Below are 72,089 nucleotides of genomic sequence, written 5' to 3'. Positions count from 1 at the left end.
ACCCGGATCCAGCCAGCGAAGGGGTCCTCTCGGGCGTAGAATGTAAGCTGCGCTGCCGACAAAGTCTCCACCGTCTGCTACAAGAATACTGTCTTCCGACATTGCTTCCTCCACCAAATGCAAAACGTGCAGAGGATTCAGGTGCCTTTCAGTCTTCTCTTCAGCTTTTTTCCTGAAGGTGGATTAAAAAGCATAAAAAAATATATATTTAACTTCATGCACAAAGAAATGTGCTTCATGTCCCAGAGCGGACACAAGAGTCTTTTACTAAGATAGGACAAGTCTCAGACAGCTTTATCCCTGAGAGGAAGGTGAAGAACAGTGGAAATCTATATTCTTGACTGAGGTGTTAAGCTACCAAAACAGATACATTAGGGGCATAGTCCATGATTCTGGTTTAGTGTATATGTCCCTCTAGAAAGCTGTCTTATGTTAATATAATAAAAAAAAAAAAAAACACAAAATAAATAATAATAATTCTAAAATTAAAGTGGCATGATATGAAAAGTTATATAAAATATATGTTAATGTTTCTGGGCTGTTAATGTTTTCAGAAACTCAACGAAAGATCAAAGACTAGCATTTAGTCACGGGAAAGCACCATACAACAGACTTCTGTGTAGAAGTCTATGAAGTAGACAACAAGGAGCCACTCTGAAACTTAAGTCAATAATTACAGAAGACATTAGATTAAATTCTTCCAGACTCAAAGGTGGGGGGCAGGGGGGGGGGTAACTTGTGTTAACATGCCACATATTGGATCAACTTGTACTGCAGATTTAGAGACCTTTAAAAAAAAAAAAAAAAGGCAACATAAGTATTAAAATGAATAATGTTAATGAGTGTTGCTCACACGGCTTTCTAGATTAGCTGGAGTAATGGTAAGCCAGTGACTGACAGTACCGTTTATCTATGGTTGATGGTTTCAGGAGCTTGATGATGTCTCAATGACTTCAAAGATAGTCTCCTGAATACGTCAGGATGGTGTCTAAGGTAATCTTGTTTGACACGAGTGGTTCCTAGTGAACCGACGGCCAGCATGCTCATTAATATTGGTTTAAATGCTGGTGGCAATTGCCTCTATCTAACAGCACCGCAAGTGGAAGGATTGGATTACCCCCTCCAAACCCGAGAAACATTGATGGTCATGTATTGGATACATTACTGGTTGGCTGTCTCTTTAGCGACATCCCCTGTCTTCAGGCCTTCTGTCCAGTCTGAGGGACATGTATATCCTCTGAGTCCATCTAACAGACTGACAATGAATGAACCAGCATCCCCTAGAAAACAATTACAATATGGGGGTATATTTACTAAACTGCGGGTTTGAAAAAGTGGAGATGTTGTCTATAGCAACCAATCAGATTCCAGCTGTCATTTTGCAGAATGCACTAAATAAATAACTAGAATCTGATTGGTTGCTATAGGAAACATCTCCACTTTTTCAAACCCGCAGTTTAGTATATCTAGCCCATGGTTTGTGAATCAAACACAAAACAAAGATATTTTTTATGCAGTTAACCACACAGAATGGCCTTTTGTTTTTCAATGCTGCATTTAAGCAGAAATCCCCCAGGACCCACAGAGACTTCAGATTTCCTTAATTGTCAAATATCACAGAAATTACGTAACAGCTCCACCAATGTCACAAAATGACTGTGAAACCCAGAAAACTGACTGCATCCAAAAATAAAATAAAAACAAAATAATCCATATCATTGTTAAGAACTGATTTCACTACAAATACATGGTCATATTAAATCTCTCAAAATAATTTAGATTAGACATGGACACCAACCTTCCTAAATAAGCAAATTGTGTCACCGATATAGCAGGCTATTTTGTAAATGACATTAATGGCACAGAGAGAAATTTAGGATAAATTGTATAAATCATTGTGTTTGATAATTTAATGTATGGATTAAACAGAGTCTTTAACATGTGGCCAGACAAGTCTTTAGTTTGAGTAGTGCCGTACTCCCAGCCCAGCGCCCTCTATACTCCATGGCGAGTAGTGCCCCCCCAAATAGGAGGTCTGAGAGAAGAAACATATATGAAAGTTACCTTGTATGGCGACAGTTGGCTTCCAAAACATATCGGAGTTCTTTAAGAGCTGAGACCGATCTCTATTCACGGCAATGATCTTGCTGCGTCTGTTCAGGACACGCCCATAGGAGAGACGAAAATCGCACACTGTGCCTGAAAGTGGAACACAAAATACAGAACAAGCGTTATGTCTGCAAATACTTGGGGTGTGCTACAAAACTCTTGAGGGGCCTCCTGTTAGACAGTGTCCAGATAAAATAGACGTGCAAAATTGTAGTGACGTGAAAGTCTTGCTTCACACACTAAATTGTAAGCTCTTCCAAACAGAAACATCATCCATGCTGTTTTAAAGGACTAGTGCATTAAAGTGTCAGAAAAGCAGTTAATTGTCTTACCAGCCAGTATAACCAGATCTGCGTCCTTGAGAGCATCCCTGCGGTTCTGACGAATATGTATGGGGCTATCCCTTCCCAGCATGCCTCTGGCCATTCCGCCCAAGAAACACGGGATACCCAACGATTCCAGAGCCTTTCTGAAAGTAAAATAAAACATAAATAAGAAGCCTAAAACTAGCCAAATGCCCAGAACCGCACAATTCCCTACACCCTTAACATTTTAGCAACTCACCCCATAAGGGTAATTAATTGGTACAGTATAATGAAGGTGATTTGTTTAGGTAATCTTGTTGTTATGCCAACATTCTCAATAAGTGATAGAATGGTCTAAAAAACCTTAGTGAGAAAGAATAATATTCTGAGAACTCTATATATCGTTGTGCAACGTCTCATGTAGCTGGCTATCCAATCAGTTAATTAATAATACTTAGCAACTTGTTTGCAGCACAGTGAAAAGTGACAGTTCTTTGAGATGCACAGTAAAAAAAAGTATCAGCGTCAACAAAGTTATGTGCAAAGAATATACACACACGACGCACACTTTTGATTGGCAGTGTGACACTATATAAAACTGCGTGCACTACCTGAGTTTGTCAGCAGGTGTCGGGGGCAGAGTACACTGACTGCCCAGGATGAACACAGGCTTCTTGGCGCGACTCAGCAGCTCCACACACTGCTGGATCTGCAATGTAAAGAGACAGGTTTGGAAACTACTAGTTGGGAGATGACGCAGAAGGTGCGAGATATTCATTTTTATAGACATTAAATAAACAGTGATTACTGAGAGAGAAAAGCAGAAGTTTGATATAGATGGAACACAGACTTCATAAAATAGTATACCCACACCCAAAAATAAAATAAAAATAAATAAACTAAAAAAAGTTACAAAAATAACAAAAAAAAAAAAATAAAATACAAAAAAAACAAAAAAAAAAACAACAACAACAACCCCAACAACAACAAACAAAATAAATAAATACATTTGGCATTCCAATAACCAATAATAAATGGAACACATACTAAGCAGGCAGCAAAAAATGGAAAACTATTTGTTATATCTAAATAACTGTTCCTGTTATACATTGATATGTGGGAGAGATTATTTTGCACAATGTGTTATAGCTTTGTAAATAAAGAAAGTATGTCACTTAATTTGGTCACTACTTTAAGAATCTATTACATGTAAATATTTATTTACTTTACTAAAACGGTGTTCTGGCCTCATTTTATATTATTGTAGACATGCATGAAACGAGGTTCCATAGCACATTATATTAACAGACCTGCTCATCCGTAGCCTTAGGGATGGAGACGGGAAGCGGTGAGGTGTCTCTGGGTTCCCAGGCTCCAGCAAACAGGTTATTCAGGTGATTCTGCAAGTACCTAAAAGGTGGAAAATATAGGAGATACCGTCAGTATTGACACAATCCTCTGCCTATAGCAACATATGCTCTGTCGGGGTATAGGAGGAATTATAGTTATGTTTATTTCATTGTAATGAAGCCAACTAAGCAACAGATACCTCTTTTTTTGCTGTGTGGGAGTAAAACGGAGCACCCGGAGGAAAACCACGAGAACATACAAACTCCACACATATAGTGACTTGTCCGGAATCAAACCCACGGTCACAACATTGTGAGGCAGCAATGCTAACCGCTGTACTACCGTGCTGGCCATAGTATAACTATGGTTAGCATATATTATTAAATAAACTATTGAAAGAATTGGCATATATAGATAGAAACATTACACATCTCAAGGGCAATAGTCTGTGAAATACCTTGCGACAGTGTTCCTTGGCCCTCCAGAGAAGAAGCCATATACAGGTTAATAACCAGCATCTGCAGCCCTTTACATTAAACTTCTAGTCTGTGAGCCCTGGAGCATTATGGGAAAGCGAGTGCTGACAGGGGTTAGTTGCTCCCAGAACATGCTGGTATCTCAGTATGCCCAGAGAGCTGGTGGCCAATGCATTGGAACTCATGGCATGGAGGTTCAGATGGAGCAATAGTCTTCAGATGGCTCAGTCCGAGTCTTCCAACAAGACGCACCAAACTCTCTGCCTACCACTATACGAGCTGCTCAGACATACACTTGTATACAAGTAGGCAGAGCTAGGATGCCAGGTCATAGCAATGGGACACAATAATATTTGAATATGGCTCCAATACCCTAGGGTAGATCACCCTGCTATTACACTTATTTAACTCTTACCAGTTGATAATCTTTCCCAAAATTCCTTTAGGAGCACCTTTTGGGGATAATTCTTTATGGACCACATGATACGGATACAAAATATCAATGGGAAACTCCACAAACACGGGCCCTAGAAAATACAAGCAAAAATTAAAGAGAAAAGGTAAAAAGGTAGAAATGTCTAAAAAAAAAAAAAATAATAGATAAAAAAAATAAAAAATAAAAAAAATAGTATAAAAACTAATAAGTTACAAACAAAAAGATCCCATATATGCTTGTGTACTGGACATTTCAGGCCTCATTATCGTTTACTTGTAAAGGGCCACAAAACCATGCAGCACCGGACAGTCAGAATGAACAATATATGAATGAATTATAGACAGTGAGTCAAAGTATTAGAACACCTGATCTTCAAAAAGTAACACTGGGCCTAGTAGGCAACCGATTCATCACTACACTAAAACAGACACACACACTGCATTCTAAAAAAAAAAGCAAATCCACACACATATATGACAAATAATGACTCACATGTGCTCCTCAGTCTGCTCCTTTCCATGCAACAGTTGACACTGTTCTCTTCCCCACCTCACTGACTGTACACACACTACAACTGTGTGCTACTGGTCCACTGTCTATTCCGCATCCCCCACCCATCAACACCACAGTACCCAATCAAAAAGACCATGCAGCCGTCTAAGCCCCACCTCGCAATCAATAAGCCACACCCCTTTGGGGTCAGATGGCAATGGGATCAGCACAAGACGGCCAATGCATTGAGACCGTCAATGGGATCTATGCAATACTGTCACATGGCTAGCAATGTCTGTGCAATAATTCTGACAATGGGGTCTGTGCAATCAGATCAGATAGTGAAAGGCAACTGAATCTGTGCAATGAGACTGACATTATGTGGAAGCAATAGGGTCTGAGATGTGGCTGACAATGACCTCTGTATGCACAGAAAGTGGAGAAGCACAGACAACAGATGCACATTCAAACAACAGAAGACACACAGCACAGTGGTTGTATATAAGCCACGTTATTAAACGTTTTTTCCCTTTTACCACAATACATATCACCATTACTCACCGGGTGTTCCTGATTGTGCCTCGGCCAGAGCTTTGCGCAGTACAGGGATAATCTCACGCACGGTCCTTACAGATGCGCAGAATTTACAAATAGGCTTGAAAAGAGATAACTGGTCTATATCCTGTAGAGCACCTCGCCCCTAGCACAGATAACGGGTTAGAAAACATCAATTATATATTTGTAATACGTGGATAGTCAGGATACGACTTTAAGTTACATCTGGTCAGCAAGGATATAATATGAGAACAGAGTCAGGAGGAATATTCCATCTGTAAAAGACTTAAAAGCAAATGAAGGGTGTTTTCTGAATACATTTGCATAATGAGTGAACAATTATGCATTTATATCAATAGAGAACGCTACTACCATCAGCCTGTAATTGAGGGTAGTATTATTATTTGTAGTATATTTCAGTATATTAATAAACAATAACATGGAGCTTTTAAAGCTTATGGCTTGTCAGCTGGTTCTGTAATGCGATCTTTTCTGTCCTGTATAATACACCTGTCAGTATCACTGGGCACCCGTTAGTCATAGGTTACACTTGTACCTTCTATCTCAGCACACACAGAAGTATACACAGCAATAGATGTGCTATGCCCTGGGACAATGTACACAAACACCATAGTTTCTAGATACATCCAACATCCTGTCTGTCTAAAGCTGGCCACATATATCACAATCATTTTTTATTTATTTTTTTAAACATAAATTGGGAAAATTATAATTTACATAATTAAAAAAATAAAATAAAAAAAAATCACAACACATGTGGGTGACGATATATCCAATAAGATTATCTGTAAATACCACATTGATGGTGTCAAATTTTCATTAAAAAATAAAAATAAAAAATGGAATTGAAGCTGATTAAGTTGTGTATTGTAAGTATACAATGGGTCCTACAACTATCCTGCATTATGAATGCATTCTGTGCGTGTCAAGTAATCACAATTTTTTTTAAATTATTTTTGAAACAATCTTTTGGAAAAAGCATCCAAAGCCAACGTTTCTGCGTCAAAAGCAAATGGTTTATTAAGAAATGTGTGTGGCCACAGTTAGGCTGGGATTTAAGGAGATAAAATGGAATAGAGTAATTGAAAGGTAGAGGAGGGCACGTTTTTTTTTTCTTTTTTTAAATATTTTATTTTCCAAAACAGCGATCAAGTAAAACATTTTCAAAAATTCATATAGGTTTTATAGAAAAGACAAAACAGATCAGAGATTTTGATTGGTCGGTGATCAGAACACTTCAAGAGTACAACAATCAGAAACGAAATGCCACAAAAGTGCCACGGGGCATGATTTAGGTGTTTACTTACTTGTAGTAATGTGGCAGCTGCTCCACCCATTAGTAGAAGTGGGGATTCGGCCATCTGAGCGTTCTTAATGGCCGTGACGGTATTGGTTAAACCCGGCCCTGCCGTTACTGCAGCCACGCCCACAGTACCTGCACCAAAACAAGGATAGGACTTCAGTGCAAGTCAATATTGAAAAGGCCAGTATCCAAAACAATCCAAAAATGTGCATGTTTAACTGCTAATCTAAAAGACATACTACAGGGGTGGTGTCACACGAGAGGTTTTCCTTCAGGACAAACCGGCACTCTGTTTTTTTATTTAACTTATGCTTTCCAATGGAAATAAATAAGCTATGCTAATGTCACACAAGCAGATTTTAAGGCCTGACAGCTTACTGCAGTGTTGAGGGCCAGCAGGAAAACATCTGAAGCACTCAATTAATAGAAGTGTTATTTCCCTGCATTTGTCACACAAATGATTAAACTGCTCTTTAGAAACAGCTCAGATATTATGTAGAGCCTTTTAAAGGAACATTTTTGAAAGCCACAGCCAAAAACACTTGATTTTTTTTCTGACTTTTCTCCTGCTTAGCGCAAACAGCTCATATGAAATTAACCTTAAAGAGGAACTAGAAAAAGTTAAACCTCAAATGTTATGTTAGAAGAATTAAATGTCTTAATTGGCGCTTCTAAAACATTTTCATTGGGAAGTAACCATTGTCCTGCCCTCTGCCTTCCTTTCTTTCTGTGTGATGTTTCTAAAGCACTGAAGTCTCAGTCTCCTAAGTCACAAGATGTTCCCACCATCGTATATCTAAAGACCTGCAAGCGAAGTTCAATGCAAAATACCAGCTGCATCTTTTGATTTTAGAAAAATAGACATTTGTAAAGAAACAAAAAAACACTTTTATTTGAGCCCAAAAACAAAATTAGCAAGATCATCTGTTTACAACAGCCCATAATATATACAAGTAGCAATGGCTGATTTACGAGTCTTACAGTTTCCCTCATCTATTTTAAGTCAAATTTAATTAAATTCGGCAACATCTTGTTGCAACATTTTTTGGGGAAACAGCTCTCATTAAAGAAATGCACTGGTATGAACGAACATACCAGTGCATTTCCAGTCCAAAACCTTTATTAAAACAAAATAAAATAAATTGTTCCCTTTTAAATGTTTTTTCCTAAAGAATTGTACCCGACACAACAATTCTATCACATAAGTTTGACAGTAGCCTAAAATTACTACTATGTGCTGCTGGAGCACCCTGCTCCTTCTGCTATCTAAGTCTGTACCTTCTAAAATACCAGCACTAATCTTCTGCAATATTCTGTGCTGCTGAGAACATTCCAGTGATCTGATTCGCTACAGGTTGTTCTCTTGTGCCCTCCCCATTATATCTACTTCAAAGCAATAAGCTTAGCATACCCGAGAGTCTGGCTACTGCATCTGCAGCGAAAACAGCAGTCGCCTCTTGCCTCGTGTCCACCACACGAAGTCCCAGCTTTTCAGAGGCAACCAGGATGGGCGAGATATGGCCACCGACTAGTGTGAAGACATATTTCACCCCATGAGACTGTAGCACCTTTGCAACCAATTCTCCTCCATGGCAAGGGCTTTGAGTCTCAACCTTCAAAAGAAAACAAGAACAGAACCACATTGTTACAGATAGGAAGTCAATACTTGACCATTATTATTATCAGTTATTTAATATAGCGCCACTAATTCCGCAGCGCTGTACAGAGAACACATTCACATCAGTCCCTGCCCCATTGGAGCTTACAGTCCAAATTCCCTAACGTACACATTGATTTCTGATATAACTGAAAGAGAGAACCCATGTACCATTGTCTTTAGGGACCCATTTTTACTGCAGCCAAGACTTTTCACGCAACACTTTGCAAGTTTTAAATTATTTTTAAACAAACCAGGGGGTTGTTTTTGATTAACCCTTGTCACACACAGACGTAGGCGAGTGCTGGATCAGGACAGTATTCTGGCAAATCGTAGATTTTTTTGTCGATATTGCTGGGAAGATTTACAACAAAATTTTTTACAGGCAAGTTTGCCTTTAATTAAATTAACATTTTATATCTGCTCACCAATGTCGTCAAAAATTGTAAATTGATCAGAATCCCCGTTTGATACATTTACCCCAAAGATCCTACATTTCAACAGGTGCTGTCAATAATATAATACAATACTACAAAATATTGCAGATAAATTATATAATAATACAATACATAACTAACACTTAATTAAATTTGAGGGTCAGTAATCGTGGGGTAACCTTATGTCATTGCCTAAAGACATTTGGTGACTCGCTAAGCTTCATCAAGGTAGAATGTTCATGTTTAGCTCAACAAAGAGCCGACACCATTTGAAGTGCAGTTTCAACCTTGGTCTCCTACAGTTCAAGCCCTCAATTATCTACGTTCATTTAACCTCCGTTCATTCTTTGTTTTAAAATGCACATTTTAAAACAATTACCTTTTGTAATGCACATTACAAAAGGTAATTGCCACTCCCTTTACAATAACTAAGGGGGTCCTGCCTTGTCATGTCCTAGAAGAAACAGGTCTGATCGGTCAATCAGGCAAGGCAAGGCCACATAAGTAAGATTTTGTTATTTGATATATGTCACTTAACTCCAGTTATAAAAAAAATAGCTTATATCAGGACTTGCCAAAATCTGTTCACCAGGGTCACTAAAAAATTTCAGGTTGTTCTGGATCCACTGCTAAGACTGACGGCGAAATCAGATTCAGCTCTACGGATTTACTGCCACTTGCACACTATACTGGGGAGTTATTTCTAGTTTCATTAGGAATACATGATTAAACTCTCTTCTCATCAGACTAAGCTCATTACCGCACAAGACACGGGAAGAGCTAGCCAGCCTGTTCTGATTAAACACGTCCCCCCTCATTGACACTGCCTGGTGGTCCTGAAAGGTTTTACTCTTAGAAATTGCTGGCTCCTACTTCTTGGTGAAATTTGTTGAGCCTTGCCTTATGTATTATATAAATAAAGCTGAAGTCACTGAAGTTTCAGGACAGTATAAAACCATTGAATGTATGCCCTTATGTGGTCATGGAAGTCCTTGGTGTTTTACATATCCTTAATCAGTTACACTATGTCTTACAGCAGATTAAATCCTATACATTCTATAAATGTTTATGCTTTCCTAAGCAAGCGTTGTTATATGATCAATACCATCATTCAGTAGCTTTGTTTAAGCCAAAACGTTTTCCAGATCCCTTACCTTGTGAAAAAGCTGGTAGAGGACACCCAGACGATAACCCAACCACAATAGTACAATGGATACTAACAATCCAAAGACAACGCCCACAGCATGTATGCAGTCACAGCTTGGCTCCATTGAAAAGTCTACAGTAACATTAAATGGAACACAAAAAGATACTAATGAACTATCAAAGCATTTTGTTAAATATAAACAAAAACAAAGCCCATTGTTGGGTTTAGTTAGATAATTGTTTAAGGCAGGATTGGAAAGCAGCATAAAAGTGAAAAAGCGAGAGCTGTGTGCACCTAACAGTAGTGCAGGCAGCATTGCCCGTGTATATTATAGGGATAGCAAGAGTTGGAGAGCAGCCAAGCACTAAAATTATAGTCACGCCCCTATACATGCTGGTCACGCCCACTGGCGGCGTGGTTTGGAAACCCCCCCTCTACAAATCCTGCGTTTGCCCCTGGCTATGTATATAATAAATAGTTATATATGCACATGGCTAAGCAATCATTAAGCAATGCTTTCATGAACTATGACAAGCCAATTGTACAGATAAACATTAATTAATTTTTTTTTTTTAATACAGCCAACTTGTTCTATAGCAAGTAAATGTCATGGTCTTAGGAGAAGAATTTAGCCACCTCCCCCTTTGAGAATTCCAGGGAGCTTAGTTTAGTGCCAGGTATTTATTCATTGGGGTTCCAGGGAATAAGCAGAGCATGAATCTGTGCCTCCCTGCATGGGGAGACTATTATAAATAAAATCTTTAGTTGTGCATTTAGACACGCTCACCTAGCTCAGCAGATTTTCAGATAAAAAAAAATAATAATATGCAGCTTCCAATACACATTTGCAAACAACAAAAAGGAAAGAGATTGAATAAACCAGGCAGGTGTACAAATACAATCACAGACACTTCTGGGAGCCAAGGAATAGGTTTATCCACATCAAACTAAAAGAGTTAATTGCATGAAAAGAGGGACAAGAAGATTGGTCAATAAGTATTTAAATAGTCCTGAACTTTTCCCAATAGTAATAAGCACCTAATAGATTTATCCTGCAAAAACACAGATCACCAGAGGCATAAACTTCTAGGAACAAGTCTGCACAAAATGACACTATCCATAGAAAAAAAATTTCAGCTACCAACTATGCTGAAGGTTAGCAAATCTGCCCAACAAAATGCACAGTATATTAGATAATATACAATAATAGCTATGCATGGAAACATATTTGTATACAAGGACTTAAAGCACAAGTCTGAAGGATAACACAACCTCTGTGCAGACACAAAACGCTCCTCACCTCAGGCCAGGTCTACCAGCAGCTAAATAATCCTGCACACAACTAAAATCCTGGCCGATGACCCAACCCAGCCGCTGGCTGGCATGCAGAGGAGTCACAAGCACTCACTTCCTGAACTTTACCCAGAGATCCTCTCCGGCAGCCTGGTCACGTGATCCAGCCTGTGACACCCTGCTGACAGCTCTGCTGCACAGTCAGCTCTGGCTCTCTGTTTGCAGAACCACAAGCCCCAGCATTGTAATAGCATGCAGAGATTTATTGTGATCAGCTTCCTGCAGTGAATATTATATAGAAGGGATAATTCTAGTGCTTATGTTTTCTCTAATATCCATAAATTAATTCACAGTAACAAATGTCATTTGTGATAATTATCATGGGGTGTATTTGAGCTGCAATTGAGCTGGTTACATCCTAATTTATATGTTTAATTTTCGTACAGTGTTATTTATTAACATATATACAGTATCATTGGTCATAAAAAGTCGAACTCTGGCTCTTAATCTCCACATGTCAGCCCTGTGTTAGCCATTGTTATCTCTTCTGCTTATGTACTTTTACATGTAATGCAGATAATCGGAGAGAGCAATATGATAGCTTTATTGCAGGGTCATTACTACCTAAGGGACTTTGAAGCCCTTTGTACCACAAAAATGTTGTGCATAAGTGATTGCAGGTGGAATTACCTAGATGTGCACAAGCAGGGCCATCCTAACAACATTTTTGGGCCCCCGGGCAAAGCAGTGCACCGGGGCCCCTAAAAATATATATATATACATATATATCCCTTTTTTTTTTTTTTTTTTTAAATCCCCCCCCCTTAACTTACGTTTCAATCGCCCTGTTCGAGTCGAATCCTCTCCTGTTCTTCGTCGCTGTTCTGCGCTCCTCCATGCTGTGCTCGCAGTGAATGTGATGACGTCATCACGCCCGACATTCACTGCCAGAGCATCACGGAAGAGGGGACCAGGGAATCGCAAAATACGTTTTTTTTTTTAATAGGAGTCCTGCCGAGGGCCCCCTTGTCCACAGGGGCCCCGGGCAACTGCACATTCTGCTCAGTCTGAAAAACGGCCCTGTGCACAAGTGACGCATGTTTCTCTAGTGTGTTCAGTTGGTGGAGCGTTTGCGTTTTTGTTGTCTTTTGTTGGGCCTGAGTCATTAGAGAGAAAAGCCCAAAAAAAGGAGTAAGTCTAGGTACACACTACAGTGTTTTCAGACGATTATCGGGCCAATCACACGATAACCGACCATTCGGCCTGATATCACATTAGTGTGTACGCTCCAACATTCAACTATCGTTCCAATGCTCATCGCATCGTTTCAATTGATTTTTAAACCAGACTAAATATCCCGTACAACGATGTCGTTCCAATCCTGCAGTGTGTATGCAGTGCACTCACGACAGCATTCATAGATCTCTATGCAGTGTGCAGAGTCATGATCTTTTCAGACTATGGTTGTCACAGATGACGAGCACAGATCTGATGGTAAATCTTGTAAAATGTGTGTAGTGCGTACACATGAATCGGCTGCTGATCAGGACTTTATTATTACCCAGTCGTTGGTAAAATCGTTGATATGACATCTGGAGGAATTTTCTGTAATGTGTAACCAGCCTAAGTTTGCTACTGGACAAACCATGTTACAATACAAGGGGTGCAAATTAGTTTATTATTTTGCACATAAATTAAATACTGGCTGCTTTCTCATGTAGCACACTAACATTACATAGCTTTAGTTTCACACTGAAATGTAGAGTTGATCTAGGACATGCCCTACCCCAACTATAAACCTGTCCCCACATTTTAAATGTACTGTTATTTCATGTAGCACACAAATACATGATAGCGTATTTGTACACTGACATTTAAAGTTGATATTTGTGTGCTACATGAAAAAACAGTCAATATTTAACTTGTGTGCAAAACAGAAAACTAATTTGCACCCCTTGCATTGTAACATGGTTTTGTCCAGGAGATTTAAATAAGAAACTTCTCAATTTAAAATCCTTAATGAATCAGGCCCCTAGTGTGGTGAAAGTTCTCCTCAAACGCCATCTACCAATTTAATAATCCCGCTCCCACTATCTATCTGTCAGAATCACCGCGATCAACGCAAAACTAGATATCTACAAGTCTCAATATAGTAGTACTGCAAATGGCTTAGCCAAAATGACTTTGATATTGTGTTCAATCCCAAATATGCAACCCTCCCCCTATACTTTTCTATGTATCCCTTTATCCCCCTTTTTGTTTTGCTTTCTGTACCCATCAAGTTTGTTAAAAATGCAAGAAAAATATTGACGTTAAAAAACAAAAAAAAGAGAACACATACATATAAGCTAAGTATGGTGGCTTAGTGGTTAGCACTTCTGCCTCACAGCCCTGGGGTCATGAGTTCAATTCCCGACCATGGCCTTATCTGTGTGGAGTTTGTATGTTCTCCCCGTGTTTGCGTGGTTTTCCTCCGGGTGCTCCAGTTTCCTCCCACACTCCAAAAACATACTAGTAGGTTTATTTGCTGCTACTAAATTGCCCTTAGTCTCTCTCGATCTGTGTGTGTGTGTGTGTATGTCAGGGGATTTAGATTGTAAGCTCCAATGGGACAGGGACTGATGTGCATGAGATCTCTGTACAGCGCTGCGGAATTAGTGGTGCTATATAAATAGATGATGATGATGATGAAGGATAAACACAAAATACTGTACATAAACTTATTCTCTGTAGGCTTCTTTCTCACTGTAGAATATGTAGAAGTATTTCTGCATGGACTTAAATACATTTAAAGACGCATGCGAAACAGTGTCCACAATGCCTCTTTAGTAACCGTCAATAGAACAAAGCATCTTATGGCACAATATTTCCTTAAAGATGAAGAACTACTTGGTTAGTTTTATCAAACAATAAAGTAACTTTAGACACGAGTAAGTATGTGTTACTCAATGGGAGCGTTACAAAACACTAATAAAATAAGTTTTATTTTTGTTGTAAAATGCCTCTATAACTTAATATACACCTCTGTTCACAAGAAAAGCCATTTACTAAAGATCATCATCCTTACCAAACACCCCACTTAAAAAAGAAGTAATTATAACCCATAACAGACAAGATCTGCGTTTCCTTTAATAAGTAAAAAAAAACGTACATAGGAAATTATCATAAAACAAATACAAATATATCAGATATGATCCAAAGCCATTATTGCAGCAGGATAATCACACATCTTGAGAAAACCAACATTTCGGTCTTCAGGGTAGGGTAAGAATTCTTGTACTCTCTTGACCACACAAGCAGGGATAGGCTTGTAGTTACGGAAATCCAAGAAGCCATGAGCCCATATAACAAAGGCTCTGTATGATGTCCGCCGTAGTTTGCTGTGAACACAGTACAAGCGTAGTTACATATTGATTAAATGACATCCAAAGCTACTTTTTTTGTTTTGTAAAGGTTTGTCCAGCTTAGAGACATTCTCATAGAGCACTGCTGCTGAGAAGATCTGATACCAGAATGTTGTAGTAGATTCCGAGGCACCAATACTTACGAAAGCTATACAGGAGCCAAACTTACTATTTACATATTCAGGGAAACTTAATAAAGCTGTGTGTAAAGCAATCCGTGTGTCTTTTATATGGAAACAATCAAAGCCAACCTTCCACCTTAGACACTGACCACTAGTGGCCAAAAGTACTAACTGTCAGCGACAAACCATTGAGCAACCAACATAATTTCACGGGCAAATGTCTTTCTGTGCAATCAATATTTTGGCTATGGTGCCAGGGACACATATTGGTAAAATTTGTGGTTTTATGATTCATGAGTTTTCTGTTTGGTATGTAGAGTTTGCATGAAATAATCAGTTTCAAATATAGTTTTTGTAGATTTTTGTTACAAGTATAGTATTTAATCCAACATATCAATAATGAGGGTTGTGTGACAGCCACAGAAACTACACATATATGATATCAATGTACTCCAGAGAGTCAAGCCAGCCAAAATTGAAGTTACAGTATTTTTGTTTTCTCTATTTAGAACACCATAACTTAAGTAATTTGTCTTGAAAATAAATGTATTATACGTGTGCCCCTTGTGTTTGGAAACCATTACTTCAACCCTAACATTATCCCTTTATGACCACTTACCAAAAAGTCCTATGATTGCCATTATCTCCGTTACAATGTAATTGTTATGTGAAATTAAACTTTTTTTAATCCTCACACACATAAACAAGTTTTTCGGTAAAGAAGACCAAACACTTGCGTCCTTCAGCCAACTATTTGTTCTAATGTCACTGTGTATTTTTAATACTTACCGAAGATAACATCGTTTTTTCTTTTAACGCGGGCTAAAAACCGGTAAAGGTAATCAAGACGATCATGATCTAGAACACAAGTCCTGGAAGGCCAGGTGCTGGGTTATACACGTACACTCATCGGTTAGGTGTGAGCCGAGACTGGAAATCTCATGGCAACATATAGACTCTTCCACAGTAGACATCGAGGAACAGCGACCACATTTACACCAGTCGGTGTTCCCAATATCTCTCTGGTCTTCCTGTTCTGCTGCGCTTTCTGATTTTTGATCCGGGGCTTTAATTGGGTCAAACACAAAGCTGGGCTGCTCTCTGAATGGTTTCACCATCCCCTCCAGGACCCTCAGATGCTGTACAACAACAACAACAACAACAACAACAACAACAACAAATATAAAATGTGTAAAGTAGTCAAAGGGAGATAAAATGCATCCAATATTTAAGGCTAAGTTTTACACATACTGTCGCTTCCCTTTCTTCTAAACTCAAACTATCACCAGGCACTTGAAAACCAACTTTTCTCTTCTTTGGTCCTGCTGTCAACTATAATAGAAAAAGTGAAACAAGAGCTAGATGTGCACCGATTCTTATTATTCTTAGTCTAAATTCCAATGTTAGAAGTATAATCAAGTATTTCCTGAGCCGCCAGCAAAATACAAAATGTCATTGGTCTTAGATACTGGATAAACAACTAATGAAATAAGTCAAAAAGAACAAACTGCAAAGCAAAGCACAATTTACTTTCAGACTTACACTGGTGTTGCCCTTGTGCGCGAGTCTACTGTTCTTTGCAAAGCATTTCTGTAAGCTCAGAAAGCAAGTCACTCACACTTGGACCTGTAACTCTTCCCTACCTCACCTGTCTATTTCCAGATGATGCAAGATAGAGAAGCTCTATTCTAACTGCACAATATTACACCTGTCTGTCTTCACCAAACGGACGAACAGATAGTTCAACAATGTGTTCTATAATATTACATTCCTCAATAGCATATAATATATATATAATATCCAATAAGAGGTTTAGCGGAGCTTAATAATTGATAACATGAAAGCGAATATACTCTTAAGTCTCCAATATACAAGTACTAACCAAGTTAGTCATACAATGAATGAAATTCATTCATTGTAAGTTAGGACTCCAGAGAGTCCATAAAGGGTGTTGTCCCTCAAGCTTGAGGGTCCAGAGACCGCGCCCCTGCTGGTGAATGCCCAGGCCACCAGGCTCCTAGAAGTGGAAGGGGTTGGACCCATACCTAGTGGTTAATGCTGATTACTGGTTTTGGTGGCAATCGGAATGGAGAGGTTTGAAGAAGTGCGAATGTTCAATGTCATAGAAAGCGTCATCTGATTGGTTGTGAGGTAGCTCACAGCCAATCAGATGCTGTCCTCTAAGTGTATGACACTGTGCACTCCTCCTCATATCTGTCCAAACAAATGCTGTTAAAACAACTATTGGGATTTACAACAAGATATATGTATCACTACTTTAAAAAAAGCCTTGATGAAAAACACAAGGGTGCAATAAGATAAAACCCCCTATTTAGTAAAAGATCATGTACAAGATAATAAGGGAGGTATTGATTTGTATTTAATAGCATTGCTGTTTCACTACCACTAGATCAATGTCTTAAAACTTTAATTTTGGCTGCTGACATGAAATACTTACTGTTCTGGTGACTGTTCTCTTCTGTTTGCTTCCATTCTTTCTAGCTGGAAAGTCTGAAATACAAAATTTGAACTTAATTTTATAACAATATTAATCATAACAAACTAGGGCACTTGCTGACAAAGGCAACATTTCAGCCAGAGAAACTCTGATTGTAACTTGCAAATGTGCCCTCTAGTGACATTTCGTGGTACTGCACTGAATCAAGGTGGCCACAGACGACACAATCCTGCTCCATGACCCAAGCATCTAGTTACATATAGCGGTGATGGGCAACAGGTGGCCCTCTGAGCCTCCACCTGTGGTCCACCAGCTCCGTCCTGCTTTACTCTCAGATTTGTTTTATATTGCAGCGTTGACTGGCTGAATACATGTCACATGGGAGTCTGGGGTCTATTGTGTCAGAAGTTGATTAACCTACAGTATGTTTTTAGACTGTGGGAGGAAACCGGAGCACCCGGAGGTAACCCACGCACAGGGAGAACATACACACTCTACATAGGGTCCTGGTTAGAATCAAACTCATGACTCCAGCGCTGTGAGCAAGCTACAATGCTAACCACTGTTCCTTAGAGTATCAGAGAAGAAGAGGCAATTTCAGCAAGTTCGGCTCTTTTGGTTACTGAAGCTCCCACCAGAGCTCCACCTCTCTTTAGTAAATGAATGAGATCTCCTCTTGCAGCCGTGCTGGACATAATTCTAGGCGTCGATTCCCGACCATGGCCTTATCTGTGTGGAGTTTGTATGTTCTCCCCGTGTTTGCGTGGGTTTCCTCCGGGTGCTCCGGTTTCCTCCCACACTCCAAAAACATACTAGTAGGTTAATTGGCTGCTGACAAAAATTAACCCTAGTATGCATCTGCCCATGTGTTAGGGAACTTAGACTGTAAGCTATGGGGCAGGGACTGATGTGACTGGCAAATATTCTCTGTACAGCGCTGCGGAATTGGTGGCGCTATCTAAATGATGATGATGAAAGGACTTTCCCTTTATTATATGTAAAGGAGAACAAGCTGTAAAGACTAATACATTACTAACATTTATCTACCTAATCAACACCCTCTACATGAAAAACAGACAGTATTTAACTTATGTGCAAAACAGAAAACTAATTTGCACCCCTTGCATTGTAACATGGTTTGGTCCAGGAGACTGAAATAAGAAGTTTCTGAAGTTAAGATCCTTAATGAATCAGGCCCCATGTATTTAAATAAATAAAAAACACTTACTAGTGCTGTAGTGTCCCAGATGATTCTATTTCTTTAATGTGATCATCATTTACTGTATCAGAATCTTCTTGTTTCACAATGATAGGAACTATTACATAACAGATAACACTCTGGTGAGAACCTTTCTGTTTATATACCTACTCTGCATTGTCTAACCAGGTCTTTTTAGATACATTATCTTAAAACAGAGAATTGGCCTCACAATTCAAGATGGTAAAGCTAAGTTTGAACTCTGTATTGATAAGAGCAGGGGCTGGCTGGCAAACTGTAGCCCGGGGGGGCAAGACTCGACTCAGCAGCCTATTAGGGACATTTTAAAGGGAAAAAATGTAGGTGTCCAGCCCATGGTAGCCCACTATGGGACCGGCCTGGGGGGCAGATGCCCCCAACCCCTGAATAAGAGTGATTGTTATCAGAAAAATGTCATTGTGTACTGGGCAGAATGGTGGCTAAGTGGTTAGCACTTCTGCCTCACAGCGCTGGGGTCATGAGTTCAATTCCCGACCATGGCCTTATCTGTGTGGAGTTTGTATGTTCTCCCCGTGTTTGCGTGGGTTTCCTCCGGGTGCTCCGATTTCCTCCCACACTCCAAATACATACCAGTAGGTTAATTGGCTGCTATCAAAATCAATCCTAGTCTCTCTCTCTGTCTGTCTGTGTGTGTGTGTTAGGGAATTTAGACTGTAAGCTCTAATGAGGCAGGGACTGATGTGATTGAGTTCTCTGTACAGCGCTGCGGAATCAGTGGCGCTATATAAATAAATGGTGATGATGATGATGTATGTATAAAGAGTTATAAGGTTTTTTCCTCTTCACTGTTCATGCTATAAATACCAGTGTGTCACCTCTCTGAAAAGAAGAGTGAGCTGGAACTTCCATATTGGATTTACGCTAGCTTGAATACTGTCCATATGTGAACCAGATTTTGAAATAAATACAACTCTGGTCATTCTCATTTAAAGAAGCACATGGAAGACTGACATGGATTACGGCCTGAGCAAATATGCCACAAGGATCCCGGCTGATCCCAAGGCCCCTCGTTCTTTGTCAATATTTTCTCATGGCTTGCCGAATATACACGGCAGGATTCTCCAGAATGATAGGTGCCGACTGGTTCCAGCTCCAACCACTGTTAGCTGCTTTTCTGGGTGGGGTCCACTTTACATTTTAAAAGGTCAATATTCCAACATGAGAAATAAAATTCTAATATACTACGTACTTATACTATGAAAATCCTCTGTATCTGTGTTATCGTCAACCGGATCAGGTTCTTGTTTAATGAGGTCAGAAGTACCTGTTAGAAAAAAACATAAACCCTTAAACCTGTTTATTGTTACTCAACAGAAGTAGTGAAAAACTCTATAATTAAAAGGGGTGGTTACTTTTGGGGATACCAGTCCCCAAGAATATAAAGCAGCTGCAGTCCTCCCTTAGACACGCCCACCGCTCACACTATTGTGTTATTCACAGAACTCCAGAGTGTTGGGTGGAGGCAGGAAGAATGACTGAAGACAGACCTGAGATTTCACACAGTTAGAGATAATGGGCCTGAGTCATTAAGGCAAAAAATGGGTAAATGTTCTCTGGGACAAACCATGTTACAATGCAAGGGGTGCAAAGTAGTTTATTATTTTGCGCATAAGTTAAATAATGGCTGATTTTTCATCTAGCACACAAATACTTAATAGCTTTATTACTACACTGAAATTTAAAGTTGATCTAGGACATGCCCTATCCCAACTATAAATCTGTCCCCTCATTTTAAATTTACCTACCCCTCAAATGCAACATGGTTTTGCCCAGGTGCAAATGTTACTCCTTTTTTATGCTTTGCTCTCCTTAATGACTCAGGCCCAATAAATATATGGGCCTGATTCACTAAGGAACTTAGGCAAGACATTTCTTAATTAAGTCTCCTGGACAAAACCATGTTACAATACAAAGGGTGAAAATTAGTTTTGTATTTTACACATAAGTTAAAAATACTGTCTGTTTTTTCTCAGTGAGATATAACAAAATCACCCCCAAGACATATATAGACTTGCAGTAAATGATTGCAAACATTAACTGCCTAGATAATGAGGTTTGTCCAGCACTAACCAATCAAATATTACGAACAAAAAACTCTTTTACCTGAATGGTCATATTTATCAGTCTCCAGCAATGAAATACCTCAATCTTCAGCAAAGCCGAGGCTTACTTAATATATAAAGCAATTCAAAATTCAAGTCTTTTGTCTTAGGAGATGCTACATTGAGGTATGCAAATTAAAACGTAGACCACAATATAAAACACTTTGTCCCTACAACAGTTATGTAGATTTATTTTAATGTCTAAACTTTTTTTAGTCATAATAATAAAATAATATATATGGGTGTAGAATATCACTTTTAATGAAGATGTATAGGTCATGTGAAGGTAGGGGAGGGGCATTCCTCTACCTTCTTCTACACAGAGCTGAGAAGAGGTCAGAGGGGCGTTCCAAAGCCTCTCTGCTCACTAAATCATGTGCCATGTGACTTTGGTTGCCACGGTAGTCCATGAGACTGTGCAGCCTGTAGAAACAAACCAAGGAAAATGGTAAATACCAAGATTCCTCTTATAGCCTGCCATAGTGATTTATGTTATAAAACATAAACATAGTAATGGTTATTTTATTTTGTTATTTAAACATACCTATCTGTTTATCCAGCATTGCCTGCAAAGGTCTTTACTATTCAGGTATTACAAGCACTTTGCAAAGCAAACTAGTCATTGCACACTGTCGCATGTTGCAGGCACAAAATACAACTACTGCAGATCAACAGCATAAGATTACACACATTTAATAATATAAATATATGCACTGAACGAGAGTAACCAATCTGCAAATAGCTTTTATCTGTCTAGAGCAAGTATGAAAATGAAAGCTGGTTGCAAAGTCTTAGTGAAAACTCTGCACCTAAATGAAACATATTAGTAGTGTCTGATGATGTCCTCTCACTAGAACCCCCCCAGCCATCACTGACACACCTCCTCCGGATGCCTCTTGAAGCTACAGTAAATACAATCGCCTCTCCATGCGGGTTAATATAAGGACACTGCGCATGCGCTGTCGGGGACTACACCAGGACAACTGCGAAATCATTTAGATTCGCCTTTGTACGCATGCGTACACCGGGAGCCCGCACCGCCGTGTCACATGTTCATTAGCTATTAGTCTTAAACGCATGCGCAGTGCGTTCACCTGTGTTGCATTTTATAGTTAGCGATATAATATTAGTGTGGGGACACCGGTGGCAAAAAAAAAATGACAGTCAGCTTTTTTTTCTCTGGCACGTTATTAATTAGGTGATATTGAATTAATATTATTTAGTTGAAATATATCAATAAATGACTATTGGATCATGTCTGTCAGGAGGGGACTTTGGTAGCATTTATATATATATACAGACAGCAGTGGAACAGCACATTGCTGGGTCCCATAATAAAATCTGGGTAGGGGGCCTGGTAATGTTCTCGCCTCCCAGGCAGCCATCTCTGCTCTCTTCTGAGTATGTGCGGTCCAACGCGTGCGCCAGTCAGTAGAATCCTCAGCAGGGGCCTGAGGGAGGGGTGTGGGCCTCAGAGGTGGGGGCGTCCCGGCATCACCAGACCCATCTCACCTCTTGGCCCCACAGTCACCCCCTGAACTATATATCCACTCTTGCATACAGGTGCAGTTTGGTTCTATTTTCACACTTTAAGGAACTAGTGAACTTAAAGCGGTTTTCTAATACATGTCCTAACATTTCAATAACCATACCAAACAAAAGTCCCTTTTTTGAGTCTGCTGTAGAGACCTTTCCAGCTGGCTCATACAGCTTCCCATCCACTGCCACTGCTGTGGCCAGAATTCGTACTCCCATTTTGCATTATAATTAGTGGATAGTGCCAGCCATTCACCAATCACAGTGACCGGAGCACTCATCGCTGAATGGCCAGCGCTATCCATAAAATAGTGCTGGGAGCCAACCAGTGAGTATGATTGCCAACACTTCCTCACCAGCTTGCCAAGACAGAGTAGGATGGAACTAACGCCCAATGCAATGCTCTCTATATTATAAATTGGTCTCTAAAATAGGCTCTAGATTAAATAGTGGACCTCCAAAGTGGTATATATTTTCAATGGGATATTTTTTGCACCTAAGTAGTGGCCTTTAAAAAAAAAAATGAATGACTTTAATCTTCCCAACATATGGTTTTCTCACCAGACAAGCAAGCCTGCAAAATGTTGTACAGAGCATCTTTATATGGGAGACAGTTCCAAAAAACAGAATGTGGACACCCTGTTTATTATACGTGAGGCAGAAAATTAGTTCTCTAAGCAAAAGATAAAGGTGCTGCACTCCTGCAGGGTTTGAGATTCACAAATTACCTTTTCATTTCGGGGAAAATCACAGATCTCATTATAAACATAAACACACTCTGTTTTTGTATAACTTTTCAATAGAGGACTCCTTCAGACCCTGCACCTTACCAGACTGCAGATCTGTAAACAGGAGAAGGCTCTCGTGTGCTGCAGTATAACGTACTGTTTTTGCATCTTCCTTATTTTATTTGAATATTTAATCTTTTACAATGCATAAAAATGATACCACTTAGTAAGAAAATATTTTTTATTTACAGCATAATGCAGTCAAACACTTGTACAATGAACTAATATTGAAGCACGTTATACAACAGTATGTTGAAATAATTAAAGAAACAAATTGCTCAATACTGACGCCATATATATAACAGAATACTACTGTAGGATGTTTTTTTTCATCATACAGTAAAATCCAGCCTTACTCAACATATGATTCTTTCAGTGCATATATTTAAAACATGATAGAGATTGTAAACATTGACAAAAGTGCTTTTTAGCTACACGTGATCCATAATATTATAGAAAAACAAGATAACACTGATAATCAGGATGTTTGGAGAACAGGTAAAAGAGAGCAAGCAAAGAAGTGAATTTTTCAAACCGTAATCCCCATGATGGAAACAAGAATGTAAATGGAAGTCTTTTGCTTGACCCCCAGTGCCAAAAAATCTTTTTATTTTCAGCAAATGACCCCTCGTTGCTTAGAACAAGCTTAGGGAATCTGTGGGAACCCGGCTATGTGAAGCTGCAAGTCCCAGCATGCCAAGTATTGTATTTTTTTTACAATAACCATACGTTGCCTCCCTCTGGTTCCAAATAAAGGCCTGACATAAGTATTATAGGAAGTAATAGCTATTGTCTGCCACAGCATTTACAGCTATCAGTTTTCACAACTCTCCCCTCATGGTGGCTTTTTTTGGAGACATGCACAAGAATAGCCCGTCAAGTTGCAAACTTTAATTCTTATTAATGACCAATCCAGAACACCCTGTAGCAAAGTGCCATTACAAAAAAATTGTATTCATAATCCTGCTTAGCAGTCCCAAGAAACCTAGGTATCTCGCCACTATGGCAAGCAGAGTTTTCTTAACATAATTACTATGTTCCTGTAGTTATCATGTGCTTTACTAGATGATGTTTGTCAAGCCCAGCTTGACGGTAAAACTTTTTGTCACACATGGTGCATTCAAAAGGCTTCTTTCTTGTGTGGACCAACTGGTGCCGGAGGAGGTACACATTGTGACTGAAGCTTTTATCGCAGTCTTCGCAGGCAAATGGCCTTTTGCCTTTGTGGGTTTTCTTATGCTTGTATAGACTGGATTGATACCGGTAGGTTTTAGGACACTGGTCACAAGAGTACGGCCTTTCACTGGTGTGAGTTGCCTGATGTAAGGTGAGTGAAGTCATTCCGAGAAACCATTCGCCACATTCCACACACTTATATGCCTGACCCTCTTGATGGATATTTCTGGAGCAGGTCACGCTTGTGTCCTTCAGAGAATCTGCTGAAACTGAAAATCAAGATGGATGCATGACCTAAATTTCATATACAAATGCATGTGACTCTACAATCTTCCCGCACCAGTTTAATAGAAACTTCACATCGCTGCAGTGTGCTGTTGGGAGACCCTGCTCCTTTCCCTATCTAACGCTCAGTCTATGACTATATGCTTACCTATCCCCCTCCCCCACCATGACACTGCCCCTGTCACATGGAGCAGTGTCATCACTAACATAATCACACTAATGGACAGGTCACTGCCTCTCCTACAATCGACTCACTCATCTCCTGAAATACTCTATGCTGCTGTGAGCTGTGTGATGATCTCATTCACTATAGGTTGTTCTGACCCCGTCAACTTCAAAACTGGGGACAGGCAGATGTGCAGAGGATGAATAAGAACAAAAAGGTGGTCTGGCTTTAGTTAAAAACTTATCTTAGAAATAAATTGGTAATATATGCAGAATGGTCAAGATGTTATAAACAAAATCACATGACTAGCATATATTCAATATCCATTAAAGAAAAAGAGTTGAAAGCCATTTTCATATTGGTTTGCTAATTTTGAACTATCAAAGCAGCCCTATACTTGTTCCTAATAGGCTGCTGAGGTTTTACATCACATATTCTGTTAATATATGGTCATATTGAGACTCGTTAGAGATATACTGTACTACTCAGATAGGATTACTGGAGTAAGAATGCAGCAGAACAAGTGGAGAACTGAGGCGGTCTCCCCAGTGATTCAGAGACACATGGCTGTTTTATAGGTAACCTCTACATGTATGCACTACAAATACAGCACATTCATACCTGCTGTATCTTTCTGTTGTTCATCAGCTTCCTCCTCTTCCTTCACTATGACACATTCTGTAATCATGAAAACATTGCAGTAAATAAACTGTACTTTATATATGAGCTATAAAGGAAATATCAAATACTGCCCAATATCATAAATATATAACGTTTGTGTATTTTGTCTCTTGCATTGCAGGGGCAGCATGGTGGCTTAGTGGCTAGCACTTCTCCCTTACAGCGCTGGGGTCATGAGTTTGATTCCCGACCATGGCTTTACCTGTGTGGGGTTTGTATGCTCTCCCCGTGTTTGCGTGGGTTTCCTCTGGGTGCTCCGGTTTCCTCCCACAATCCAAAAAGATACTAGTAGGTTAATTGGCTGCTATCAGATTGACCCTAGTCTGTCTCCCTCTGTCGGTTTGTGTGTGTGTGTGTGTGTGTGTGTTAGGGAATTTAGACTGTAAGCCCCAATGGGGCAGGGACTGATGTGAGTGCGTTCTCTGTACAACGCTGCAGAATTAGTGGTGCTATATATGATAATGATGATTGTGCGTTGCTCCATCTTTACTTGCTTACCTCCAACTATACTGCATACAGTGTAATATTGTATCAATAATTCAAATCTATTCTTAATTAATAATACATTTGCATCTATTGTGTATTATAACTGCAATAAAATATATTCATTCCATTATATGTTCCCTTATTTATAATACCACTCTCATTATGTTGTAAGCTGGCTATTTGTTTTGTAATACACAAACGTCATACCCAACAGAGGGTATTGGGACTTACACCATCTCTAAATTACAGTCTAAAGATCTAATAGACTTCAAGCGACTGGGATGTAGGCACCTCTTTGGGTTGGTACCCATAGCAAATCAGGAGGTGCCAATGCAGTCCTGTCAATGTCATATGGTTTCCAGGCAGAGAAGCCTGGAAAACAGCATTTATGTAGGATTAAACTCCGTTCTGCCTACTCATTAAAAAGACTAAGGCTGGATACACACTACAGGTTTTTCACCCAACTATCAGGCTAATCACACGATGAACGACCTTTGGGCCCGACATCGAATTAGTGTATATGCACCAACGATGAATGGTTAGTGTTCCAAAGCGCATTATATCGTATGAATTGATTTTATAAACAGACTAAAAATCTCGGTAAGTGATGGAACAATGTCATGCCGATTCTGCAGTGTGTAAGCACTCAGGACCAGCAGTGTCCATAGGTCTCTATGGAGTGTGCAGAGTCAGGATCTTTTCAGCTGATGGTTATGACAGATGTAGAGCACAGATCTGACGGTAAATCGTGTATAGTGTGTACACAGGAATCGGCATGCTCATCCAGACGTTCAGTGGTTGGTAAACTCGTTAACGATATCACAACGGGAGAAATTTTCTGTAGTGTGTAGCCAGCCTAAGTGATGTACAAATAGCCTTTAAGGATCTTTCTTGGTCAGTCTGGTATTGCTGAGCCTGCAAATGTTCCATTTTTCTACCTGAATGAAGCTACGTGCTTATCAGAGATGTTAACAAGTTAACTCTTAACCATCCACCAGGCCGAGCAGTTGTAGATACACGTCCGTTGTGAACCTCCCACTCGTGAGAATTGTGAGTTGTTGGGGAGGGGCTACGACATTTGTTTCAAAATAGGTGAGCGATTAGCATAAAAGTAGAAAAGAACTGAGGACGCTGAGAGATCTAACGAACGGCGCACATATGTATGATTTTTTATTTAATGTAACTCGTTGCAATCCATCCAATGATGTTTTTGTTTTGTTTTTTACATTTTTGTTGAAGTCCTTTAAAAGAATGTTCCACCTTCTAGAAGACTTTAACATATTAGCCCTCCTGCAACTAAATACATTATTTTTCTGTGCTTTTCAGCCTTATCTTTATATCATCAGCTGCATATTTGTGTTTTGTCGCCCAGGGATATGACATAGAGCTGCTGGATACAAATGTCGATAGCACAGCAAGTAGCTGTCCGATTCAAGGCAAATAAAAATAATAGTATTCCTACCTGGCTTAAATGCACAGAAGGCAGCTGTAGAACCATTTTCAGATCAATTTGCAGGAAGTCAAGTACTAGCTGACACATCAAAGTGGCGTGAAGGTGAAACATCCCATTAAAGAGCCAGGTGTAGAGAACAAGCGCACACTTACTTATATCATGGCACATTTTGAGATCCTCTTTCTTTGTGCTACCCTGTTCTGTAGGCTCTTCTTCAGCTTCTTTCATCTCAGGGGGCTCTGTTACATGAACACAAAATGTAAAACAATGATATGACAAAGGGTTAAGATCAACTTATCGACTTAATCTACTTAGTGATGGCGCTGTGGCTTTTCAGACGTCGCTTTTCCAAGGGTTCCAGCACCAGAAGAAAGTCTTGTCTTGTTTGTCTTCATTCTTGAAGTCAAGAAATGGTCGGTTAATCGAGGTTCATCAACCCGTAATAACAATCTCACCTGTTTAGACTGCACTGAAAAGACATGGAAGCCAAACGTAGCCTACAGTGCTTTCTTTCAGTGCAGGAACCCACAGGAATAGTGATGTAACATTGTATGATCTATTGCTTTGTGTGATGTACGTTATATAAGTGATAGTCCTGTAGTATCTGATGGAAAGACTAGGGGGTAAATGTATCAAGCTGAGAGTTTCTGGCGGTTTAGAAAAGTGATGTTGCCTATAGCAACTAATCAGATTCTAGCTGTTATTTTGTAGAATGTACTAAATAAATGATAACTAGAATCTGATTGGTTGCTATAGGCAACATCTCCACTTTTAAAAACCCGCCAGAAACTGTCAGCTTGATACATTTACCCTAAGTGTGGCACGAAATGAGGTATAATCTTCTTTTTTTCAGTTTATGCAGTAAACAAGGCTAAAAAAAATGCCATGATGTGTGAGAATAGAATTTGGTATATGTTTCAAAGTCAGATACATTTTATGTATATTGATTATTTGTGGTTATCTGATACAGTGTATAAGTGGAAGCTGCCATATTCCCACCCCTCAAAGATAAACAGAAATAACAGTGATCCCATTTATACTGTCGCACTGGAAGAAAATAATGGCCGCAAGTTCTGCAAAATTATACATTAAATATTGTCATTTCTAAGGAGGATTTGCATTTAAATTAGGAGTAAAGAATAATTGAATACATATTTCATAGGGCAATAAAGTAACAATAGACTTAATTGAAGCATCATCTAAGAGTACAGTTTGATCTAAGTTTACCCATACTCGATATTCATACTTTTGTTCCTATTTGCACATGATATGTCATTATATTTCTTTGAAGCTCTGATTGAAAATAAAAGTATGTTTTTAATCTTACTCGTAATAATATTTAATGGGACTAAACACATCTAAATCACATAATATTTTCCTTAACAGTTGGCATGTAAATTCCCTACAATCCACAACATACATAATAGGCCCTATAGGGCAGCTAATTAATCCCTTTAAACGTAGTGTGTGTAATATGTTTGTGTAGTGTACTTCTATAAGTCTTGTGGTGCTAACTGCAAACATTTAATAAGTTCACAGCACATCAAACAGATAGAAGTCATAACACAATCATAACATAATTAGTACCTTTCTATAGAAGATACTGACAGCATTATTTTTAATAATAATAAATAAAATAAATAATTATAATTTCAATTAAACTCTTTAGCAGTTTGCCAATGCCGTGCCCAGATTTCTCAAACCAGACTCCAGGTTAGGATTACAAAAATGTAAAAAGAAATAAAAGAAAAAACAATATACATGCAGTTCTCCACTGCAGTCGTTGTTTGTTTATTTGTGTGTGGTTTCTCAAACTACTCTGTTTATTTATTTAAAATAATATTAATAATTTTCCAAACTTGTTTGCCTTTGTTCATTGCAGATCATGCTGCTTCTTATATAATATGATTCATTTATACGAGAAAGCCGGATCTTGAAAACAATTTATTTATTTACAAATTAGTTACAGAGAGCAATAAGATCAATAAAATAACAGACAAAAGTAAAAATGAAGTAAAAGCTAACGTAGAGAATGGTGACTGGTAGCATAGCGTGAGTCAATCTTTAGCTCTAATCACACGGACAGTTCCATCCAATCAAAACCATCATTTTTTGGCCGGCCCACATATTCCTGTGTCGCAGACGTTCACCAGTTTCAGGAGATTGCACTTTTTTACCAAGCCAACGTGACATTAGATATGATACTCAAGTCATCCTCCAATAAGAGCAGGCTATATTCTAGAAAGGTTTTGGTAATCCAATCATTCAGACTTTACTTTAACCATCGCAGTGTTTCGCTTGAGTTCTCTTTCTGAATATGTATCCTTCAATAGACCTTTTATTTTGAGAACAGTAGGTTGAGTTGCTTGTATAAAACAATGTTATCATACCAATCCATTAGGTTTACCGCCAAGGTCTTCAACAATGAATTAAATATTTTTCTCGGGTGGGAGACAGTCCTAATGGAAGTGGTTCTAATAATATTTAAAAAAAACAAAAAAAAAACCTGGATCTAATTAAGAGAAACATGAGCAATCAATCTAGTAAACAATTTCCTGTCTTTGTCTCAAAAACAAATGGTTACATAGAATTGAAGACACTTAAAAACACATCACTTCCCTGGCACTTTCTGAAAACAACCCAGATCAAACATCCTGCAGGTACAGAGTAATCACCCATATGTACAAACCCTAAAAGATACTGGGCCCGAGTCATTAAGGAGAGCAAAGCATAAAAAAGGAGTAACTTTGCACCTGGGCAAAACCATGTTGCATTTGAGGGGGAGGTAAATGTAAAATGTGAGGACAGATTTATAGTTGTGGTAGGGCATGTCCTAGATCAGCTTTACATTTCAGTGGAACAATAAAGCTGTCAAGTATTTGTGTGCTAGATGAAAAAACAGCCAGTATTTAACTTATGTGCAAATTAATAAACTAATTTGCACCCCTTGTATTGTAACATGGTTTGTCCCGGAGAACATTTATTCCTTTTTTTGCCTTACTTTCATTAATGACTTAGGCCACTATCTTTTTAGCTTGATTTCTGTTTCCTCTAGACCAGAGATGACCAATATCAGTCTAAAGGGCGTTAGTCTATTACAATGGTGAGCAACAGGCGCCTGCGGCCCCCAGATTCACCCCGCTTTATTGTCAGATTTGTGCATGTTTAAAATCCCTGATATGTTATTACAGATCGTTGTCTATTTATTTGATTAAATGTATTGTTTTTACTTATTAGTGAGATTAAGGGTAATGTATGGCCTTTTTGAAGGTTAGAGGGACGTTGGTGTGACCCCTGACCTATCACTGGTCTAGTGGAAGCTTTAAAAAAATTACTGTGGAACCATGCTTAAATGTGGACACCCTACTCTAAACTCTTCTCATTTGTATCTATGATGGAGACTATATTGTTGCTTTACAAAATAATTGCTGCCTCTCACAGATGCTAAGCAGCATTTGTGCCGAAGACGTCAAAAGATTAATGTTTTCATGCCTCAAATGACAACTGCAATACAAAGAGGGGTACAAACTAAAGCCCACACATATCTACCATGCCCTCTGGAGTGGGCACCTCACACGGGTAGGGTATAGGTTTGGTTTGTTTCAGACAGGTCAACCAGAAAGAGGAGACAGCAGAGTGGGATCATTAGACCAATCAGAGGTAATAAAAAGTCTGGGTTTTATTTTAACTCTTTGTCTTCCAACCAAAACAAATGTTTTCATTTTAAGTGGGGTATTTGTTTTTAATGTACATGTTAATTATGATGAGTCAAGTAAATGGAATGGAAAATATTGAATTACCCTCTACATGGGAATAATAGTCTACATATATAGTGGTGTATACAATGTAAGTTATGTACTAAAGAAAGATACAAATCGTTATAAAAATGTTTTATGTCGTTTTTTACAGGTTACTAACGAAGGTTTGTAAATCTCTATTCATTCCTGTCTGCTCTACCTACCTGTGTTCTCTCCTTCACACAAAATATCAGTCACAATAAGTAAGATCTGAAGGAGAGATACAAACCACTTTTTTTTTTTTTTAAAGTAATTTGTTACAAAAGTAAATGTATTTGTAACAATGGGAAAGCTTATATTACTTTATATTAATATAATAATACAAATAAATCAGCACAATGCTAAAGGGAAACCTTTACCTGCATAATGTGGAAGCAGATTGAGCTGCACCAATATTCATGATAACCAATAGAAATACAGGCTATGGGATAAATTTATCAAACCTTCTAAAAACGAAAAGTGGAGGTGGTACCCATGGGAACCAATCAGATTCTAGCTATCATGTTTTAGAATGTACTGGATAAATGATAGCTAGAATCTGATTGGAGGCTACATCTCCCCTTTTCCTTATTAGAAGGTTTGATAACTCCACCCCCTAAGCTGCATTCTCATGAATAGTGATTCAACCTACACAATGTCTGCCTCCAGTGTATGTATCAGTTCAAGCATTGCTCTCACAGGCATCTTTGACCTTCATTACAACTGTACACAAAAAATTAACAGGTCGATAACAAACTATAGTCTAGCTACACACAATACCTTTGTATTAATCTACAAAACACAGGTCTGAGCTTATCGAATAGCAACCAATCAGAAATTAGCTTTGATGAGTCTAGCAGCAGGTAAACAATGAAAGGAAATATCTGATTGGTTGCAGTGAGTTAAGGAGAATTACTTTAATTTGCAGCATGCTAGTAAATAACCTCACTCGTCTTTCAAATATGGCTCTAAAATGACCAATCATTACCAATGCCAAAGAAATTATTACACAGAAATCTCACACTTTATGTGGTGGTAACAACACTCAAAATCCATAAACATAATGTAATAATATGAAACAGAAAGCAGAATAAATACAATGCAATGTGAAAAGTGTATCCACTTGCAGTATAAAGATTTAACAATTCAATAAAAAAAAAAAGTCTGTACAACTAAAGAACACAAATCAAGCCAAAATTAAATGGTGTTAAACAAATCAATACTATAAATTTTCGCTTACACAATCAGCAATATAAATATATCCCCGCCTCCCTCAATAGCCAGATAAGAATGCATTAATTCAATCAATGCTACAGACAAAATATGTTGGGCTTAATTACATGTGATTAAACTGTACCGGATGCCTAATCACAATGGAGGTGCCCATTTTGTGTGCTAGGAAGCCTTCTTCCCACACGCCTGATAAAAGTCCAATCAATTCTGTTGAAATGTCTGTGTCTGTGTGTGTATTTAAGGGAATTTAGACTGTAAGCTCCAATGGGGCAGGGACTGATGTGAGTGAGTTCTCTGTACAGCGCTGCGGAATTAGTGGTGCTATATAAATAAATGGTGATGATGATGATGATGAAATTACTGAGAGTATTCTCAGGTATCATGCTTGTTTTGCCTCCAAATATCCTGTGATTGGCAATAACCTTGCTGGTATCGTAGTGCACATGGCCAAGACCTGTAACAACTAAGTTGCAGAAACTGAGCTCTTATGTGAAGAGATGCTAGCTGACTGACATGTAAGCTTCAGGAGCATTTTATCTGTACTCGATTGCTTTTACTAACAAATCCAAATATCTCAAGTCACACAAGAGGTTGACCCTAGTCTGTGTTTCTGTGTGTGTGTATATTAGGGAATTTAGACTGTAAGCTCCAATGGGGCAGGGACTGATGTGAGTTAGTTCTCTGTACAGCGCTGAGGAAAAAGAAGAAGAAGGAAGAAGGAGGAAGAAGAAGAAGAAGAAGAAGAAGAAGAAGAAGGAAGAAGAAGGAAGAAGGAGGAAGAAGAAGAAGGAAGAAGAAGGCACATGTTCACAATTTCCATCATTATAAACCAGGTGACTTAGTGGTTAGAATTGGTGCCTTTGGTTCCATTTTTACCTGGGGTTCTATATGTGTGGAGTTTGGTGCTCCAGTTTCCTTCCACACATTGGTAGGTTAATTGACTTACAAGTTGGATTGGTCTTGGTGTCTATTTGTATGCCTGTGGTAAAGACATTAGATTGTAAGCTCCATCGGCCAAGGACTTGTGTGTGAATAAATTCACACACAAAAGTACAGTGCTCTGGGATATGTTGGCACTATGTAAAAATGGGAAATAATAACAGCAGGTGAAGAAGTCTTACTAGCTTGGCCATTAATTATACAGACTGGGAAACTATCTAACCATCACCTGTTATAGGTATTTTAAGAACAGATTGATAAACTCTGATATAGAGCAATACATATATCTAGAAAGAAATCAAGCGATCATATGCTCTTAATGTGCCTATACATAGGCACTCCACTCAAAGAGCCATACCCTAAGGGCACAATGAATGTGGTGACAGCACTATATATAAAAGGCCGATAGGCAACTCAGTGACTATATAATAAACTGGTATGATGCAAATTGATTTATGGATCTTTGCTACTTGCTTTAGTGGCTATTATGAATTCACTAACATAAGAATAATAGACTGGGGGAATAAGTGATGGCTAGTGTTACTGCAGGTCCCTAGTACTTGGGAGAGACAATCTTTCATGAGTAATTGGTACCTACACAATAAGAGCCCCGGCCATTGCATCTCCATGAGATGACTTTTCATATCTCTGTAAACAATAAATGATAATAATAATTATTTTATTTATATAGCGATTTTCTTCCCATAGGACCCAAAGCACTTTACAGTTGTGGTTTAAAAACGGATTAACAGAGTATAGAAAAGAGGGCTAAGCATTTTATTTTTAGAAAACAAAAGGGCATTAATTAAGTGCTTCGATAAATAAGTGAGTCTTTAGTCTGTTTATGAAGATATCTAGAGTGGGATCCTGGCGGACTGTACGGTTCGGTGAGTTCCAGAGTGTAGGAGCCGCAAAGCTAAAAGCTCGAGCCTCAAATATACTATGGGAGACTCTAGGAACTGTTAGTAGTCAACTATGGATGTCAAGAGCTAAAGTGTAGATCATACAAGTACAAAAGTACCCGTTTAACATGATGTTTAGATGCCTGATACACAGAGTTACGCAGGGCTCATATACAGGGGGTTTTGGTGCGGTCATATCACAGAAATAGGGTGAATCGCTAGCAAAACTATTAGAATGTAGGGCCGGATTTAGAGTTAAATGTACAAATGGAAGGCAGCTCGAAGGAGCGTGGATGACTTGCGTCTCCACAACCTAATTGCACCGACATTACACAACAAACGCCCCTGATCCATGTCTTCAAGTGCAAGTGGGCGCAAGTATAAGATACGCTCAGCTCAAAATACAGGAGCATGCTGTGTGCATGAGCAGCGCTATAAATTGTACGCAAGTCACATTTTGGGGGGGGGAGACAGATGGACTTAAGTCCAACTCTAAATCAAGTCTTAGTTGTTATTTATTTAGAAAATAACTGAGGAAGGAAATCCTCTCCCTGCAGACCAGTAGGTGTTATTTGTCCACTGCCCTCAAAGATCAAGAGAAAATTGATCCGAGAGGCTCCTACTGTCCCATAAACCTCTAGGGCTCATAGCGTTGGGTCTGAATGTAAAGATCTGTAGTAGTTTAAATCAACCTGTGAGCCCTCAGATGTCTGGGAGCTGTAGGTGCTACTAGGTTTTCTTCTGAACCCAGAGGGTCTTGAACACGGAACTCATGCGTTCTTGCTGGTCTAAACAAGCTGAAAATCCCTGGACGCATTGTGTTTGGCCAGAAGCCTCAGCGCCTCCTAGGCTACCTGGCTGAAGGGAGCGTTCCACGACTGGATGTGAGCATCACATGATCGGCTGAGTCCCCAGGCCAATCTCGATAAATATATTGTGATCTGGCCGGAGGTGTTGTATCCTGCTTATCACTGCCTTGAAAGGAGATTTAACGCTTACCAACGTTCCTGACCCTCACAATCACATTACGGTTATTTTGTACATAAAAATCAGGATTTTAGCTTTGAAAAGAAATCAGGAAGTAAGAGAACGTACAGCATCTAAACAAACAGCCAAACATATTTTACCTGTAGCTCAATTCATAAGATAATGCAACAACCAGGCCGCTATACTGAGACAGATTAAATCAGGTATATATATATATATATATATATATATATATATATATATATATATATGTAATATACATACATGAAAATATTGTAGGTTATATTGCATTTCTAGAAATACACACAGCACATGAGTTACATGATGGCCAAAGATCAATAGAACAGAGAAAATTAAGAAAAAGGAAATGGCACTAAAAACAACAAGTCTGGATGACTATTTCTGAACCTTAAACCATTTTCATCTATTGACAAGCAGAACAAAAAAAACAAAACAAAAAGTGATATTCTTTAGACCAGCCATCCGGCTTTTAGCATAAAGCTCTTCTGCTTAGCGTGGACTATCTGATGTTTTTCGAGAGTGTCTTTACGATAAAACCTTTTGCCACAGAGGTTGCACTCAAAGGGTCTCTCTCCGGTGTGAGCGCGCTTGTGTCGCAGTAGATCGTAGTTGTGGCTAAACGTTTTGTGACAGTCGTCACAAGTGAAAGGCCTCTCGCCTGTGTGGGTTTTCTTATGTTTATACAGACTGGACCGGTTTCGGAAACTTTTTGGACAAATCTCACACGTGTACGGCCTCTCTCCTGCGTGAGTTGTCCTATGCTTACAAAGACTGCTTGGGCTACTGAAAGGTTTTTGGCATTCGTCGCAAGAATATGGATTTTCATTGTCGTGGGTCTTCTGGTGCAAAACAAGGTACGTGAGTTCCGGGAAGCACTGGCCGCAATCCATACATTTATATAGGTCTCCCTGGTGGATTTTCCTGTGTCTGCTAACGCTCGATTTGCAGAGAAAACTTTTACCACATTCAGAGCACGTGTATAATCTCCGTTTTGATAACTTACCCCGTAGAGAGTTTTGAATTTGCTCTTCCAGATAATCATTATGCTGTGTGTTTGCATCCTGAAAGTGCAAATCTGCTGAAAAGGAAACAATAAGGAAAAGGAGATATGGCATAAACATTTGAGTAACCACACATCCCAATAGAATGTCATCTACATTACATAAATAAGATATATTTAGAGGTATGTAATTTGCTATCTGCAAGCTAGTTATCCAGAAAAGTAAGAAAACTAGAAAGAAAGAAAAAAGTCTCCCCATAGCAGGCTGTAGATGAACGGAGCACCCTGGCTGATTTGGGGAGCACCCACGGACACCGGTAGGTTCTATCCCACGAGCATGCATACTTATGTGACAAACCCCCAGTCACATGACCACTGTGTGCAATGTCAGGTTGGAATGAAGCATGCTCTATACTTATGTGACAAACCCCCAGTCACATGACCACTGTGTGCAATGTGAGGTTGGAATGAAGTATGCTCTATACTGATGTGACACCCCCCCAGTCACATGACCACTGTGTGCAATGTGAGGTTGGAATGAAGTATGCTCTATACTGATGTGACACCCCCCCAGTCACATGACCACTGTGTGCAATGTCAGGTTGGAATGAAGCATGCTCTATACTGATGTGACACAGCCCCAGTCACATGACCACTGTGTGCAATGTCAGGTTGGAATGAAGCATGCTCTTGGTTGATGAGTGAGCTCAGTCATTGGTAGATGGGCAAGAGGACAAGAAAGGATATTGCAATGAAGGGAACATGGAACTGCAGGTCTAAAATCTTCAGCGGCACCTGTCAGTTTACGGTGTTCTAAAAACACATATATGCTTTTAATTATGGGGAACTACTGTTTTACGGAATGGATTGATTTTTTATGATTACTTCTTATAATTACACATCTTTACAATATTAATTTGATTATTTTTTTTATGTTCGATTGCTTTTAAAAATAAATAAGACATGATACTTACCTGTACTGTAATTGTCCGCTAATTCATCTTCTTCTTCGAAGGGGCCATCGTCTTCCTCTTCGTCCTTCACCATGACAGTGACTGTAACACCAGCACAGTACATCCATGAAATTGTGAGACAATCTCACGTATATTATTGGACACTTTATAGAGACAACACGAAGAACTATGACAGCACCACCAACTGGTATGGCAGCGTAGCATGGCATACCGGTGCTAAGCATGTAAGTAACCACTTCTTAACCCCTCAATACAAAATTATTGTTAGAAATGTCAAATCGGTTTATGTTTTAAATCTCGTAATGGAAATACGGGGGAAGGCGTTCTTGCGTGACCCTCATTCTCCAATCTGCAAGCGCTCAATGGACCTTAATTATGAAGCGCAAAACAGCACAGGCGCAGAGAAAATTCTTTGTTGGTGCAATGTAGCTTCATTTATGCTGGTGCGCCTGGATTTCGGTCAAAGAGCGCGGATTTACGAAGCAAAATAGCGCCATCTGTGGAGAAGCAAACGCTTATGCCAGCTGATCGGAGAAGTTAAACTTAGTGCGGATGTTCTTTGTTACATACAGAGTAGGCCATTAGTGTGCCTAGTTTTTCAGAGCAGTACAAACATATTCCCATGGAAACAAACGCAGTTCAAAATGAGCCCGATCACAGAGGTGTAAACCACCACTCTGGTCTTAAAGGGGTAACAAAAAGCAGCATCACTTTATAAAGCACAGCACAATCATTGGAACTACTCAATATATATTATTCTAACCCGTTTGCAGGAATTAATTATTATAAATATTCACTTGTATTTATTAAAAAAAATAATAATAATAATAAAGCCACAAAAATAAAAAAAATATCATGTACTCTTCAATAAATTTAAAGGGGAGCACACCCACCTTCTTAGAATGCTGATGTAGGAGTAATGTGAATGGAAGAGGTAGCTATAGAGAGTGGCATATAATGGGCTGTTATTCGCTCACAACCAATCATATGACAGTTTCTATAGCAGTAAATGCCACATCCTCCAGCCAATCGCTGTTAAAAGAGATCAGCAATCAGCATTTCAAGTGTATGTGTGTGTGGGGGTGACCCTTTAAGTATATGGGTTGAAATGCATATAGCACTATAATCTAAGTCACACTTACTTGGGCTGCGGCAGTTAAGGGCATCTTTCTCCTCCAAGTAGTCCTCACTCATTGACTCCTCTTCTTGCTTAATGGCATAGCCTGAAAAATTGATAAGATTCTCATAATCAATGTTGGAAATAGAAATAATATTAGAATATAAGACTATATTTACTTTGAATTTAACTAGACACATTTCACTCTTGGGGGTATATATACTAAACTGAAGGTTTGAAAATGTGGAGATGTTGCCTATAGCAACCAATCAGATTCTAGGGCCTGATTCATTAGTGATCTTATCTGCCATTTTTTGCTTATCTTAAGCAAATCCACTCTGTGCATGCTCAGAAAAGGGAGATAAGAAGCAAAATCCACTGCGTAAGTGAAGACTTTCTTAAGTTAAGATAAAAATCTATCTTAACTTCACTCTTATCTCCCCGTTTCTTCTTAAAATTAAGCATCTTAACTTTTGCACAAGATAAGATCACTAATGAATCAGGCCCCTAGTTATCATTTATTTAGTACAGTCTACAAAATGACAGCTAGATCCTGATTGGTTGCTATAGGCAACATCTCCACTTTTTCAAACCCGCAGTTCAGTAGATACACCCCTTGGCCTCAGACATAGCAGAATAGACTTAGTGACAACAAACTTTATAATGATAAAAATCTACATTTTAAAATCATAGGCTCACAATAATGTCTGGACCCTGTAGAGTGCAAGCTCTTATGGCACAAGAAAGTGACAATAACCCAAATCACATTGAGTGTTATATACTACAGTTGTATTTAGAGACAATGAGCCTGATTCATTAAGGATCTTAAATGAAGAGGTATCTTATTTCAGTCTCCTGGACAAAACCATGTTACAATGCAAGGGGTGCAAACTAGATTTCTGTTTTGCACATAAGTCAAATACTGACTGTTTTTTCATGTAGCACACAAATATCAACTTTAAATTTCAGTGTACAAATAAGCTATCAAGTATTTGTGTGCTACATGAATAAACAGACAGTATTTAACTTATGTGCAAAACAGAAAACTAGTTTGCACCCCTTGCATTGTAACATGGTTTTGTCCAGGAGACTGAAATAAGATACCTCTTCATTTAAGATCCTTAATGAATCAGGCCCCATGTGTTGTATTGCTTCTTCCAAATGTGTATGCCCTTGTCTTTATAATATTACTCCTTGTAAAACAAATAGTATTACTCCTATAGATGGTAAATGTGGAGGGGACAAAAGGATGCAAAAGTATAAAAAATAATAACATATTTAGGAGCAAATACAATATTTGGCATCAGCAAAACATTCTTCAGGACACCAGCATCCTACTCACTGGTTTAAAGGATAACAAATACCACAATATGCAAAATCACGTAAAGTGCTTGTTGTTGGTAAACATAGGTTAGTTATTGTGGTTGTTGTTTTAGGGTTATCATTTCATGCAATGGAAAGATAAACATGCACTGAACGCTAATGAATAGGACATGCTCCTTTCCAAACAAGGAATGATTAACAGATGTCAAAAATGAATGCCTTTAGCCAACTGATGGCTATCCAGCTGTTGAGGAAGTACAAGTCCCAGGATTTTCTGGATTTTGTGGTGTACATTGCGCTTTGCATGCTGGTGAAGCACGTTATAGTGAGTGTGTGACATTCTGCATAGAGCCTGATCTTACTCTGTGGGCACTGATAGTGTTACAGGTATGAGCAATGAGCTGACATCATCATGTCACATTGTCCTCCTATCAAGACTGGTGGGTGTGTGTAATAACTCCCCCTGTGCTACCCCTTGTGCTCAGCCGCTCCCCCTGTGTTCAGTTCCTACCCCTGTGCCCAGCCACTCCCCATGTGCCTAGCCCATCCCCCGGTGTTCAGCCCCTACCCCTGTGCTCAACACCTCCCCACGTGCTCAGCCCCTCCCCGTGCCCACCCGCTCCCCATGTTTAGCCCCTCCCCATGCCCAGCCATTCCCCATGTTTAGCCCCTCGCCGTGCCCAGCCCCCCCCTGTGCTCAGCCCCTCCCCAAGGGCTCAGCTCCTCCCCCTGTGCTCAGTCACTCCCCATGTATTCAGCTCCTACCCATGCCCAGCCGCTCCCCCTGTGCTCAGTCCCTCCCCACGTGTCCAGCCCCTTTCCCTGTGCCCACAAGCTTTCACACTTAGGGCCTGCTTTAGAGTAGCCCAACATTTCATGGCCTGAACATAAGTGTGTATTTTCAGTTGTAGCACAAAATACAGTGTATATATGCGGTCACATGGTCTGAGCATATATTGATGTAGCCAACCTGATGATTACTGCTGCGTCTATAGTGTTTTAAAAAAGGATTCAATAAATAAAGGTATTTCTTTTAAATGCCCCTTACTGACCTCTACATGCCCTTGACCATCCCCAATCTGCCTCTCCATGGACATGCCAATGCTAGTTACTTAAAACTAAAACCCCAGCCGCATTTTACTCCGTACATGCAGTACAGAAAATCAGATTTTGCGACTTAAATAGAACTCCAAACCAGCCCTTTAGTGTCTAATACTGGGTTTCTTGTTCATATGCATTCTTTTTAAGCTATATAGTCACGTTGATTCATTGAAGCTTGCAAGTAAACAAATCACAATATAATCAGAAGATATTAACATAATGTCTTACCTAATTTAAAACCAAGAGGGTTTCCTAATCCATCTGTTTCATTGTCTTCTATTGAGAAAATTCCCTTCTCTGTTTTAATAATGTAAGGACAAGAACCCTGGGCTTCTGCAGAACCTGCAACAACATGTTTATCATAGTATCTTTTAATAACATTGATAATCAGATTAGATTTCTAGTTTTGAAGTAAGCACAGAGAAATATTGCAAAGTCCAGACCGGATTCTCTCTAACTTCATGGAGTGGGCAAGTCCAGGGGGTGTCAGGTGACTAATGCAAATAGATTTCATTGGAGCGTCACTTTATTTAAGCTTCCCTGAACTGCTCATTTGCCTTTCAGCATTGCACAAGTACAACAATCCATCCATGATCCTTCAGCCGAGCATTACTGAATACATGGATAGAGCATTGGAAGCCACAGCATCAGCTGACTCTCTGGGGGTGCTACGGGGGATACCCCCTATTTGCTAAGTGGACGACCCCTTCATTCTAAAAAAGATTTTGCAAACTCTTACCATTCTGCAATGATAGAGAGAATAATACATTAAAATATAATTATTATTGTTTTATTTTAATTAAGAAAGAATCAATGAAAGGCTTCCACTGAGCAGAGGACACATTGTTACTGTATACAGTTATCATTCTGTATCTTTCCTATCCAGATGTATTCCATTAGGAACGTTTCTGCTAATTCTATCAGCCATATTATCCCATAGACTTTGCAGTATCACTATAGCTAGAATAATCACCTGACCCAACTCACAAGATCTTATGGGGACCAGGCTCTAACGTTTGGGAGCAGCAATGTATAAACATGTTGTACCAAATAGCCGTGATCACAGAACATATAGAGACTACCAGCACACGCTACACCAGTAGTGACTTACTCATCATATCCTGCTCAGAATCAGAACAGGCTTCATCATGAAGGTCATGGTTTTCCTTCGCATTCAGGGATACAATAGAGGTGATTACAGGACTGGCTGTAATAAAAGTTATAAATGAGAAAAGGAAATATAAATGGACATTCTACTGAAATATTATTTATTGTAAAATAAGTTACGTATATGAATTCCTGAGCTTTTTTTTGGCAAAGTAATCAAGGGCACCTAAAGAAACAGGTCTGAGAGCGGTGAGTACCACCATAACGAAATCGAGAAGTCCTCCAAATAAAAGACGAATCTGTAAAAAAACGATGTAAAGAAAAGCAGACTTACCTGTATACCGAAGTTGCAGATGTCCGATTGGCGCAGGATGCTGACCGCAAATGAGTCCGACTACTGAGGTGTCCGTCAAGAGATTTTAACGTCAGTGCGACTTCCTCTTAATTTAAAGCGCCGGTGTTTGGTTAAGTGTTTCAACACTTAACCTGCGGGCTTTGACATTGCCGCTTTAAATTAAAAGGAAAAGAAGTCGCACTGACGTTGAAATCTCTTGACGGGCACCTCAGTCAATCGGACATCTGCAACTTCGGTATACAGGCAAGTCTGCTTTTCTTTACATCGTTTTTTTTTACAGATTCGTCTTTTATTTGGAGGACTTCTCGGTGTTGGAATATTCCGCAACAAGAGATGTATGCAATTAATAACTGTTGCATTTACGCAAAGCAAATATGAAGAGTATGAGCTGTCTATTGAGAATAATTTATTTCCACGTTTCCAGGAATTAAATAAACTATTTGCTGAATTACACTGTGCTACGAGTGTAACAAATACTAATGGTTTTAGCAAAAATCCTGTCAGAGTGAATCATCAGGATTCAGCCAATTGGGAACCTCATTTCCCTCCAATTTCAGTGCACCAGACGTACATTTATCTTGTAATGAGGCTAAAATTACAGATTAGATTTATACAAATTAGGGCCCAGAATATATTTTGTTATAGTAGTCACCACAATCTGATTTCATGAATTACATACTGTTAAGAACTGTCCATACTAAGCATAATACAACTTACACCCACGATCCAATGACTCGACAAAAGTTTCTATTTGGTCTTCACCGTCTACCTCCTTAATCCTTATTATTATATCAGGATGGTCTAAGGAACAGAAGATAAAAAAAAATCACCTCAATATTAAATATTGAAAGGAGCCTTTCATACCACATGAACGCCATTTACAATAAGAGCGCCACCCAAAGTACCATCTGTATATAAAACTCCCCTCTCCCAATTAGCATCAGATGTTAAGGAGTTCAGTCTCTTTTGACAATGTACATTAATCGGAATGCATAAAATTCAAGGTATATAAGTTGGGCAGTCTCGCTAAACTACTCTCTCTACCAAATAGATGAAACATGGTCTGTGGTACACAGATAGGTTTTTAATGTAAATATTCTGATCACATTTATAAAGAACAAAAAATAAACGGTTAGATACATACATGTATTATTATAACACTTGTTTTAGCTGCTAATAAGAGACAACACAAATACCAACAAGAAAAAAAAACAATCTAATAGTAGCGCTAATGAAAAAACAATAACAGTGATATTATTTATGATATTTTGCACATATATTAAATGGGAAAGAAAATGACAAAACTTAAACTTTCACACTGTCAAACAACCTACCATGACAAAAGGCATTTAGGGCCTAATAATGCTTAAGTAGGACTAAGTGAAATTATAAGACTACCCAGTATTTCTGTATTACAGACAAAAGAGGGTTTTTTTTTTCTCTGGATGAAAACAAATTACTTTTGCTGTAAATTTGCACCACTTGGCTGGATTTGCTCCCAACGCTAAAGTGCATTTGTCAGCTAGTTGCAGCCCTTTTGTGGGTGGAATCATATTCACAAGAATGTCGCCTATAAGGCCAGGGACATCACTGAATCATGTCACCTATAAGGCCAAGGACATCACTATATCACGTCACCTATAAAGCCAGGGACCTCACTGAATCATGTCACCTATAAGACCAGGGACCTCACTGAATCATGTCACCTATAAGGCCAGGGACCTCACTGAATCATGTAACCTATAAGGCCAGGGACCTCACTGAATCACGTCGCCTATAAAGCCAAGGACCTCACTGAGTCATGTAACCTATAAGACCAGGGACCTCACTGAATCATGTCACCTATAAGATCAGGGACCTCACTAAATCACGTTGCCTATAAGGCCAGGGACCTCACTGAATCATGTCACCTATAAGGCCAGGGACCTCACTGAATCATGTCACCTATAAGGCCAGGGACCTCACTGAATCATGTCACCTATAAGACCAGGGACCTCACTGAATCACGTCACCTATGAGGCCATGGACCTTACTGAATCACGTCACCTATGAGGCCAGGGACCTCACTGAATCACGTCGCCTATAAAGCCAGTGACCTCACTGAATCGTGTCACCTATAAGGCCAGGGACCTCACTGAATCGTGTCACCTATAAGGCCAGGGACCTCACTGAATCATGTCACCTATAAGGCCAGGGACCTCACTGAATCACGTCGCCTATAAAGCCAGGGACCTCACTGAATCACGTCACCTATAAGGCCAGGGACCTCACTGAATCACGTCGCCTATAAAGCCAGGGACCTCACTGAATCGTGTCACCTATAAGACTAGGGACCTCACTGAATCACGTCACCTATAAGGCCAGGGACCTCACTGAATCACGTCGCCTATAAGGCCAGGGACCTCACTGAATCGTGTCACCTATAAGACTAGGGACCTCACTGAATCGTGTCACCTAAAAGGCCAGGGACCTCACTGAATCGTGTCACCTATAAGGCCAGGGACCTCACTGAATCGTGTCACCTATAAGACTAGGGACCTCACTGAATCACGTCGCCTAGAAAGCCAGGGACCTCACTGAATCGTGTCACCTATAAGGCCAGGGACCTCACTGAATCGTGTCACCTATAAGGCCAGGGACCTCACTGAATTGTGTCACCTATAAGGCCAGGGACCTCACTGAATTGTGTCACCTATAAGGCCAGGGATATCACTGAATCACGTCACCTATAAGGCCAGGGACCTCACTGAATCATGTCGCCTATAAAGCCAGGGACCTCACTGAATCATGTCACCTATAAGACTAGGGACCTCACTGAATCACGTCGCCTATAAAGCCAGGGACCTCACTGAATCATGTCGCCTAGAAGGCCAGGGACCTCACTGAATCATGTCACCTATAAGGCCAGGGACCTCACTGAATCACGTTGCCTAGAAAGCCAGTGACCTCACTGAATCATGTCACCTATAAGGCCAGGGACCTCACTGAATCATGTCACCTATAAGGCCAGGGACCTCACTGAATCATGTCGCCTATAAAGCCAGGGACCTCACTGAATCGTGTCACCTATAAGGCCAGGGACCTCACTGAATCATGTCACCTATAAGGCCAGGGACCTCACTGAATCATGTCGCCTATAAAGCCAGGGACCTCACTGAATCGTGTCACCTATAAGGCCAGGGACCTCACTGAATCATGTCACCTATAAGTCCAGGGACCTCACTGAATCATGTCGCCTATAAAGCCAGGGACCTCACTGAATCATGTCACCTATAAGTCCAGGGACCTCACTGAATCATGTCGCCTATAAAGCCAGGGACCTCACTGAATCATGTCACCTATAAGGCCAGGGACCTCACTGAATCATGTCACCTATAAGGCCAGGGACCTCACTGAATCACGTCGCCGATAAAGCCAGGGACCTCACTGAATCGTGTCCCCTATAAGACTAGGGACCTCACTGAATCACGTTGCCTAGAAAGCCAGTGACCTCACTGAATCGTGTCACCTAAAAGGCCAGGGACCTCACTGAATCATGTCACCTATAAGGCCAGGGTCCTCACTGAATCATGTCGCCTATAAAGCCAGGGACCTCACTGAATTGTGTCGCCTATAAGACTAGGGACCTCACTGAATCACGTTGCCTAGAAAGCCAGTGACTTCACTGAATCGTGTCACCTATAAGGCCAGGGACCTCACAGAATCAGGTAACCTATAAAGCCAGGGACCTCACTGAATCATGTAACCTATAAGGCCAGGGACCTCACTGAATCACGTCACCTATAAGGCCAGGGACCTCACTGAATCACGTCACCTATAAGGCCAGGGACCTCACAGAATCAGGTAACCTATAAAGCCAGGGACCTCACTGAATCATGTCACCTATAAGGCCAGGGATATCACTGAATCACGTCACCTATAAAGCCAGGGACCTTACTGAATCACGTCACCTATAAAGCCAGGGACCTCACTGAATCATGTCACCTATAAGGCCAGGGATATCACTGAATCACGTCACCTATAAAGCCAGGGACCTCACTGAATCACGTCACCTATAAAGCCAGGGACCTCACTGAATCACGTCGCCTATAAAGCCAGGGACCTCACTGAATGACGTCGCCTATAAAGCCAGGGACCTCACAGAATCATGTAACCTATAAAGCCAGGGACCTCACAGAATCAGGTAACCTATAAAGCCAGGGACCTCACTGAATCATGTCACCTATAAGGCCAGGGATATCACTGAATCACGTCACCTATAAGGCCAGGGATATCACTGAATCACGTCACCTATAAAGCCAGGGACCTCACTGAATCACGTCACCTATAAAGCCAGGGACCTCACAGAATCATGTAACCTATAAAGCCAGGGACCTCACTGAATCATGTCACCTATAAAGCCAGGGACCTCACTGAATCATGTCACCTATAAGGCCAGGGATATCACTGAATCGAGTTGCCTGTGGTTCCCAGAAAACTACAAGGCATTCTTAAGATCAATAGTTGACTCCATCGTGTATAAGTGCCAAATGCACCTGAAAAACACGGAACTAATTTTAGCTCATTGGCCATCAGCCTTTTTACTAACCAAACATACATACATACAAAAGTATATTTAAATAAAAAGCAATAAACTATATACTTTTGTGCTAAACTCGTACAGCTATAAAACATACCTCAATGTAATTATAAAATCACGTTACCTCCAATGGGAATCTCTTTCCTTTCTCCGGAACTACAATCAATTCGCACGCATGGTTCATGTGGTTTTTTAATGTTAAATAAAATGTCTGGATTAGCGATGGCGTAACCTGTCAACATAAATTTACAACCATTAATTAGCATTTTATATTGATCAACCAAATATCATGATGTAATAGTGACACCATATGTACATCTGACAATAAACCTTCCGAGACGATCGGTTTAAAACAATTAAGTCGCAATGTGGTTTATTTCAAAGCAAACCGGTTACCAAAAATATGTTCAACTCAAAGTTCCCTCAAGAAAGGGGCAAGTGAAAATCTGAGAATTGCCGAAGAGTGGTCAACTTATGACAAAGCAGGTTTATTGTCTTACATGTGTTTACAATCAAATTACACATTTGTGTACCGTGCAATGTAACATATCATACCCAGAAATGACCAGTATATCGTTCCCAGCATATGTTGCCAGCAACCACCAGCTTATACTGCCAAGCACATACCAGTAAGTTGAACATCAGTATGTAATAGCAATGGCTGATATAGAATACCCATAATAACTTAATAATGATCAGCATATGATATCCAGCAATGACCAGCATACATAACATAAAGGAGTATATTTACTAAACTGCGGGTTTGAAAAAGTGGAGATGTTGCCTATAGCAACCAATCAGATTGTAGCTGTCATTTTGAAGAATGTACTAAATAAATGATAACTAGGGGCCTGATTCATTAAGGATCTTAACTTGAGAAACTTCTTATTTCAGTCTCCTGGACAAAACCATGTTACAATGCAAGGGGTGCAAATTAGTTTTCTGTTTTATATTTATAAGTTAAATACTGGCTGTTTTTCATGTAGCACACAAATACTTGAAAGCTTATTTGTACACTGAAATTTAAAGTTGATATTTGTGTGCTACATGAAAAAACAGTCAGTATTTAACTTATGTGCAAAACAGAATACTAATTTGCACCATTTGGATTGTAACATGGTTTTGTCCAGGAGACTGAAATAAGAAGTTTCTCAATTTAAGATCCTTAATGAATCAGGCCCCAGAATCTGACCAGCAACCAATCAGCTATAGCTTAATAGCCAATTACAGCAGCATATGGCTAGTAGGCTGTTGTGCAGCTAAGGGCAGGTTATTTAGTGGCCATGGCTAATGTGGTGTAAAGGGGACTTTGATCCATGAACAGGGACAAAACATCTGTAGTGGCATTGTTTATTATTGTGTATTTTAGTGGTCACTTCCGTCCTTGCATATAAATTATCTCTCACTCCTCAGACCTAATAAAAGCAGCGGTCTACGAGTTGGAATTATGGCTCTGCAACTTGAATTGTGTCTATACAAAAATGAAGCTGGCATTTAATTGGTCTGCTGTTTGCCCCCACAATTCCTTGGTGCAGGCTTGTCATCCTGCATCTGCCGATTATGTGTAGAAATGGGAGCATGTCAACTTAACTCAACGTTCTGACAGTATCTGCCCTCTGCAAAGCCAAAGTGACCTGCGTCTGCTAAGAGCGCCACGTGTAAGCTTTAACTAGAGGGATGCTGGGCAGCACAGGCTATACAAAGCATCATTGTCAGCACTGAATCAGCAAGTTCATTGTAGGTGGCATTCAGCCCTGCAAATGATAACTTGTTGAATTACATTTAGAGAATGTGGGCCCGATTCATTAAGGCATGCACAACAAATGTAAAATGCATTTTTTTTTGTACGCACATAATTCAGACACACGTACATCCGTATTCAACTACAAACGGATCTGAAGATACGTCTCTTGTTGAATACGGGTCTTGGTACGCTCTGCTTTGACAGACACAAAACACTGCAGGAAACGTCCTATACTTATGTGGAATATAAAGTAACAGCAGAACACACAGGAAAGGAACAAAAGGTATTCAATGATGGTCATTAATGACATAATATTTTGTCATATACTTTTTTTTCCATGCAATGCATTTATCATGATGTTATTAATGTCTACTGTACATAAAATATGTTTTTTACAGTTGCTCTTGAATGCAAACACATGTTATAGCATGCATACACAGCTGTCTTCACTAGTAATCAGCACTTAACCTGCAGCTGGTACAAGCGATACGACAGAAAAACTCGTAACTTGCAGATGCCCCAAACGCCCTTACTGCACATTCGCTACCTGCATACGCCCCTTCCCCTCTCCGTACCCCTTCTGTTATGTATTTTTTATTATTAAATACATAAAGATACTTTTATTGCATACTGTACATACAATGCGTTTTTATAGTTTATTTTACTTGTATACACATGTTCTGTGCTAGCTAGTGGCACAGATATGTGTAGTTTTTAAAGCAAATACTATGTTTTGTAGTCATCACCATCAGTTGGCACTTACACCTGCCCTGTAGCTGGGGCAAATGATACGGCTGAAACCATGGGCACTTAAGAGAAATCCAGGACTTGAATCGGCTGCTTGTACATCAGAAAGCCCTCACTGTATATTGTCTACGTTAATTTCACCCTTTCGTTCCCCCTCAAGTCGTGTTTCCTAATTCTGAGGCCTAGTTCAGCTATAGGCACGGTTGCCCAGTGAGCCCAGAGAAAAGAGTGTCCATAGACGTTGTTGGTCCTAATGTCAGCGCACCTCTTCTATCATTAATATCCACCAGCCTGCTCTATTTTCAGTGCCAGGCAGTTGGACGTAAGACGTAGGCTTCTCACCTAGTGTTGTTAAGGCTCGATGGATTTCAATCATGACATTTTTGTAAATGTCTCTCTGCCAGTTCTCTAGTCGCAACCAATGCTCCTCTGTAAAAGAGGCTGCAACATCATGGAATATAATAGGGACCTGTGAAACAAAACAAATCTCAGTAACAAAGGTATTAAGATGCCACAAAAAGCCCCAAAAAAAGTGGTAAAATTAAATAGCATGAAGATTACAAAATCACACATTTAAATTGGCTTGAAGCAGCCGTATAATGGGACCTATCAGTTCACTAGGTACCGCTCATGTCTAGAGGCCCATCTTAAAAATATATCATGACATCTTTAAAATTAATTCCTTAGCTTTAATATAACATTGATTAATGGGATATGAAAAATTATCTAGATCACAGATGCATAAACCCAAGGTGCAAAAGACGCAGGACAAATACAGGGGTTCCGAGACTGATTTACTACAACAGTATTGTGTCCCGGCATCCTGGGTGATCCTGTCCTGTCTTTCACTGCACCGGGTGTCACTGCGGTTGTGGGTGGAGGGGACTGTGTCAGCCAGATCAGATAGTCTGGCAGTTAATCAGAATTAATCAGCTGCACTCTGATTGGCTGTCAAACGGTCACTGTACTACGCAGCTCCCGCCAGTAAGACTTGAGTTCTGCTGCTGCTTCCTGGAAGCCGCCAGGTCCTCACCACAGGACAGTTTAGAGGAGTTGTGATAATAATGCACACAGTGAGCCTGGGACCATATGTACTACATGTGAGGGGTGCCGGGAATAAATGTTATAAAGAGGTGGGGGGGGGGGGTGTTATTTATGAGTGCGAGGCTAAATTGGTTCCACGGAAAGGAAGCACACACTACGTGATATTGTGATATGACCTTGTTAAGAGGTTCTACTGTTCCTGTAAGTAAATTCTACTTCTTTTACATAAGCCCGTTAACATTTTTTTGTGGCACCTTTAAATAAATACAATCACTGTGGCCATCGGACCAAAAATGTTTGTGCACCCTATGGCAGCACGGTGGCTTAGTGGTTAGCACTTCTGCCTCACAGCACTGGAGTCATGAGTTTGATTCCCGACCATGGCCTTATCTGTGTGGAGTTTGTATGTTCTTCCCGTGTTTGCGTGGGTTTCCTCCGAGTGCTCTGGTTTCCTCCCACAATCCAAATACATACTGGTAGGGTAATTGGCTGCTATCAAATTGACTGTGGTCTGTGTTTCTATCTGTGTATGTTAGGGAATTTAGACTGTAAACTCCAATGGGGCAGGAACTGATGTGAGTGCGTTCTCTGTACAACACTGCAGATTTAGCGGCGCTATATAAGTAAATGATGATGATCATCCTAGATCCAGGTGTACAAGACATTATAATGATACTTTCATTCAAGCTTCTCTCTACATTGGAAAATGAGTGCAATATATGTACAAAGTTAACATTTTCTCACCTGACAAGACATTCTGGGGCCCTCCGAGATCACTCCGCGCACTGATTAAACATATAGCTTTTGTAGTCATTAACTGTACACACTAAAGTAAAAGAACAAACACATGAATTATGTCATTACAATTGGGGACATTTATTGTACTGTTGCCCATAGCAACCATTCAGAGTATGGCTGTCCTTTTTGTAGTGCAGTTATATAAAATTAAATTGGCAACGCTGCATTTTTCCAGTGTATCAGTTTTAAAAAATGACCCTCAATATTTATATGAGACATCAGATACTTGTTAGGGATCATTCACACAATGCATTTTTCAATTGTTTTAAGCAGCATGCATTCAATACAACAAACTTACTTTCAAGGAGGGTGACCAAAGAGATATAGGCCCGATGGCTACTGCGCCAACAGCCAGTAGCCATCGCTCCCAAGTCAGGGCTTCCAATTTAACAAAGGTAGCATTTTTGGAACATTGAACTTTAAGCTGCATTAAACACTGAAAGGAAACATGACCTATGGGTGCATTGGTTATAGGATCAGTAATACCATTTTCATCTGAATTTTTAATGCAACCGGATAAAGCAAAAGGCAAAAAAACAAGTAAACAGATGTCACACTCATTCTATATACACCTTTACCAACACAATAAGTATACAGAAAAAAAAATATTTACAGCATGCATTGTGTCACAGTACAAGAATTTAAATGTCATGGGGAAAGGTCTTAAATGAAGTGAAAATATGCAATGATGACATACAAACAGTATTAAAAATAAAATTAATTAACCAAGAGTGTTATTTTTTTTTAAATGCAACCATATTTTATCTTATTTACTGCATCAATTTAACATGGTACGTCAGAAAAAAAATTAGGTCTACAACGGATGTGTAAAGTACTTTAAAATGTTGTAAAAAAAAAAAACTTCTGCAGATTAGATTCACAATATCTTATGCGTGGTATGATTACTGTGTCCGTCACAGGGTGAATTAAAGTAATCTGCACTAAAAATGTACCAACCTTTACTATTGTGCAAAAAATGTTGTGTTTTGGTGGTTGAGTGTTCACTTATAATAAACAGAGTGGGGGGGTTATATGACACATTACATTGTAGAAAACCGCAGGGAGTACACACAATACATTAGAACAGACCACCTCCATTCACAGACTAACCTCATAATAGACGACACACCGTCTGTAGCACCATACTAACTAGGACAGGCTCTCTAGGTGTTGTGACACTACAAGCCCCAGCATGCTTTGCCAGTAGATAGTTAGCCGATACCTGGCAAGATATGCTGGGACTTGTAGTGTCGCAACACCTGGAGAGCCACAGGTTGGTCAGGCCTGTTCTAGGAGAATAGTAAGTTAGTCTACAGAGGCGAAGAGCTATATAAGACACCTTTCTGGATGTGGCCTCTGGGGCAGTTGTTCACTTCTCAACATATCCAAAATTGAAGACTGTAGCAGTCAACGAAGGTGAAACAAACTGTTCACAATAGATACATCTAAACACAAATGGGAATACACCCAGGTAGATATGCAAGTGTGGGCAGCACGGTGGCTCAGTGGTTAGCACTTCTGCCTCACAGCACTGTGATCATGAGTTCAATTCCTGACCATGGCCTTATCGTATGTTTGCATGGGTTTCCTCCGGGTGCTCCGGTTTCCTCCCACACTCCAAAAACATACTGGTAGGTTAATTGGCTGCTAACAAATTTGCAGAATTAGTGGTGCTATATAAATGGTGATGATGATGGTCTTAAAGGTATGGGGGGGATTCAATTATACGTGAGGTGTCCGCGAGACGCCACACGCCGGAGTTTTGACAGAAATCTCAGCTCATAGAGATGCAAGGAAAAATGAGCGGAGATTTCTACTGGAATTGCTGTCGATTTGCGCATCATGGTCTAAAAATAACAACAACCTATTGCTAATTGTGATGCTTAAAATTATACGGGGGAATTCAATTCCCCGTGGGGTGTGCTGCTGAGTGTCCCCGGAACAGTCGTACAGGCACAACACTGAAATGCATCTTCGCTAATTTTTTTTCCACACCCCTTAGACATGGGCAGGAAAATCAGTGATGTACGGGTACCGTAGTGACCGAAATTGAGCTCAGATGGACATCACTGAGATGTTTAGCGGCTCGTCACTGGGAATTAAATCCCCCCCCCACACACATACATACATATTATATCCCAACACATTAGGATATTTTATTATTGTAGATAAAGAATTATATAAATAAGTCACCTATGCTATTTTGGTGTTGGAATCATTTATGACTCCAAACTTTATGACTATCAATTTACATATGCATGACGTTATCTAAACAAATCCACTGTGTTGCAGGAATCTAAATACAGATGCATACATAGATAAGCATGCACTAAACAACTAACAATCTTATCATTAATATTGGTTTATAATTATGTTCAACCCCATATGCATCTTCTACGAGGTTCAATGCAAAGAAAGTTGTGTGGACAGAGACACTGATTAGTTCAGGACACTAAACACTACGCTAATAATATTTGGAAAATGAGTATTGCAAAGGATATTTTCTCTAAGACTGGGTGCATTCCAATTGTAAATATTTCATTTTCTGTCAAAGTGTCAAATTCATTTCATTAATATGTGTGGCTGTGACTGTGCTCCTTTTAGTTATAATATACTTGTAATCCTGTTTATTTTCCAGCACAAATAGGGCTGCATAGTAGTTACAATAACTAGTTTGCTATAAACTGGACTTGGGAAGAGAAAGATTAGACATGTAATGTAGTAGCAATGGAAAGCCAGCCTTTGCTAGATGTAAACCCCTATACCTGGGAGGTGAGTGCATCTGATTTTAACTGCATTTTAATAGTGTTTAAAGCATATAGGTCAGTGTAGGACCTGCGTATAATGAGGTACCCTTGACGTTGGGATGCAGGCTTAAGTCTTTTGATCAAAATATGAACTAATACCTCATGTTTTCATTTTGCTAGACACACACAGATATGCAGTGTAAAGGATAAGCGCTGACAAATTTCTTTTTGTTTTGTATACATATATGGGCATTTATATTGCCACGCAGCTGGTACCACATACAATATGGGATATACCGAGAGCGGGCTTATTGCCAAGCAGCTGGTACCATATATAATGTGGGATATACCGAGCGCGGGCTTATTTTTCTCTGGTTGTGTAATGTAGTAGCAATGGAAAGGCCTGATTTTTTCCCCCCCAAAGAACAAATGAAATCACTCTATACATAATGTGGCTACATGATTAACTACACAGAGCAATGGCAGGTCGATTATAGTGTGATAATGTTCATTATAACAGAAGCAGCCCTGTAAGGGTATAAATATAATATATATTAAAGCAAAAAGACAGTGACCTGTAATGCCATGTCTGATTACCACATTCACTTTTACTGCCACAATACGTTCCCACATCATCTGATAATGAATTACTTTAGACTCTCTCCATTCTAATTAATTCACAAATAGAGGGGTGTATGTGTGTATATGTTACCTGTCACCCTAAACTGAGGCATGTTATGGCCAATAACCCCTCTAACATGATCCCTCGCTATACAGCGCACGATCTGTACAAGGCCGGATGACTATGAAGCGGACAGACTACCGTGTGTGCATTTAAGCTTATTGTTTAAAACGAAGTCGTTATGTTTAAGTAATAAATTGCTAAAGTTGCTTACTGTGAAAGCTTCCTGAAACCCGCAGCAACCTTGGTCTCTGCCAAAATGGCGCTGGATGCCTGGCAAGTGAGACAGGAAAGGTATGCAGCGTGTGTTGCTCTAGTGTTGGATCGAAGCAACGCTGAGATGGATAGTCTGCGACAGTTTCTGTAGTCGCCAGCCATTTTCCCGTAGACACAGTCATCTCAGGGCGTGGATCTCCGCCCACAGATTAGCATAGTGCGCTTTAATTTGCCTGAGACCATCGCGTGATCTTTCGGGATAGTAATTGAACTACGACAAAATGTCGGCCAGATTGTTTTTTGTTTTTTTATAATTCCCAAAGGGTAATAGGGCGACTACCTATGTTTGCGCTACACGTTGATAAGCACATTAGTGTTGTGTGTAAACATTTTTTTCAGGGTCATACATTAGTATCATTGTGTTTTTCAGGGATGGGCAGGTGTGTAGAGCAGAAATGAGTCTATGGTTTTCTTTCACCCCACATATCTCCCAATAAGGTGACATTGGAGTTTATCCTACATGCCAATCCTCTGTCAATAGAAAATGTTTAGTACATCTGGTGCTAGAAGGTCTCTTCTGGCTGAGATCCCATTATTTTATTAATATGCTTTGATATTGCCTACTACATGATTTGCATGGACATTAAGGTGGCCTGGGACCTCTCATGCACCATGAGATCATTTCCATAAGAGGTGATCCTACAGTTTTGTGTTCCCACTATCCACTCAAGCTGGAGAGTTTAGTAAAAGCATCAATGATTGTGTATTGTTATCTGTAGCATACAGCTAATACTGAAAGGACTGCCATGCAACAACTCATACCTCTCAACAATTAAAAATCTTATATTGGGACATAGACATGCCCCCTCCGAAAAGAGGGCGTGATTGCATCAGGTTAGGGACGTGAGCACATCACAGTGGATGTGGTCACGCACCTGCCTGTGTGTAGTGCTTCTGAGAAGCACTAGTCCACCCTCAACTCCTTGCATATCAACATTAAATTGCGGTACTCACCAAAGACACCTGTCTTAGTTGTGTGTATTTTTGTAAGTGGGGACATACCTCCCAATTTCTGGGAATTGGGATAAATATGGGGACGGCTGGACAGTCCCCTCAAATAGCGACTGTCCTGCCGGAATTGGGACAGTTTGGAATTATGGAATAATAAAGCTCATTAGAGTACACAAGGCTCCCTAGGAGCCAAGTGGAATTGCTTTATCTAAACTAATTGTTAGTCCTGGATTTGTGGAAAATCCACGTAGACCTTGACCAAGGGTTCTAGAGATATTGGAAGGTCACATTTGCAAGCACAGATATCTGCATGACCAATATCTTCATTAGATTCTTTGTTATTGGATATTATTTTCAAATTTAATAAAACACCAGCCTTCCATATTATTCATTACAATTCATTTTTACCAACTTGCTGTAAAATACTACAGTTCTTAAAAATATTTGTATTACGTGAAATAAATCTGTTGCATCAGAATATACATAAGCAGTTGGGATCAGTATTTTCTTTCCTTTGATCTTTGGCACTTACAATAGTCGCATAATTTATCTATTTTCTTTCTGTAAGGTCTACAAACTTACTCTAGTGTATCAAGTGTTTTCCATGTACAGTATACAAAGAGAATCACAGATATATGTTTTGATTTTTATAATTCTGTTTAGCAAGTGGAAATAAGCCTTAACACTGGCGAAAATTTATTTTTTCAGGCAGAGATTGGCCTTTTCTTCATTTTGCCTAATTTCGTTTGGAGCCAGCACTGCCATCTCTGGTAGTTTTACCGCGTATTATGGGGATGGCGAAAATGGTTAATTTGACAAGGGTCGAAAAGAGTTTTCTCTCTCTTTTAGTTAGTTCCATGTCTTGATGGCGTTAACTATGAAAATGGTACAGATCTGTCCCCTAAGAATCCGTATAGAGGCAGCTTACCTCTTTCTGTTCCTCCTCTGCACTGTCTGGGCATGCTAAGTATCTTTTTTTTTCCTCTTTATTCGGCTCCCTCTCATATGAATGAAAACAGCACACGTCACAATAATAAATACTTAGATGTAATTATGTATTGATGACCAATAAATCTGGGATACTTGATACATTGCAGCAAAACACTTTTTTCATGCTGCGATAAACAATAGTATTTCCACTATTGACTACATGATGATAAAAAGGTCTTATACCCCTTACCTTACCATTTGTAGGGGCATTGCTGTCTTGCCATGTTCACTGTGTTCCCAAAGCACTTACCTCTTCCACTCCAAGCTACATTTAATATGGGATTGTACAGGCATGGCAGCCAAGAGGCGATCATGCCTTTATGCAGTATTATGATTGGTTTTGTATTGATTAGTTAATGTTTGTATGGAGTTTTCTAGGGGTGATTGTATCTCTAGAATCACAACTTCGTGGATGTGTGCTCCTGAAGCCAGCTCTCAGCATACCAGGGGGTATATTTACTAAACTGTGGGTTTGAAAAAGTGAAGCTGTGGCCTTTAGCAACCAATCAGATTCTAGCTGTCATTTGTAGAATGTACTAAATAAATAATAACTAGAATCTGATTGGTTGCTATAGGCAACATCTCCACTTTTCAAACCCGCAGTTTAGTAAATATACCCCCAGAAGTGTATTCTCTTCCTTTGCAAGTGGGCAGGAACAGGCATATTTCTTGAAGGTAGTTAATTTCCATTTTTAAAAAAAAACACATTTTTAGTGTTATGGTTTCACTTAGGGTTTGGGGTTAGGCTATGTTTTGGGGATAGGGCAGCGTTAGTGGTTAGACTAGAATTTGGGGTTAGGGTTAGGTTGGAGTTAGAGTTAGGGTAGAGTTTACAGTTAAGGCACAGTTTGGGATTAAGGTTAGGCTAGAATTGGAGGTGGGGTTAGTGCAGAGTTAGGGTTTAAGGTTAAGATAATTTGTGATTAGGGTTACGCTAGAGGTCGGGGTTTGAGTTACTATTTGGTATTTTGCCCTTATCCCCCAGTTGTTAGCAGAACCCAAAACCCTTACCTAACTCTCAAACTCTAACCTAACCCTAACCTCAAACTCTAAGCAGCACGGTGCCTCAGTGGTTAGCACTTCTGCCTCACAGCACTGGGGTCATGAGTTCAATTCCCGACCATGGCCTTATCTGTGTGGAGTTTGTATGTTCTCCCCGTGTTTGTGTGAGTTTCCTCCGGGTGCTCCGGTTTCCTCCCACACTCCAAAAACATACTAGTAGGTTAATTGGTTGCTATCAAAATTGACCCTAGTCCCTACCTGAATGTATGTGTCTATATTAGGGAATTTAGACTGTAAGCTCCAATGGGGCAGGGACAGATGTGAATGAGTTCTCTGTACAGCGCTGCGGAATCAGTGGCGCTATATAAATAAATGATGATGATGACGATGAAGTTATATCCTAACCCTAACCCTAGCAAATTTATAAAATAGTTATTGTCTTTGCAAATTGAAAACAGTATGGCTACCTATCTATTTCAAATGCACAGAAATATGGAATGTGCTTTGTTCATAGATATCTGGCTTCAGGATTGAGCAAACTGGTTCGGATTCCGTCTTTCATGTAACATTGGCATCCTGACATTGCAGAGGGGAAATTGGATCAACCAAACCAGGCTCCATTTAACTAAAGCCACAGCCCCAAATTGGGTTCTAGAAAAAAAAAAAACTACAAAATTTTCTGTAACTTTTCACTATGTATTTCACTTGTTTATTTACGATTATCAAATGAAAAGTACCAAGTTAGGCATTTGAACCGTTATCTTATTCTTTTCTCCGAAATATTTTTTTCTCTATGAATGATCTGATGGCTGTTTTTACCTCCTTGTTTCTTAGAGTATAAATCATAGGGTTTAATAGGGGTGTTACAACTGTATAAAATATTGACACCATTTTATCCGCTGCGTATGACACTGAGGGCCTCAAATAGATGAAAACACACGGTCCGAAGAAGAGCGTGACAACAATTAGATGCGATGCACACGTGGAAAACGCTTTTCCCAACCCTTCCTCAGACCGAGTCTTTAGTATGGTGTTGATAATCCCCATATAAGAGATAAGTAACACAATAAAACAAAATGCAGAGATCATCCCACTGTTTGCAACAAATACTATTTCAATAATGAAAATATCCGAGCAGGCTAATACAGACAAAGGATGGATATCACAGAAAAAATGGTCTATTCTGTTCGGACCACAGAACTTCAGTTGACATGTCAAGATCGTCTGGATAATGGAGTGAAAGAAACTTACAGCCCAGCAAACAGCTTCAAGCAAGTGGCAAATGGTCCTGTTCATAATACTAGAATATCGAAGCGGATTGCATATGGCCACATAGCGGTCATATGCCATTACCGTAAGAAGGATGCATTCTGTTCCTGCAAAGAAGTGTAAGAAAAACAGTTGTGTAATACAGGCGCTGGGAGAGATGGTGTTACTCTTTGAAAGAAAGTTGACTAACATTTTGGGGACAGTCACTGTTGCGTAGCAGAGGTCTACAAACGATAACTTGCTAAGGAAATAATACATGGCTGAATGGAGACGTGCCTCAAAATGTACCGTTACCATGATCAGCAGATTCCCCAGCAGTATCAGAATGTAGACTATAAGCAAGAGAATGAACAATGCTATACTTAGACTAGGGAAACTGGCCAGGCCGAGTAGAGTGAATTCCAGAACATTGTGTTGGTTTGTAGAATTCATCTTCTTTCTTTCCTAGAAAACAAAAAATAATCATTGAGTTGTCATTCTCTGATTTAATAATAAATTAAATTTGAATAACATTTGTTCCAGAAATGTATACTATTTACTTTATTTCTTTTTTATACATCCTTCTCTCCTTACATTCCTTATGCTGACAGGTGTACATAAGAAAGGGAAATATGATAAAGCTAAAAGAAGCCAGCCATCCCTGAAATTCTACTGCCCCAGGCTTAGGCCTGTATGGCCTAACCCATAGTTGCCAACTTTTTAGAGTTCAGAGTTGAGTTCCGGGAAATCCGGGTGGGCGGGACTTGATGGCTTGACTTGTGCCCTAATGACCATCCCGCTGTAGCCTGACAAATTAAATCATCATGCTGGGTTCCATCCACCGCTTCTCTGACTAGGCTTCAGGGACATTGCCAGACTCTGTCAGGAGTCTGGGAGATCATCCACTATTTCGGGACATTCCAGAGTCGGAACGTATGGCCTTATCACAAATCCGCACATGTCTCCATCTCTCTTCTTTTGTAAAGATTCAGTAGAACTTTTTGTAGTTCGGAAAGAAAGAAGGTCACTTTATCTTTGGGAAGAATACTAATAATTTTGAAAATAAACTTGTTTTTAATGCAAAACTAAAGACATCCTTATCCCATATTCTAAAAACATTGTAGGGATATATGTAGGGATTAAAGTGCTTCCACTTTCTACAGACGGAATTAATTCATTCAGGTTTTCTGATCTCTAAGGGTCATTTACATGAAATGTTAAACTTCAGCATAAATGCTCCTTTGCAATGTTTAGTGCAGAAACTAAATTACGTTTTGAGGGACAGGATTGTTTAAATGAGATAAAGGGGGATAGAAAGGTCCCCATACTACATGATGACATCACAACTTTTTACAGATATTATTTACAGGAGTTTATAAATATATTAGCATCTGTTGCTTTCGGACTGCTTTATCCCCATTAAACCGCCTGCATAGTAATGTCACAAAAATCCCCTGCAGAATGTGCCAGCATTGTGTTTGTAGCATGGGCTCACATGAAGAACGCTAGGGCATGGTGCAGGTGAATTTGTTTTTGTTGGGTCAGAATGCAGGTTCTCCAGGAAACTGCTGAAAACAGGAGCGTGGGCTGTGAGAAGATGTCTGGGTAGGAACATTGTTCTATGTGTTCTAAAAGAAGGGTTTAATTATAGTAGAGATCACCTAGGAGCTGATCTCTTGTAAGAAGGGTGTGTTGGTGAAACTGTTTGGTTAGGATTTGTGAACTAACCTGGTTTGTGACCAGTTTTGGTGGCAGCACGGTGGCTCAGTGGTTAGCACTTCTGCCTCACAGCACTGGGGTCTTGAGTTCAATTCCCGACCATGGCCTTATCTGTGTGGAGTTTGTATGTTCTCCCTGTGTTTGCGTGGGTTTCCTCCGGGTGCTCCGGTTTCCTCCCACACTCCAAAAACCTACTAGTAGTTTAATTGGCTGGTATCAAATTGACCCTAGTCTCTCTCTTTCTGTCTCTGTCCTGTGTGTGTTAGAGAATTTAGACTGTAAGCTCCAATGGGGCAGGGACTGATGTGAGTGAACTCTCTGTACAGCGCTGCGGAATTAGTGGCGCTATATAAATAAATGGTGATGATGATGATATGTGGAATAGTTAGGATTTCTTTTACTGCTAGAGCTCAGACAAGCAAAGTTTGTTTTATGTTATTGTTCGATTGGACACAGCCCAGAAAGCACTGTGAACTTTGTTTTCATGCAAACAAAAGTGAGCCAGACTAGGTTTAAACCTTTACCTGTGGATTATCTGATGGTTAAAGCAGCTAAAAGACCTGCCAGGCCTACCTGAAAAGATGCTAACCCCCCACAATATATATATATCTATTCTGCTTTTATGCTAGTTTGTATGTTTGTGTATTTAAAGTTAATACAATAATTGTAGTAACTGCAGAGTGTTAAGACTTTATAACATGTATTAGAAATAATAAACTTCTTTGATTTAGTCATTACGATTTGTAGAAACATTTAGCCTTAAATATATGACAAGGCTTATATGGACCATAGAGACCTTGAATAAAGTTATTTTTCTTTATAAGCAAAATGCCAGACTGGAACATCATATTGAAATCAATATTGATTAATGGTTTCTAAGCTCTAGTATACAGGAGCTTTGTCGCAGTGCATGTCCCTACATTGTTGTCAGTGAATATTATATGTATAACATAGCTGTAATAACTAGAGATGCTCAGGCTCGGTTCCCCACGAACCGAACACACCCGAACTTCGCAGATCCGAGTACTGAGCCGAGTCAGCTCGGTACTTTCGTGCGCCCTCGGAATTGAAAACGAGGCAAAACATCAACGTTACATCGTCGGATCTCGCAAGCTTTGGATTCTATAAGTACCGCCCTCCACGGCGATCCAGCGCCATTTCACAGAGGGACACAGAAGGGGTAGCACAGTTCTTGGCAGTCTCTAGTGCAGTTGGGCAGCGTCATAGGTAGAAAAGAAAGAGGAGGGGTAGGAGTGTTCTTCAAAGTGTCCAGTGACATTCAGGAGAGTTCCATTGCTCCATTGTTAATTGTCATTGCTGAAATACAAATAATAGGTCTGGCAGGTTTGGTCTTCTAAATCTGCAGTCTTTGTTTGAAAGTGTATGAAAATAATATTGTGACCTGTGAGGTGGTCAAAATTGACTGCAAATTACTTGAAATTAGTGTTATTGAGGTTAATAATAATGTAGGGGGGAAAAAAATGTGATTTTAGCAAAAAAAAAAATAGGGATTTTAGAAAAAAATCGGGATCCAAAAGCAAACCACGCAAGGGCGGTTTTGCCAAAAGCAAAACACGAACTTAATCCAGATCCAAAACCAAAACCAGAACACGGGGGTCAGTGAACATCTCTAGAAATAACTAATACTTTACAACTGCAATGATAAGTGTTTGCATTTAGTACCTGTCATGAAATAAAGTCAAGTTTAAAGTTATTAAGTTTTGAATCAAGGTACTTGACTGTATTAAAATATGTCAAATAAGTATCATAGTATGTGTAGTTTTAAATTATTTTAAGCGTAAAAAAAAGATATAAGACAGACACTTTTTCAGCCAAGTTGTTATACATTATATGCCAATAATTTCAACCACACTTATTGTGCTATTTAAGTGAGTAAAAAGAGGTATTTATAAGGTAGATAACTTTCTGCTACAATAGAGTGTATTGAAGTAATTTGAAACACACCTACCCCATTTTCCACCACAATTAGAATAATAGATATGAAATAATAATTTGAAATCACATTTACTCTGGTATGTATATAAGCGAGAAAGAGGTGTTTATAAAACAACTTTATGTTGCAATTAAAGTATATGCTAATCATTTGAGCCACATCTACAACATGTATTTGAGTTAAAGAGTGAAATTTGCAAATGTTCTTGATATGGAAGTCATTGATCTCCCTGAAATTGTGGGCAGGCATCTCTATCACAGTACTGGCTAAAACTATTATTCCCTATAAGCTATGTGATGTGAAAATAATATTGTGAAAATGTTAACCCTCTAGAAACCATTCTGTAGAATGTGAATGGAATCTTTACAGGTGGAGTCGTTAAACTTGTGAATTTTTGTTTTCCAAATTGCTCATCTTAGAGAGAATTCTGGTCAAAAATCCTCCTTCTGACCTTTCTATAGACACAACCATGTCACATACATTTGCGTACTTGTCTTCTCAGTCTGTTAATGATATGTCTGCTTGATATTATTACATTCATAACCCGTGTCCTTATAATTACAATATTCCTGCCTATCATAAAATACGTATGTCTGTGCTACCTAGTATCACTGCAGAGCAATCGCCGTGTTTTTTTTTATACAAAATAATCTGCATTGATAAGGAAATGCTTTTAATTTATAGAAATAAATTGGAATTAATCTTTATACTTAAATTTTCCTTCAAACTATTTTTTCTAATGGATTACATGTAGACATTTACTATTGTCTTTAAGAAGAATGTATTTTGTTTTTTGGGTTTAGATATTTATTTTATCATGGACTTTGGATCACTCTGTATGTAGGACCACTTTGTCTCTACAAGAAACTTGTATTGACAGAGCCGTAACTTAGAATTCTATCGCCCTGGGCGAGAAAGGCAAATGCCGCCCCCCTAGCCCTCAATTTTAACCAAATTAATCTAAATTATTCCTAAATTGCGCCCCCCTTCAGCATTGCGCTCTGGGCGGTCGCCCCTGTCACACAGCCCTAGTTACGGCCCTGCTTGTACAGCATGTACTTTCACTTGATAATTACGTCTATATAGTGATATTATTCAAGATTTTACCCAAAAGTTCAGTTTTTGTTAACTCTTGTATTCCGGCACAAATTGAAGCCAGGAAATTTAGATGCTTCTAATATTTTGAGTTATGTACAAGTAAGGTTTATCTACTAGCGCTAAAGAGGCAATTCAGTTTGGGGCGAGGTGTCCCTGGAATACCAGCTGAGACACCTCACATCGGAGATTTTACAGGAAACTCCGCTCATTGTTTCTTGCACCCCATAGAGGTTGTCCGAAAAATGATCAGAGATTCCCACCGTAATGGCTGGCAATGTGTGCAGTGGACATAACGGTGACGTCCACACAACGCATAGCCGGCATTTGAATCTTCTATCTTATGCAATAATAACTTGTTTGACAAAAGACAAACAACATCAACTTTAATAAGATTGTTGCAAACCCTTAAAAATACCAAAAAAACTGTTCAAAATCTTCTATGATCAAATAATTTCACTAATTTCTGTTCTTACTTTAATCAGTCAAAGAGTCTGCTGGATGCTCTCTGAGTAATAGGCAAAACCATCAACTAATTAGTGATACCAGAGGTGGCAACTGTTTCCAGCACAGTGAAATGAGACAAGTCGTTGACACTGAAGGACAAAATCTACAGTCGTAAAAATTGTAGATTGGTACATTTGAAAAAGAAGATAATAAAATTGTAGACTTGTCAAAAATCTGTAATAAAATGAATCACCTCTATATAATTTTAATTGTCTAAACATTTATTCAAATTTCCAAATCATTGACATGATTTGTAGTTTTTAATGCAACATTTTTAAACCCAGAAATTAAAAAATTCAGGTTCCGTGGAGAAAGGAGAATTTCGGAGGTCACTTACCTAGAAAGACAGAAATTATATCATTTGAATGTCTGATATTTCTGCCTATACAACATACTGTACAACAGGATCTAAAGAGACTGTGTGTACTATTTATCCACATTCATAGTTTTTTCGTGATAAGGCTTTCAGCTTGGGACATGTTCCCTTGTTGTGAATTTCAAATTCTAGTCTCAGAACAGTGTCCCCTAAGCCATTTTCGATAAGTCCATGGTAATTCCAACCAGTTCCCAAATGCAACACTATTATCCTTGCTCGATACAGACAGAGCCCATGTGTCGTCAGCTGTCTCTCCAAAACAAATTAAGATGTTACCACATTAGATGGACTACAGCAAGTTTGTAATTAAATTGTGTGTTCCACAACTGAGTGGGGTTCATTTATAAACAGTGCAAAGCAACGTCCCTTCATCTTCTTTGTGCCAACATAGATTTGAACTTAGATTAATACAGGGTATAATTGTAGTGTAATTCTACATTTTACATGCTGCATAAAATTTATAAAAACATTACCACTCCCCTGGAAGACCAATACTTTCATGAATTGAGAATATCACTGAAAAAACAGTATATTTGTTGACAAACACCTTAGACAGTTTGCATTACCCTCATATATACAAGATACAACTCTTATGATTTACACACATCAAGAATTACTTTGTTTTTAATGACCGATTCTTACAGTTCAGTTTAGAAGGACAGTTATGGGAACAACATGTGCTCCTATTTATGCACACTTCTACCTTGAATGGTGTGAAGAGACAAGATTAATGCAAAATATATCAATGTATCTTACTCAGGATACATTTTATAGATGATATTCTGATCGTCTGGCAAGGATCAAACATCCTTCTGGAAGAATTTATTAGAATTTATTGGAATCCTGAACCAGAATGCCCATAATCTTCATTAGTGTATAAAAAACAGAATACACCAGCAAACAGCAAAAATACTATATAAAATCATTCAAGTTCACATCTGCCACCACCATGAATATGAAAGAGGATATTACTGAGGATGAGACAGTATTATTAGATTTGAATAAGCTGATTGTTAATAAAAAGATGGAACATAATGTATAGCCCAACACATGTATTATCATGAACTGAGAACTCTAGAGTTATTTAGAAGATAACAATTACTTTACACAGACATTAACTTATTATTAACCAAACAGCCTATGTTAATAAAGTGGTAAACATAATAAAGTGAAATAAAGATGCTGCCAATTTGATATAACACTCCTACAAACAAAAAGAAAAATGTAACACAATGGACACAGTCTTACATTAATAAATGTAACCTCTTACGCTTAATAGTAATCTGATCTTGGTCTAGGTAGTTAGAAAATATAATAAAAAAATTAATTTAGTAATTTATACAAAATTGAATAATAAGAAAGTAGATAAGACCTGAACCACACATTTGTAAAACACGCAATTGTTTCTTCTTTTCACACATTTATTTTTTTATATTTTAAACATTTCACCTTTTAAAGGATTTAGATACCCAACCAGGATTTTTAAAAATTCGGAAATAAATCCTATAAATCTTAATGATAAACTTTTCTATAAGTGAACCACTAGAAGATAACTCCTTTTGCTGTGATTTATAGATCAAATAGTCCACAGCCAGACATAACTGGTATGCACTAAATCCAAGATTAATATGGGAGAATACCAAAGTTTTATGAGTACATTATGTGTGAAACACTGGGAGGCATATAATCCCTTACCTGCCCATGTAACCTTAAATGCATTAAAATGACAAGTAGACCTCTCCAACAAAGGATTCTGGGACATGTGAGCACCACCAGAAACGTGATCACGGACGCAGCTAAAATGAGCCCACTGACTACAGTGGCTAAATACTTTCTCAACATAAATCCAAGAGATTTAAGAGTCTTTAGAATAGAGAAGGTGCCAATGGGCGTCAGAGGGGAAATTTCACCCAACAACTATTGAGGGGAGAGAGCATACTTACCAACTTGACAAAGTTGGTTTCCGGGAGAGGTGGGCGTGATGGGGACGGGGCTCAAAAATGTGCGTCATTTTGGGCCCACCCACGTGACGTAATGACGCATCATTTGACAGTGGGGGCGGGGGCAAACGCCGCGATTCACCGGGAATCGCGGCTTTTGGGAGCTAATTCTGCCCACTTCACTAGGTAGTGGGCAGGGCTGCCAAGAGGAATTCAGGGCCCGGGTACAACAAACTCATGGGGCCCCCCCATAGTTGAGTAAGCCCTAAAAATTTTTTGCGCCGCCTAACGGCGGCGCAAAAAACACGACGCGGGTTTGGTCATACATTCAGGGGCGTGTCAATGCGCCATTGGGGCGTGGCTAGCCTAACGACGGTGCAAAAATTTTCGGGAATGTGGTCATACATTTGGGGCCGTGGCAATGCACCGTTGGGCGCATAGCTAGCACATCAAAATCACTAGGTCCTGAATTCACCACAGCGTCACATATGTCCAAGCACTCCTGACTTTTAAGACATCCAGCACCACAGTGTAGTATACAAAGAATGCAGTGTGTACACAAACAGTTCAGTCTTGGCCTGCGCCCACTGGGCTCACCAAACATTGGCATTGTCCCTACTAGAATCACAACATTTCACACACTATGCTGCTCTGTCCTACCTGTTCTTCTCACTTTCTCCACCCGAGGCTGCTGGTTTCTTTAGTTGTGGCTTGCCTGGATCTTGGAATGTAGAAGGACCTATTTGGGAAAAAAATGGCTACATTTAGAAAATTTCAGTCAGACGCAGCGTTAAATCAATAGCACCCACGATTAATAATTAGGCCTTCCTCCAGCCCCAACATTAAAATAATAGAATTCACATGTAATAAATAAACCTATTTCCCGTCATGCAAACAGCCTAGCAATACCTATTTCCCGCAACCATCACTGCCATTAAATAATTCATAGTCACATTTAATAAATAGACCTCATCCTCCCCAAACTCACCTCCACATTCAATAGGCCCCAAATCACCCCATCTTAAATTAATAATCCCCACTATTAAATTGCCTCACCATCACCCTACAAACAAAATAGCGCCCATTAATTAGCCACCACCTACCGCACACACACTACATTGCAACAAGCCCCATCACAACTACACTGCGCCCTCCATGCTGCTTTCCCCCCTTTTTATTCACTCTGTGCCTCTTTGCCCCTTTTTTTTATAACTCTGTGCCTCTCTGCCGCTGTTTTCCTCCTCTGTGCCTCTCTGCCCCTGTTTTCCTCCTCTGTGCCTCTCTGCCCCTCTTTTCCTCCTCTGTGCCTCTCTGCCCCTCTTTTCCTCCTCTGTGCCTCTCTGCCCCTCTTTTCCTCCTCTGTGCCTCTCAGTTTCTTTCCTTACCTTTTGTCAGCTTCTTTCTTTTCTTCTCTTCTCTTCTGTCTTCTCTTCTTTCTTCTTCTTTGGTCTTGTCAGGCTGCGGCGCTCCTCACTGACTGACTGCCGGGCGTGACTTGATGACGTCACGCCCGACAGTCAGTGTGAATGGAGAAGACAGGAGAGGAGGGACGCGGCGCCGCGGTCACGTGAGTATTGATTTTTTTTTTTTTTTTTTTATTTCTTATAGCTCCCCCCACCAACGCCCCCCCCCCCCCCCCTCCCCCTACCCCGCGGGAATTTTTTTTTTAAAAAAATAAAAATACGCAAAATACAAAAAAATAAAATAAAAAAAAAAATGACAAAAAATAGCAGCAAGGGCCCGGCCCGGGCCCCCTGGCATGGCCGGGCCCGGGTAAAATGTACCCGCTCCCCCCCCCTCTCGGCGGCCCTGGTAGTGGGCACTCTCTAGTGAAGTGGGCAGATCAGGGATATTGCCACACTCTCCCGGGAGTCCGTGAGACTCTCGCAAAATGCGGGAGTCTCCCGGACATTCCGGGAGAGTTGGCAAGTATGGGAGAGAGTCAATACATTTTCCTTATTATAAGGGCACAATCGTGCCCTTATATTAAGGTTGCATCTAATAAACGACATTCTGCCATTGGAAATCTGTGAGAGGGGGGCATGTTGTTTGAGGGGCTACATTTTAAAATGTATTAAAGCTATTAAACTGAAATTTGGCATGTGAATGAAGAACCGTTCATAGGTGCCTAATTTCAGACAAAAAGAATAAAAAATGACAAATTAGGAATAATCTAAAGTACAAAATCTCGCCATTTTTTTCCACATTCTGTTTTGCAAAAGTCACCGTTTGTCTGTTTTTTTTTTGGGAGAGCGTAACTCAGTGTACAGGAGGTCTAAAGACTTGGGGCTAGATTTACTATGCTGCGGGTTTGAAAAAGTGGGTATGTTGCCTATAGCAACCAATCAGATTCTAGCTGTCATTTTGTAGAAGGTACTAAATAAATGAAAGCTAGAATCTGATTGGTTGCTATAGGCAACATCCCCACTTTTTCAAACCTGCAGCTTAGTAAATCTAACCCTTGGGGTTTGTTTGATAAGAAAGCTATTAGGGCTGAGGATTGACTTTGAGGTTTTAAAATTTTGAGAAAGTTATAGTTTTTTTACAATTTGGTAAAATATGCCCCATTTTAGATAACATAACTTTTCACATGTCAGTTAGAGGTTTGTGCTGGGTGTACTCAGACTGGCTTCACTTGAGAGCACAAACATGGCTGTGGCTAAGGGATTTTCATCTCTGAGCTGAAGAAATTACCCACATTTTCTAGGGGGGGGGGCTGGTTAGTGGGGCTGGTTAGTGTTTTGGGGATATGGGAGGGACACCCTGTAGTACTATTAGCCCAGGCACTGCTCTCAATTGAGAGTTTAATCTCTCCCTGAGACAGCTGTTAGTGAATCCATTATAAACCTCCCGCCCCTCAGTGACATCAGTTAATTTATTCAAAAGTGCTTTGTGGTACTTGTACTGATCACACTCAGTGGTGATCACAGTGGGGAGTAGATGTGAGGTATCTGGATATTAGCATCTGACATGTCCCTCTTTACAAGTGACATGTCCTAGAGAGAAGCTGCAGATAATCTATATACACCCACTTCTCATTGCCTGCTGTGGGCTGTGTTTTACTCGTTGGTTTACTCATGGCTTTTCTGTCAGAATCTCTGTAAAAGTCTGTCTGCTTTCACTGGTGACAGCATCAACAAGGACTCAAGTTTAAGGACCCCATCACTTCCTGACAGAACATATACATACATATATTCAGTACCCCACCACTGTCTGCCACAACAGACAGACAGACCCTACCACTGTCTGCCAGAACATACATACTGCATCAATGGCTGCCAGTACATACATACTTCATCCTATCACTGTCTGCCAGAACATACATATGCACCAAATCCTGCCAGAACATACATATGTACCAATGGCTGCCAGAACATACATACTTCATCCCATCACTGCCTGCCTGCACATACATACATGTGTGACATGTGACAAAAGCTGGTGTGCAGGGAGTGACATTTGAAAGATTTGTTGGTGCAAAGGGGGTGACAAGTGAAAATAGAGCTGGTGAGAATGGGGTGTCAAGTTAGAGACACTGGTACACAGGAGGTAACATGAGATTAAAGCTGGTGCAATCGGCGGTGACGTGTGCATGAGTTTACATAGCTGGTGGGCAGTTGGGGATATGTGAAAAAAAGACATGCACTGGAAATGGAGGGGAAATGGAGGGTACTAAGTTTAGAGGAAATCTGAGGAAGAATTACTTTATCAAAACAGTAGGGGACAGGTGGGATAGGCATCTAACAGAGGTGGTAGAGGCTAATATAGTAGAGCAATGTAAACACTCTTAGTAACATAGTAACATAGTTGATGAGGTTGAAAAAAGACACCAGTCCATCAAGTTCAACCTATTTTGGATCTCCTGCGATCCTGCACTTATATTTGAAATTTATTCAGAGTAGGCAGCCGCCAATCTGTTTAAATTGTGAAAATCCCCCCAGACTCAATATTGCAGTCCTATTTTTACCCTATATCCAGTACTATCCTTCATTTTAATTAACGGTCGTATCCCTGGATACACCTTTCCACTAAAAATTTGTCTAACCCTTTCTTAAACATATCTATTGAATCTGCCATCACAACCTTCCCTGGCAATGAATTCCATATCTTGACTGCCCTTACTGTAAATAACCCCTTCCTTTGCTGGTTGTGAAATTTCCTCACCTCTACCCTTAGGGGGTTCCCATTAAAGTTCTCTGTATTGACCCCTAATGTATTTGTACATAGTAATCATATCTCCCCTCTTTTCTAAAGTAAACATGCCTAAACTGGCTAACCTTACCTCATAACTTAATGACTCCACCCTTTATCAATTTTGTCGCCCTTCTCTGAACCCTTTCTAGTTCCAAATTATCTTTTTTATAGAGTGGTGCCCAGAACTGTACTGCATATTCAAGATGAGGTCTTACCAACGATTTATACAGTGGCAAAATTACACTGTCTTCCCTTGCATCTATGCCTCTTTTTATGCATGCCAATACTTTGTTTGCCCTTGCAGCTGCTGCTTGACATTGAGCACTATTGCTAAGTCTACTGTCTACGAGCACTCCCAAATCTTTTTCCATTATAGATTCTCCTAAATTAATTCCATTTAATTTATAGATTGCGTTCTTGTTTTTGATCCCTGAATGCATAACCTTACATTTATCTGTGTTAAACCTCATATTCCATTTGGCCGCCCAATCCTCCAGTTTATTTAAGTCCCTCTGTAGAGAAGCTACATCTTGCTCTGATTTTATTACCTTACAGAGTTTAGTGTCATCTGCAAAAATAGAAATTTTACTCTTTAAACCATCACCAAGGTCATTAATGAATATGTTAAAAAGGAGTGGCCCCAGCACGGAACCTTGAGGTACTCCACTTAAGACTTTTGACCAATTAGAAAATGTTCCATTTATCACAACTCTCTGTTCCCTATTCTCTGACCAGTTTTCGATCCAAGTACAAATGTTGATTCCTAGACCCAGTTTCCTAGTTTTGTAAACCAACCTCTTGTGTGGCACTGTATCAAAGGCCCTTGCAAAATCTAAGTAGACCACATCTACTGTGCTGCCCTGGTCTAAGTTTCCACTAACTTCCTTGTAGAAACTAATTAGATTAGTTTATTTACTCTTGTTTATTAGAGATTAAGAAGAACCACTTGGCCCATCTAGTTTCCACTATTTTTAACTGCTGTGAAATTCTAAGTTCATAAATTTATTATCAATATTTTCACAAAAAGCCATGAAATTCCATAGACAAAAAATCTTACGGTTTAACATGTCCAATTAAAGTTCCTTATACACAATCTATAATGTAAGAAAACGATTGAAACTCTTCAACTCAAACTGCAAAAGCAATGAAATTACGACGATTAAGG

At 39.6% G+C, this 72,089-nt stretch overlaps 4 protein-coding genes across 8 annotated transcripts in view; all 4 read right to left on the bottom strand.

Annotated features, from left to right (window-relative positions):
• Positions 1–11,725, bottom strand: part of HACL2 (2-hydroxyacyl-CoA lyase 2) — a 16,252-nt gene extending 4,527 nt beyond the window's left edge. Inside the window, exons 1-12 of one of the 2 annotated variants that reach the window (XM_075189868.1) lie at positions 11,697–11,725; positions 10,296–10,420; positions 8,459–8,660; positions 7,052–7,179; positions 5,730–5,868; positions 4,656–4,767; positions 3,725–3,824; positions 3,026–3,123; positions 2,442–2,578; positions 2,065–2,199; positions 1,166–1,280; positions 3–172 (exon numbers count right to left, since the gene is read on the bottom strand). In XM_075189868.1, coding sequence (XP_075045969.1) covers positions 3–172; positions 1,166–1,280; positions 2,065–2,199; positions 2,442–2,578; positions 3,026–3,123; positions 3,725–3,824; positions 4,656–4,767; positions 5,730–5,868; positions 7,052–7,179; positions 8,459–8,660; positions 10,296–10,412 — 1,453 coding nt within the window. In that variant the 5' untranslated portion in view covers positions 10,413–10,420; positions 11,697–11,725. The other variant, XM_075189867.1, reaches the window with a different exon arrangement.
• A 2,965-nt stretch (positions 11,726–14,690) lies between these two features.
• Positions 14,691–21,858, bottom strand: LOC142106642 (uncharacterized). The gene is made up of 6 exons (XM_075189636.1): positions 21,735–21,858; positions 20,013–20,087; positions 17,566–17,618; positions 16,359–16,439; positions 15,963–16,246; positions 14,691–14,961 (listed from the first exon to the last, which is right to left on the bottom strand). Exons 1-6 carry the CDS (start codon positions 21,745–21,747, stop codon positions 14,766–14,768), a joined length of 702 nt encoding a protein of 233 aa, XP_075045737.1. The 5' UTR covers positions 21,748–21,858; the 3' UTR covers positions 14,691–14,765.
• A 1,584-nt stretch (positions 21,859–23,442) lies between these two features.
• On the bottom strand, positions 23,443–54,960 carry LOC142106832 (uncharacterized). Of its 4 annotated transcripts, none has more exons than XM_075189860.1 (13): positions 54,887–54,960; positions 51,190–51,271; positions 49,744–49,870; positions 47,035–47,142; positions 43,049–43,132; positions 41,981–42,076; positions 41,098–41,211; positions 38,471–38,551; positions 37,329–37,409; positions 36,358–36,432; positions 27,649–27,735; positions 25,498–25,554; positions 23,443–24,694 (listed from the first exon to the last, which is right to left on the bottom strand). In XM_075189860.1, the coding sequence occupies exons 2-13, from the start codon at positions 51,199–51,201 to the stop codon at positions 24,282–24,284; spliced, it is 1,335 nt and encodes a 444-aa protein (XP_075045961.1). In that variant the 5' UTR covers positions 51,202–51,271; positions 54,887–54,960; the 3' UTR covers positions 23,443–24,281. The 4 variants fall into 4 exon arrangements, with proteins under 4 accessions (XP_075045961.1, XP_075045962.1, XP_075045963.1 ...); XM_075189861.1 differs by having other exon boundaries at positions 36,358–36,429; XM_075189862.1 differs by lacking the exon at positions 41,098–41,211.
• Positions 54,961–58,653: 3,693 nt separating this feature from the next.
• Positions 58,654–59,457, bottom strand: LOC142106640 (olfactory receptor 4E2-like). Its single transcript, XM_075189635.1, has one exon. It carries the CDS (start codon positions 59,455–59,457, stop codon positions 58,654–58,656), a length of 804 nt encoding a protein of 267 aa, XP_075045736.1.
• Between the last annotated feature and the right edge of the window lie 12,632 nt (positions 59,458–72,089).

Source organism: Mixophyes fleayi, chromosome 11, assembly GCF_038048845.1.
Source record: "Mixophyes fleayi isolate aMixFle1 chromosome 11, aMixFle1.hap1, whole genome shotgun sequence".
NCBI classification, from domain to species: domain Eukaryota; kingdom Metazoa; phylum Chordata; class Amphibia; order Anura; family Limnodynastidae; genus Mixophyes; species Mixophyes fleayi.
The sequence above is the reverse complement of the archived record's forward strand: the minus strand, read 5'-3'. Positions and strand labels throughout refer to the sequence as shown.

Bases quoted from the DNA above. Each gene is read 5' to 3' on its own strand.
- LOC142106640 (XM_075189635.1), bottom strand. From the start codon at position 59,457: ATGGTAACGGTACATTTTGAGGCACGTCTCCATTCAGCCATGTATTAT.
- LOC142106642 (XM_075189636.1), bottom strand. The intron at 17,619-20,012 runs GTACGTAGTATA...TTTGTATTTCAG, and splicing joins AGAGGATTTTCATAGTATAA to ACTTTCCAGCTAGAAAGAAT. The intron at 16,440-17,565 runs GTAAGTATTTCA...TTTCTATTATAG, and splicing joins AGAGAACAGTCACCAGAACA to TTGACAGCAGGACCAAAGAA.
- LOC142106832 (XM_075189860.1), bottom strand. The intron at 42,077-43,048 runs GTAAGTTGTATT...CTTTTATTACAG, and splicing joins CGAGTCATTGGATCGTGGGT to CCAGTCCTGTAATCACCTCT. The intron at 37,410-38,470 runs GTAAGTGTGACT...CTGGTGTTACAG, and splicing joins CCTTAACTGCCGCAGCCCAA to TCACTGTCATGGTGAAGGAC.